General features: G+C 46.5%; 2 protein-coding genes across 2 annotated transcripts; one reads left to right on the top strand and one right to left on the bottom strand.

The window, feature by feature from the left end:
• Positions 1-30,210: 30,210 nt before the first annotated feature.
• On the bottom strand, positions 30,211-30,753 carry LOC125906552 (uncharacterized; the record flags this gene model as incomplete). Its single annotated transcript, XM_049605908.1, has 1 exon — positions 30,211-30,753. A coding segment is annotated over one exon (543 nt), but the record flags the coding sequence as incomplete, so codon positions are not given.
• Positions 30,754-54,833: 24,080 nt separating this feature from the next.
• Positions 54,834-60,059, top strand: LOC125908323 (uncharacterized). Its single transcript, XM_049611020.1, has 2 exons — positions 54,834-58,908; positions 59,245-60,059. Exons 1-2 carry the CDS (start codon positions 54,834-54,836, stop codon positions 60,057-60,059), a joined length of 4,890 nt encoding a protein of 1,629 aa, XP_049466977.1.
• Positions 60,060-71,199: the final 11,140 nt, after the last annotated feature.

The raw sequence follows: 71,199 nt of genomic DNA, 5'->3' as shown, positions 1-71,199 counted from the left end.
GAAATCGTAAGATTGAACATTGGTGCCGTGACCAGGATAACGACGGATTCTGGTTGAAATAATTTTACGGATTCTCGCGATATTTGTGATTATTGTGCGTGTAACTTTGCTTTAGTCGCAACACCGTCGACCGAGCTCACTGTGTTCGTGAAATTTAGCGTCATCCTAAAACCGAACTATGGCAACCCAACAACGTATCCTATCGTCCAGAAGGATTGCTAGCGATGTTACCGGATTACGAAAAGTTTCTCATAAACTTTTACCCAGAACGGGATGCAATGCAGATCGACCCTCTCATTGCAAAAATCGAACAGCTTTCCATCGACTTGGAAACTGTGCAATGCCAATTAGAAGACGCAGCAGTCACACACGACGAAATTGTGCATAATGCCGCTGTACGCGATGATTACGATGACCGTTTGATACGCATAGAAGCCGTATTAAAATCGAACAAAATGCATCTGCCGCGAAATGAAAGCGCAGGCATAATTTCTTTGGCAGGGACAAAATAGCCCACCATCGCGCTTCCCGGGTTAGCTTGTAGTTACATTCGTGTAAACAATACCGCGGCGACACCTAGCGGAAAACAAATGTCCTACCAGCATAAAAAAGCTAAACCTTTACGCGAAGCTAATTCTCCGGCTACGACTTACGCACACACACGCACATGCCCTATATGCTATTCGCAACACTCTATAGCGAAATGCCCGCAATTCATGCTCATGAATTCGGATGAACGATATCAGAACGCAAATACACTCAAGTTCTGCCTAAATTGCTTGCACGACAATCACCACACGCGTGATTGCTCGTCGCAACACAAGTGTAAGCACTGTAGTTCAGCACACCACACACTGATATACACACCGCACTACACCAGCACATTTGCCACTGCACCGAAGCCAGCTGCGCCAAATGCTCCTGCGTGTAATACACAAAACACCGGCACATTTTCCACTGCATCGACGCCAGCTGAGCAAAATGTTTCCGCGTGTTACACACATAAAATCGGTGCATTTTCCACTGCAACCAAGCCAGCTGCGCAAAATGCTCCGGTGACACACACACACAACACTGACGATCACACGGCAAGCACTCAAACAAACAGCGAGGCAGCACTGAGACAAACTTCTGAGAAAGTCCTGTCTCAAACTGCGGTTATTCATACTAGCGATGCACATAGTATAATGCATCCTACAAGCATACAGTTAGATGGTGTAACTCAGCTTATTCCAATCAGCGATCGATTCGCTTATACATCAAATACAAAACACAATTCGATCGACATCACTCTGACTGGTGCAAAACACGGTGCTTGCGAAGTTTGCGTCCAAAGCCACCCACTACGAGCTGGATGTTGATGTTTTGATGATCCCCAAATTGTCCGAAATCTTTTACATGCCATCGGTAGCATGCATGGCATCACGAAATCAATCCACCGAGCGATTCTGTAAAGAAGAAGAAGCACAAGTTAATGATAGATATTCACTCAAAGTACGAAAGCATGAAAAGTTTCACGAAGTGACAAAACACCAAGCTGTTCACTTACCTATTGAACTACATTTAGATAAAACGTATGACGTATCCAATTCACTTAATGTGCTCGCTGCTTTATATGCTGAACAGATCGAGACACGCTCGGCGCGAAAGCTTTTACCATACGAGGAGGTAAAGGCTCACGTTGTTTTATATGATCAAGAGCAAGATGATTCATGCTTCGATGTGCAGCACCGTTCGCACCAGCGATCGTGGAAGCATTTATCCTGCGCGTATTATCCCGCAGATTTCGTTTTTCACGGTATGTCAGCAGAATTCCTGAAAAGTAAGCTGCGGAGCTTCGGTCCGGATTGGTTTTGTCTACCCGTTTCCATCTGGCCCAACTCTAACCCTGAACCAACCGAAGAAAAGAATCTTGAGATTCGTATGGTGAGTGCTACCGTAATGAGAACGCCTACTAATTTTCCTTTGTTTACGTGTTACAGCTACAAGCGATTGTCGCGTATCGTTGCATACTGCATTCGCTACGCACGTAACACTAAGGAAAGGTCACGCACTCAACGAACAGCAGCACACCACCACGCACCTTTAATCATCACTACCGAGCGCATGAAAACTGCAAACACTGTGCTACACCATACAGCGCAGCTGGATGCATTTTCAATGGATCTCGGGCAGCCCGAAAAAGGCAACGTGGTGACGAAACAAATACCCTGGCGTACACTAGCTTCACTCCTAGACCCTCTAGGAATCATTCGAGTTTCCCAGCTGCCCTACCATGCCCTGTCCTGCCTCCTAAAATGCAGTCGTTTACGCACATGATCGACAAGTGCCGTTACACGGAGCTTCATCAGCAAGAAGGAAGATCATTGCTCTCGACGGTACGGGATGAGCATTGGCCGTTAGATGGAAGGCTAATTTTGTATTGGTCAGTTGAAATAATTTTTTGTCGGTGCACACGACAGCAACCAACAGTTTAACAACTACAACTTTTATCACTACCACGATTGACTGCGCGACGCAGTTTACCAGCACACAACGCGAGTGCTGCAAGTGAGCTTCATGAGCTAGTTAATCTGTTCCGCGGCGAACAACTATACTTATTCGTTACAGATCGCAACCGAATTTGCACTTGACACTTTCCTCTACCCACACCACACCACCCTCTTGCGGATTGTGGAAGGCAGCAGCGAAGACCGTCAAGCGATAACCACCTACACTGCAACTTTCACCTGCACTACCGGTCTAAACTTAATCGAAGCAGCGACGCGTTCGCGTCCTCTTCTATCGATGCCTGATGACCCTATCGATTAGTCGTCACTTACCCCAGCGCATTTCCTAGTCGGCACATAGGTTCAGCATTTGTCGAAGGCTTGCCTACAAGAAGTACAACGCGTTTATTCTATGGCGATGATGAACAACAACAGTTTAGTTTACCTGGCAGACAGATTATCCCGAAGATTGGTTTGCTCCTTTGCAACACCACCCGGCATGCGAACACCGAAAACGATAAGCTGGCACGGGTAGTAAAGCTGAAAATAACGAAAGGTATCGTAGCATGCCCCCTCTTAAGAATTTGTATCTTACCTGCATCAGGGAAAGGAGGGAAAGGAGGGAAAGGAGGGAAAGAAGGGAAAGGAGGGAAAGGAGGGAAAGGAGGGAAAAGATGGAAATGAGGGAAAGGAGGGAAAGGAGGGAAAAGAAGGAAAGGATGGAAAGGAGGGAAAGGAGGGAAAAAAAGGGAAAGGAGGGAAAGGAGGAAAAGCACAATAATAAACGCACCAACTGGCTCTTGGCAAATAATGCCTTCATTATTTTTTTTTCAATTGAATTTATACTCTAAAAATGCTGACCGTCGTTGATCAGCATTTCCTTCTTAGCCTATGTTTTCCATTAAATCGTTAAATTCCATTGAATCGTTAAGCGCGTTGCATAACGTAGCTATTCAGCAAGTATTGCTACGCTTGTTTTTAAGGCTAAATTATCGTAAGTGACAGACGGAAAGGAGGAAAAGGAGGGCATTGGACTACTTGCCGATCTGTTGGTTGATGCATTCTCTCTGGAGCCACCATTTGTCGCGCACACGAGAGTGTCTTTCGGAGCAGCAGCCCAAGACAGGCACAGTACACGCCGACTTAAGCACAATAATAAACGCACCATCTGGTTTCAATTGAATTTATACTCTAAAAATGCTGACCGTCATCCATCAGCATTTTCTTCTTAGCCTATGTGTTCAGGCTTAGGCACGGAAGCCCTGCCAGTTGATTCGTGTTTAACGAAACACGAAGATCATTCGTTGATTTCGGAGCGTTCGGGCACGATCGATTAGTTTATAAGTATAAGTGAATTGCGTGAAATAAACTCTCTTCTAATTGTGCAATACAAGGAACAACACGCGGTAATTATAAAACGCTAGAAAAAGTTACACCGAAACGCGAAAGAACATTATCCGAAATCGTAAGATTGAACATTGGTGCCGTGACCAGGATAACGACGGATTCTGGTTGAAATAATTTTACGGATTCTCGCGATATTTGTGATTATTGTGCGTGTAACTTTGCTTTAGTCGCAACACCGTCGACCGAGCTCACTGTGTTCGTGAAATTTAGCGTCATCCTAAAACCGAACTATGGCAACCCAACAACGTATCCTATCGTCCAGAAGGATTGCTAGCGATGTTACCGGATTACGAAAAGTTTCTCATAAACTTTTACCCAGAACGGGATGCAATGCAGATCGACCCTCTCATTGCAAAAATCGAACAGCTTTCCATCGACTTGGAAACTGTGCAATGCCAATTAGAAGACGCAGCAGTCACACACGACGAAATTGTGCATAATGCCGCTGTACGCGATGATTACGATGACCGTTTGATACGCATAGAAGCCGTATTAAAATCGAACAAAATGCATCTGCCGCGAAATGAAAGCGCAGGCATAATTTCTTTGGCAGGGACAAAATAGCCCACCATCGCGCTTCCCGGGTTAGCTTGTAGTTACATTCGTGTAAACAATACCGCGGCGACACCTAGCGGAAAACAAATGTCCTACCAGCATAAAAAAGCTAAACCTTTACGCGAAGCTAATTCTCCGGCTACGACTTACGCACACACACGCACATGCCCTATATGCTATTCGCAACACTCTATAGCGAAATGCCCGCAATTCATGCTCATGAATTCGGATGAACGATATCAGAACGCAAATACACTCAAGTTCTGCCTAAATTGCTTGCACGACAATCACCACACGCGTGATTGCTCGTCGCAACACAAGTGTAAGCACTGTAGTTCAGCACACCACACACTGATATACACACCGCACTACACCAGCACATTTGCCACTGCACCGAAGCCAGCTGCGCCAAATGCTCCTGCGTGTAATACACAAAACACCGGCACATTTTCCACTGCATCGACGCCAGCTGAGCAAAATGTTTCCGCGTGTTACACACATAAAATCGGTGCATTTTCCACTGCAACCAAGCCAGCTGCGCAAAATGCTCCGGTGACACACACACACAACACTGACGATCACACGGCAAGCACTCAAACAAACAGCGAGGCAGCACTGAGACAAACTTCTGAGAAAGTCCTGTCTCAAACTGCGGTTATTCATACTAGCGATGCACATAGTATAATGCATCCTACAAGCATACAGTTAGATGGTGTAACTCAGCTTATTCCAATCAGCGATCGATTCGCTTATACATCAAATACAAAACACAATTCGATCGACATCACTCTGACTGGTGCAAAACACGGTGCTTGCGAAGTTTGCGTCCAAAGCCACCCACTACGAGCTGGATGTTGATGTTTTGATGATCCCCAAATTGTCCGAAATCTTTTACATGCCATCGGTAGCATGCATGGCATCACGAAATCAATCCACCGAGCGATTCTGTAAAGAAGAAGAAGCACAAGTTAATGATAGATATTCACTCAAAGTACGAAAGCATGAAAAGTTTCACGAAGTGACAAAACACCAAGCTGTTCACTTACCTATTGAACTACATTTAGATAAAACGTATGACGTATCCAATTCACTTAATGTGCTCGCTGCTTTATATGCTGAACAGATCGAGACACGCTCGGCGCGAAAGCTTTTACCATACGAGGAGGTAAAGGCTCACGTTGTTTTATATGATCAAGAGCAAGATGATTCATGCTTCGATGTGCAGCACCGTTCGCACCAGCGATCGTGGAAGCATTTATCCTGCGCGTATTATCCCGCAGATTTCGTTTTTCACGGTATGTCAGCAGAATTCCTGAAAAGTAAGCTGCGGAGCTTCGGTCCGGATTGGTTTTGTCTACCCGTTTCCATCTGGCCCAACTCTAACCCTGAACCAACCGAAGAAAAGAATCTTGAGATTCGTATGGTGAGTGCTACCGTAATGAGAACGCCTACTAATTTTCCTTTGTTTACGTGTTACAGCTACAAGCGATTGTCGCGTATCGTTGCATACTGCATTCGCTACGCACGTAACACTAAGGAAAGGTCACGCACTCAACGAACAGCAGCACACCACCACGCACCTTTAATCATCACTACCGAGCGCATGAAAACTGCAAACACTGTGCTACACCATACAGCGCAGCTGGATGCATTTTCAATGGATCTCGGGCAGCCCGAAAAAGGCAACGTGGTGACGAAACAAATACCCTGGCGTACACTAGCTTCACTCCTAGACCCTCTAGGAATCATTCGAGTTTCCCAGCTGCCCTACCATGCCCTGTCCTGCCTCCTAAAATGCAGTCGTTTACGCACATGATCGACAAGTGCCGTTACACGGAGCTTCATCAGCAAGAAGGAAGATCATTGCTCTCGACGGTACGGGATGAGCATTGGCCGTTAGATGGAAGGCTAATTTTGTATTGGTCAGTTGAAATAATTTTTTGTCGGTGCACACGACAGCAACCAACAGTTTAACAACTACAACTTTTATCACTACCACGATTGACTGCGCGACGCAGTTTACCAGCACACAACGCGAGTGCTGCAAGTGAGCTTCATGAGCTAGTTAATCTGTTCCGCGGCGAACAACTATACTTATTCGTTACAGATCGCAACCGAATTTGCACTTGACACTTTCCTCTACCCACACCACACCACCCTCTTGCGGATTGTGGAAGGCAGCAGCGAAGACCGTCAAGCGATAACCACCTACACTGCAACTTTCACCTGCACTACCGGTCTAAACTTAATCGAAGCAGCGACGCGTTCGCGTCCTCTTCTATCGATGCCTGATGACCCTATCGATTAGTCGTCACTTACCCCAGCGCATTTCCTAGTCGGCACATAGGTTCAGCATTTGTCGAAGGCTTGCCTACAAGAAGTACAACGCGTTTATTCTATGGCGATGATGAACAACAACAGTTTAGTTTACCTGGCAGACAGATTATCCCGAAGATTGGTTTGCTCCTTTGCAACACCACCCGGCATGCGAACACCGAAAACGATAAGCTGGCACGGGTAGTAAAGCTGAAAATAACGAAAGGTATCGTAGCATGCCCCCTCTTAAGAATTTGTATCTTACCTGCATCAGGGAAAGGAGGGAAAGGAGGGAAAGGAGGGAAAGAAGGGAAAGGAGGGAAAGGAGGGAAAGGAGGGAAAAGATGGAAATGAGGGAAAGGAGGGAAAGGAGGGAAAAGAAGGAAAGGATGGAAAGGAGGGAAAGGAGGGAAAAAAAGGGAAAGGAGGGAAAGGAGGGAAAGCACAATAATAAACGCACCAACTGGCTCTTGGCAAATAATGCCTTCATTATTTTTTTTTCAATTGAATTTATACTCTAAAAATGCTGACCGTCGTTGATCAGCATTTCCTTCTTAGCCTATGTTTTCCATTAAATCGTTAAATTCCATTGAATCGTTAAGCGCGTTGCATAACGTAGCTATTCAGCAAGTATTGCTACGCTTGTTTTTAAGGCTAAATTATCGTAAGTGACAGACGGAAAGGAGGAAAAGGAGGGCATTGGACTACTTGCCGATCTGTTGGTTGATGCATTCTCTCTGGAGCCACCATTTGTCGCGCACACGAGAGTGTCTTTCGGAGCAGCAGCCCAAGACAGGCACAGTACACGCCGACTTAAGCACAATAATAAACGCACCATCTGGTTTCAATTGAATTTATACTCTAAAAATGCTGACCGTCATCCATCAGCATTTTCTTCTTAGCCTATGTGTTCAGGCTTAGGCACGGAAGCCCTGCCAGTTGATTCGTGTTTAACGAAACACGAAGATCATTCGTTGATTTCGGAGCGTTCGGGCACGATCGATTAGTTTATAAGTATAAGTGAATTGCGTGAAATAAACTCTCTTCTAATTGTGCAATACAAGGAACAACACGCGGTAATTATAAAACGCTAGAAAAAGTTACACCGAAACGCGAAAGAACATTATCCGAAATCGTAAGATTGAACACAATGTTTTCCATAAAATCGTTAAAAAAGCGCGCATCGCTGGCGCGTTGCATAACGTAGCTATTCAGCAAGTATTGACCAGCAACGCTTCGTTTTTAAAGCTTAATTATCGTCAGCGACAGAGGGAAAGATACAAAGGAGGGAAAAGAATGAAAGGAAGGAAAGGTGGGAAAAGGAGGGAAAAAAGGGAAAGGAGGGAAAGGAGGAAAGGAGGGAAAGGAGGGAAAAGAGGGAAAGGATGGAAAGCAGGGATAGGAGGGATAGGAGGGAAAGGAGGGAAACGAGGGAAAGGAGGGGAAGGAGGGAAAGGAGGGAATGGAGGGAAAGGAGGGAAAAGAGGGAAAGGATGGAAAGGAGGGAAAGCAGGGAAAGGAGGGAAATAAAGGAAATGGTGTAAAAGAGGGAAAGAAGGGAAAGGAGGGAAAGGAGGGAAAGGAGGGAAATAAAGGAAATGGTGTAAAGGAGGGAAAGGAGGGAAAGGAGGGAAAGGAGGGAAAGGAGGGAAAGTACGCACAATCAAATGTATTTCGAACCACCAATTGGGACGAAAAAGTTACTGCAGGTATATTTCCATACCGTTTCAAACTGTTTCGTCGCTTCTCAGCCCAAGTAAGCACGGAGGAGCTGAGCCGGAATCGATACGAGCACACACCAACTGGTTGAATTTGAAGACAGATGTTTTAACCAACAGATCCACAATACACACCTTCAAACATTGTTTCCGGGATTAGGCATCTCCGAGCTACCAAACAGCTAAATTATCGTAAGCGACAAACGGAAAGAATGAAAAGGAGGGAAAGGAATGAGGAGGGAAAGGATGGAAAGGCGAGAAAGGAAGGAAAGGAAGGAAATGAGGGAATGGAGGGAACGGAGGGAAAGGAGGGAAAGGAGGGAAAGGAGGGAAAGGTTGGAAAGGAGGGAAAGGAGGGAAAGGAGGGAAAGGAGGGAAAGGAGGGAAAGGAGGGAAAGGAGGGAAAGGAGGGAGAGGAGGGAAAGGAGGGAAAGGAGGGAAAGGAGGGAAAGGAGGGAAAGAAGGGAAAGGAGGGAAAGGAGGGAAAGGAGGGAAAGGAGGGAAAGGAGGGAAAGGAGGGAAAGGAGAGAAAGGTGGGAAAGGAGGGAAAGGAGGGAACGGTTGGAAAGGAGGGATAGGTTGGAAAGGAGGGAAAGGAGGGAAAGGAGGGAAATGAGGGAAAGGAGGGAAAGGATGGAAAGGAGGGAAAGGAGGGAAAGGAGGGAAAGGAGGGAAAGGAGGGAAAGGAGGGAAAGGAGGGAAAGGAGGGAAAGGAGGGAAAGGAGGGAAAGGAGGGAAAGGAGGGAAAGGAGGGAAAGGAGAGAAAGGTGGGAAAGGAGGAAAAGGAGGGAAAGGAAGGAAAAGAGGGAAAGGAGGGAAAGGAGAAAAAGGAGGGAAAGGAGGGAAAGGAGGGAAAGGAGGGAAAGGATGGAAAGGAGAGATAGGAGGGATTGGATGGAAAGGAGGGAAAGGAGGGAAAGGAGGGAAAGGAGGGAAATAAAGGAAATGGTGTAAAGGAGGGAAAGGAGGGAAAGGAGGGAAAGGAGGGAAAGGAGGGAAAGGAGGGAAAGGAGGGAAAGGAGGGAAAGTACGCACAATCAAATGTATTTCGAACCACCAATTGGGACGAAAAAGTTACTGCAGGTATATTTCCATACCGTTTCAAACTGTTTCGTCGCTTCTCAGCCCAAGTAAGCACGGAGGAGCTGAGCCGGAATCGATACGAGCACACACCAACTGGTTGAATTTGAAGACAGATGTTTTAACCAACAGATCCACAATACACACCTTCAAACATTGTTTCCGGGATTAGGCATCTCCGAGCAACCAAACAGCTAAATTATCGTAAGCGACAGACGGAAAGAATGAAAAGGAGGGAAAGGAATGAGGAGGGAAAGGATGGAAAGGAGGGAAAGGAGGGAAAGGAGGGAAAGGAGGGAAAGGAGGGAAATGAGGGAAAGGAGGGAAAGGATGGAAAGGAGGGAAATGAGGGAAAGGAGGAAAAGGAGGGAAAGGAGGGAAAGGAGGGAAAGGAGGGAAAGGAGGGAAAGGAGGGAAAGGAGGGAAAGGAGGGAAAGGAGGGAAAGGAGGGAAAGGAGGGAAAGGAGGGAAAGGAGGGAAATGAGGGAAATGGTGTAAAGGAGGGAAAGGAGGGAAAGGAGGGAAAGGATGGAAAGGAGGGAAAGGATGGAAAGGAGGGAAAGGTGGGAAAGGAGGGAAAGGTTGGAAAGGAGGGAAAGGAGTGAAAGGAGGGAAGGAGCGAAAGAAGGGAAAGAAGGAAAAGGAGGGAAAGGAGGGAAAGGAGGGAAAGGATGGAAATGAGGGAAAGGAGGGAAAGGAGGGAAAAGAGGGAAAGGATGAAAAAGAGGGAAAGGAGGAAAAAAAGGGAAAGGAGGGAAAGGAGGGAAAGCACAATAATAAACGCACCAACTGGCTCTTGGCAAATAATGCCTTCATTATTTTTTTTTTCAATTGAATTTATACTCTAAAAATGCTGACCGTCGTCGATCAGCATTTTCTTCTTAGCCTATGTTTTCCAATAAATCGTTAAATTCCATTTAATCGTTAAGCGCGTTTAATCGCTGGCGCGTTGCATAACGTAGCTATTAAGCAAGTATTGCTACCTAGCAACACTTTGTTTTTAAGGCTAAATTATCGTAAGCGACAGACGGAAAGGAGGGAAAGGAGGGAAAGGAATGAGGAGGGAAAGGATGGAAAGGCGAGAAAGGAGGGAAAGGATGGAAATGAGGGAATGGAGGGAACGGAGGGAAAGGAGAGAAAGGAGGGAAAGGAGGGAAAGGAGGGAGAGGAGGGAAAGGAGGGAAAGGAGGGAAAGGAGGGAAAGGAGGGAAAGGAGGGAAAGGAGGGAAAGGAGGGAAAGGAGGGAAAGGAGGGAAAGGAGGGAAAGGAGGGAAAGGAGGGAAAGGAGGGAAAGGAGGGAAAGGATGGAAAGGATGGATAGGATGGATAGGAGGGAAAGGAGGGAAAGGTGGGAAAGGAGGGAAAGGAGGGAAAGGAGGGAAAGGAGGGAAAGGAGGGAAAGGAGGGAAAGGAGGGAAAGGGGGGAAAGAAGGGAAAAGAGGGAAAGGATGGAAAGGAGGGAAAGGAGGGAAAGGAGGGAAATAAAGGAAATGGTGTAAAGGAGGGAAAGGAGGGAAAGGAGGGAAAGGAGGGAAAGGAGGGAAAGGTGGGAAAGGAGGGAAAGGAGGGAAATTACGCACAATCAAATGTATTTCGAACCACCAATTGGGACGAAAAAGTTACTGCAGGTATATTTCCATACCGTTTCAAACTGTTTCGTCGCTTCTCAGCCCAAGTAAGCACGGAGGAGCTGAGCCGGAATCGATACGAGCACACACCAACTGGTTGAATTTGAAGACAGATGTTTTAACCAACAGATCCACAATACACACCTTCAAACATTGTTTCCGGGATTAGGCATCTCCGAGCTACCAAACAGCTAAATTATCGTAAGCGACAGACGGAAAGAATGAAAAAGAGGGAAAGGAATGAGGAGGGAAAGGATGGAAAGGCGAGAAAGGAAGGAAAGGAAGTAAATGAGGGAATGGAGGGAAAGGAGGGAAAGGAGGGAAAGGAGGGAAAAGAGGGAAAGGATGGAATGCAGGGATAGGAGGGATAGGAGGGAGGGGAGGGAAACGAGGGAAAGGAGGTGAAGGAGGGAAAGGAGGGAATGGAGGGAAAGGAGGGAAAAGAGGGAAAGGATGGAAAGGAGGGAAAGGAGGGAAAGGAGGGAAATAAAGGAAATGGTGTAAAAGAGGGAAAGAAGGGAAAGGAGTGAAAGGAGGGAAAGGAGGAAAAGGAGGGAAAGGAGGGAAAGGAGGGTAAGGAGGGAAAGGAGGGAAAGGAGGGAAAGGAGGGAAAGTACGCACAATCAAATGTATTTCGAACCACCAATTGGGACGAAAAAGTTACTGCAGGTATATTACCATACCGTTTCAAACTGTTTCGTCGCTTCTCAGCCCAAGTAAGCACGGAGGAGCTGAGCCGGAATCGATACGAGCACACACCAACTGGTTGAATTTGAAGACAGATGTTTTAACCAACAGATCCACAATACACACCTTCAAACATTGTTTCCGGGATTAGGCATCTCCGAGCTACCAAACAGCTAAATTATCGTAAGCGACAAACGGAAAGAATGAAAAGGAGGGAAAGGAATGAGGAGGGAAAGGATGGAAAGGCGAGAAAGGAAGGAAAGGAAGGAAATGAGGGAATGGAGGGAACGGAGGGAAAGGAGGGAAAGGAGGGAAAGGAGGGAAAGGTTGGAAAGGAGGGAAAGGAGGGAAAGGAGGGAAAGGAGGGAAAGGAGGGAGAGGAGGGAAAGGAGGGAAAGGAGGGAAAGGAGGGAAAGGAGGGAAAGGAGGGAAAGGAGGGAAAGGAGGGAAAGGAGGGAAAGGAGGGAAAGGAGGGAAAGGAGGGAAAGGAGGGAAAGGAGAGAAAGGTGGGAAAGGAGGGAAAGGAGGGAACGGTTGGAAAGGAGGGATAGGTTGGAAAGGAGGGAAAGGAGGGAAAGGAGGGAAATGAGGGAAAGGAGGGAAAGGATGGAAAGGAGGGAAATGAGGGAAAGGAGGAAAAGGAGGGAAAGGAGGGAAAGGAGGGAAAGGAGGGAAAGGAGGGAAAGGAGGGAAAGGAGGGAAAGGAGGGAAAGGAGGGAAAGGAGGGAAAGGAGGGAAAGGAGGGAAAGGAGGGAAAGGAGGGAAAGGAGGGAAAGGAGAGAAAGGTGGGAAAGGAGGAAAAGGAGGGAAAGGAGGGAAAAGAGGGAAAGGAGGGAAAGGAGAAAAAGGAGGGAAATAAGGGAAAGGAGGGAAAGGAGGGAAAGGATGGAAAGGAGGGATAGGAGGGATTGGACGGAAAGGAGGGAAAGGAGGGAAAGGAGGGAAAGGAGGGAAATAAAGGAAATGGTGTAAAGGAGGGAAAGGAGGGAAAGGAGGGAAAGGAGGGAAAGGAGGGAAAGGAGGGAAAGGAGGGAAAGTACGCACAATCAAATGTATTTCGAACCACCAATTGGGACGAAAAAGTTACTGCAGGTATATTTCCATACCGTTTCAAACTGTTTCGTCGCTTCTCAGCCCAAGTAAGCACGGAGGAGCTGAGCCGGAATCGATACGAGCACACACCAACTGGTTGAATTTGAAGACAGATGTTTTAACCAACAGATCCACAATACACACCTTCAAACATTGTTTCCGGGATTAGGCATCTCCGAGCAACTAAACAGCTAAATTATCGTAAGCGACAGACGGAAAGAATGAAAAGGAGGGAAAGGAATGAGGAGGGAAAGGATGGAAAGGAGGGAAAGGAGGGAAAGGAGGGAAAGGAGGGAAAGGAGGGAAATGAGGGAAAGGAGGGAAAGGAGGGAAAGGAGGGAAATGAGGGAAAGGAGGAAAAGGAGGGAAAGGAGGGAAAGGAGGGAAAGGAGGGAAAGGAGGGAAAGGAGGGAAAGGAGGGAAAGGAGGGAAAGGAGGGAAAGGAGGGAAAGGAGGGAAAGGAGGGAAAGGAGGGAAAGGAGGGAAATGGTGTAAAGGAGGGAAAGGAGGGAAAGGAGGGAAAGGATGGAAAGGAGGGAAAGGATGGAAAGGAGGGAAAGGTGGGAAGGAGGGAAAGGTTGGAAAGGAGGGAAAGGAGTGAAAGGAGGGAAGGAGCGAAAGAAGGGAAAGAAGGAAAAGGAGGGAAAGGAGGGAAAGGAGGGAAAGGATGGAAATGAGGGAAAGGAGGGAAAGGAGGGAAAAGAGGGAAAGGATGAAAAAGAGGGAAAGGAGGGAAAAAAGGGAAAGGAGGGAAAGGAGGGAAAGCACAATAATAAACGCACCAACTGGCTCTTGGCAAATAATGCCTTCATTATTTTTTTTTCAATTGAATTTATACTCTAAAAATGCTGACCGTCGTCGATCAGCATTTTCTTCTTAGCCTATGTTTTCCAATAAATCGTTAAATTCCATTTAATCGTTAAGTGCGTTTAATCGCTGGCGCGTTGCATAACGTAGCTATTCAGCAAGTATTGCTACCTAGCAACACTTTGTTTTTAAGGCTAAATTATCGTAAGCGACAGACGGAAAGGAGGGAAAGGAGGGAAAGGAATGAGGAGGGAAAGGATGGAAAGGCGAGAAAGGAGGGAAAGGATGGAAATGAGGGAATGGAGGGAACGGAGGGAAAGGATGGAAAGGAGGGAAAGGAGGGAAAGGAGGGAAAGGAGGGAAAGGAGGGAAAGGAGGGAAAGGAGGGAAAGGAGGGAAAGGAGGGAAAGGAGGGAAAGGAGGGAAAGGAGGGAAAGGAGGGAAAGGAGGGAAAGGAGGGAAAGGAGAGAAAGGTGGGAAAGGAGGGAAAGGAGGGAAAGGAGGGAAATGAGGGAAAGGAGGGAAAGGATGGAAAGGAGGGAAATGAGGGAAAGGAGGAAAAGGAGGGAAAGGAGGGAAAGGAGGGAAAGGAGGGAAAGGAGGGAAAGGAGGGAAAGGAGGGAAAGGAGGGAAAGGAGGGAAAGGAGGGAAAGGAGGGAAAGGAGGGAAAGGAGGGAAAGGAGGGAAAGGATGGAAAGGATGGATAGGATGGATAGGAGGGAAAGGATGGAAAGGTGGGAAAGGAGGGGAAGGAGGGAAAGGAGGGAAAGGAGGGAAAAGAGGGAAAGGAGGGAAAGGAGGGAAAGGGGGGAAAGAAGGGAAAAGAGGGAAAGGATGGAAAGGAGGGAAAGGAGGGAAAGGAGGGAAATAAAGGAAATGGTGTAAAGGAGGGAAAGGAGGGAAAGGAGGGAAAGGAGGGAAAGGTGGGAAAGGAGGGAAAGGAGGGAAATTACGCACAATCAAATGTATTTCGAACCACCAATTGGGACGAAAAAGTTACTGCAGGTATATTTCCATACCGTTTCAAACTGTTTCGTCGCTTCTCAGCCCAAGTAAGCACGGAGGAGCTGAGCCGGAATCGATACGAGCACACACCAACTGGTTGAATTTGAAGACAGATGTTTTAACCAACAGATCCACAATACACACCTTCAAACATTGTTTCCGGGATTAGGCATCTCCGAGCTACCAAACAGCTAAATTATCGTAAGCGACAAACGGAAAGAATGAAAAGGAGGGAAAGGAATGAGGAGGGAAAGGATGGAAAGGCGAGAAAGGAAGGAAAGGAAGGAAATGAGGGAATGGAGGGAACGGAGGGAAAGGAGGGAAAGGAGGGAAAGGAGGGAAAGGTTGGAAAGGAGGGAAAGGAGGGAAAGGAGGGAAAGGAGGGAAAGGAGGGAAAGGAGGGAAAGGAGGGAAAGGAGGGAGAGGAGGGAAAGGAGGGAAAGGAGGGAAAGGAGGGAAAGGAGGGAAAGGAGGGAAAGGAGGGAAAGGAGGGAAAGGAGGGAGAGGAGGGAAAGGAGGGAAAGGAGGGAAAGGAGAGAAAGGTGGGAAAGGAGGGAAAGGAGGGAACGGTTGGAAAGGAGGGATAGGTTGGAAAGGAGGGAAAGGAGGGAAAGGAGGGAAAGGAGGGAAAGGAGGGAAAGGATGGAAAGGAGGGAAATGAGGGAAAGGAGGAAAAGGAGGGAAAGGAGGGAAAGGAGGGAAAGGAGGGAAAGGAGGGAAAGGAGGGAAAGGAGGGAAAGGAGGGAAAGGAGGGAAAGGAGGGAAAGGAGGGAAAGGAGGGAAAGGAGGGAAAGGAGGGAAAGGAGGGAAAGGAGGGAAAGGAGGGAAAGGAGGGAAAGGAGGGAAAGGAGGAAAAGGAGGGAAAGGAGAGAAAGGTGGGAAAGGAGGAAAAGGAGGGAAAGGAAGGAAAAGAGGGAAAGGAGGGAAAGGAGAAAAAGGAGGGAAAGGAGGGAAAGGAGGGAAAGGAGGGAAAGGATGGAAAGGAGGGATAGGAGGGATTGGATGGAAAGGAGGGAAAGGAGGGAAAGGAGGGAAAGGAGGGAAATAAAGGAAATGGTGTAAAGGAGGGAAAGGAGGGAAAGGAGGGAAAGGAGGGAAAGGAGGGAAAGGAGGGAAAGTACGCACAATCAAATGTATTTCGAACCACCAATTGGGACGAAAAAGTTACTGCAGGTATATTTCCATACCGTTTCAAACTGTTTCGTCGCTTCTCAGCCCAAGTAAGCACGGAGGAGCTGAGCCGGAATCGATACGAGCACACACCAACTGGTTGAATTTGAAGACAGATGTTTTAACCAACAGATCCACAATACACACCTTCAAACATTGTTTCCGGGATTAGGCATCTCCGAGCAACCAAACAGCTAAATTATCGTAAGCGACAGACGGAAAGAATGAAAAGGAGGGAAAGGAATGAGGAGGGAAAGGATGGAAAGGAGGGAAAGGAGGGAAAGGAGGGAAAGGAGGGAAAGGAGGGAAATGAGGGAAAGGAGGGAAAGGATGGAAAGGAGGGAAATGAGGGAAAGGAGGAAAAGGAGGGAAAGGTGGGAAAGGAGGGAAAGGTTGGAAAGGAGGGAAAGGAGTGAAAGGAGGGAAGGAGCGAAAGAAGGGAAAGAAGGAAAAGGAGGGAAAGGAGGGAAAGGAGGGAAAGGATGGAAATGAGGGAAAGGAGGGAAAGGAGGGAAAAGAGGGAAAGGATGAAAAAGAGGGAAAGGAGGGAAAAAAGGGAAAGGAGGGAAAGGAGGGAAAGCACAATAATAAACGCACCAACTGGCTCTTGGCAAATAATGCCTTCATTATTTTTTTTTCAATTGAATTTATACTCTAAAAATGCTGACCGTCGTCGATCAGCATTTTCTTCTTAGCCTATGTTTTCCAATAAATCGTTAAATTCCATTTAATCGTTAAGTGCGTTTAATCGCTGGCGCGTTGCATAACGTAGCTATTCAGCAAGTATTGCTACACTGGTGGACATAAAAATAGGAACTTTTTTCTGTGACCGGAAAACATAGTTCTTGTCGGAAATATTTGGTAGCCCTGAAAATGACTGTTCAAGTGGTTGTTGGGAGGTGGTGTTGCGGTGTTCCACAGAGCGAAAACATATTCTAACGGTCAATGTGTTGACCGTTATTCGCTATCACTTCCTCACAGCGTAGGGCCATATCGCCGATGAGGTTACGGCATTCGCTTCTGTCTATGCGTTTCCACATAGCCTTGCAGCGTCTCCATAGCGAATCGGCAGAACGTGCATGCTTGCTTGCATGCTTTAAACCATACTAACAACAACAACAACTGTTGGCGATGGCACACCTATTGCACGCAAAAAAACACACAACAAATTTTTTTCCTATCTTTTTGTCCACCGGTGTACCTAGCAACACTTTGTTTTTAAGGCTAAATTATCGTAAGCGACAGACGGAAAGGAGGGAAAGGAGGGAAAGGAATGAGGAGGGAAAGGATGGAAAGGCGAGAAAGGAGGGAAAGGATGGAAATGAGGGAATGGAGGGAACGGAGGGAAAGGAGGGAAAGGAGGGAAAGGAGGGAAAGGAGGGAAAGGAGGGAAAGGAGGGAAAGGAGGGAAAGGAGGGAAAGGAGGGAAAGGAGGGAAAGGAGGGAAAGGAGGGAAAGGAGGGAAAGGAGGGAAAGGAGAGAAAGGTGGGAAAGGAGGGAAAGGAGGGAAAGGAGGGAAATGAGGGAAAGGAGGGAAAGGATAGAAAGGAGGGAAATGAGGGAAAGGAGGAAAAGGAGGGAAAGGAGGGAAAGGAGGGAAAGGAGGGAAAGGAGGGAAAGGAGGGAAAGGAGGGAAAGGAGGGAAAGGAGGGAAAGGAGGGAAAGGAGGGAAAGGAGGGAAAGGAGGGAAAGGAGGGAAAGGAGGGAAAGGATGGAAAGGATGGATAGGATGGATAGGAGGGAAAGGAGGGAAAGGTGGGAAAGGAGGGGAAGGAGGGAAAGGAGGGAAAGGAGGGAAAAGAGGGAAAGGAGGGAAAGGCGGGAAAGGGGGGAAAGAAGGGAAAAGAGGGAAAGGATGGAAAGGAGGGAAAGGAGGGAAAGGAGGGAAATAAAGGAAATGGTTTAAAGGAGGGAAAGGAGGGAAAGGAGGGAAAGGAGGGAAAGGAGGGAAAGGTGGGAAAGGAGGGAAAGGAGGGAAATTACGCACAATCAAATGTATTTCGAACCACCAATTGGGACGAAAAAGTTACTGCAGGTATATTTCCATACCGTTTCAAACTGTTTCGTCGCTTCTCAGCCCAAGTAAGCACGGAGGAGCTGAGCCGGAATCGATACGAGCACACACCAACTGGTTGAATTTGAAGACAGATGTTTTAACCAACAGATCCACAATACACACCTTCAAACATTGTTTCCGGGATTAGGCATCTCCGAGCTACCAAACAGCTAAATTATCGTAAGCGACAGACGGAAAGAATGAAAAAGAGGGAAAGGAATGAGGAGGGAAAGGATGGAAAGGCGAGAAAGAAAGGAAAGGAAGTAAATGAGGGAATGGAGGGAAAGGAGGGAAAGGAGGGAAAGGAGGGAAAAGAGGGAAAGGATGGAATGCAGGGATAGGAGGGATAGGAGGGAGGGGAGGGAAACGAGGGAAAGGAGGTGAAGGAGGGAAAGGAGGGAATGGAGGGAAAGGAGGGAAAAGAGGGAAAGGATGGAAAGGAGGGAAAGGAGGGAAAGGAGGGAAATAAAGGAAATGGTGTAAAAGAGGGAAAGAAGGGAAAGGAGGGAAAGGAGGGAAAGGAGGGAAAGGAGGGAAAGGAGGGAAAGGAGGGAAAGGAGGGAAAGGAGGGAAAGGAGGGAAAGTACGCACAATCAAATGTATTTCGAACCACCAATTGGGACGAAAAAGTTACTGCAGGTATATTACCATACCGTTTCAAACTGTTTCGTCGCTTCTCAGCCCAAGTAAGCACGGAGGAGCTGAGCCGGAATCGATACGAGCACACACCAACTGGTTGAATTTGAAGACAGATGTTTTAACCAACAGATCCACAATACACACCTTCAAACATTGTTTCCGGGATTAGGCATCTCCGAGCTACCAAACAGCTAAATTATCGTAAACGACAAACGGAAAGAATGAAAAGGAGGGAAAGGAATGAGGAGGGAAAGGATGGAAAGGCGAGAAAGGAAGGAAAGGAAGGAAATGAGGGAATGGAGGGAACGGAGGGAAAGGAGGGAAAGGAGGGAAAGGAGGGAAAGGTTGGAAAGGAGGGAAAGGAGGGAAAGGAGGGAAAGGAGGGAAAGGAGGGAAAGGAGGGAAAGGAGGGAAAGGAGGGAGAGGAGGGAAAGGAGGGAAAGGAGGGAAAGGAGGGAAAGGAGGGAAAGGAGGGAAAGGAGGGAAAGGAGGGAAAGGAGGGAAAGGAGGGAAAGGAGGGAAAGGAGGGAAAGGAGGGAAAGGAGAGAAAGGTGGGAAAGGAGGGAAAGGAGGGAACGGTTGGAAAGGAGGGATAGGTTGGAAAGGAGGGAAAGGAGGGAAAGGAGGGAAATGAGGGAAAGGAGGGAAAGGATGGAAAGGAGGGAAATGAGGGAAAGGAGGAAAAGGAGGGAAAGGAGGGAAAGGAGGGAAAGGAGGGAAAGGAGGGAAAGGAGGGAAAGGAGGGAAAGGAGGGAAAGGAGGGAAAGGAGGGAAAGGAGGGAAAGGAGGGAATGGAGGGAAAGGAGGGAAAGGAGGGAAAGGAGGGAAAGGAGGGAAAGGAGGGAAAGGAGGGAAAGGAGGGAAAGGAGAGAAAGGTGGGAAAGGAGGAAAAGGAGGGAAAGGAGGGAAAAGAGGGAAAGGAGGGAAAGGAGGGAAAGGAGGGAAAGGAGGGAAAGGAGGGAAAGGAGGGAAAGGAGGGAAAGGAGGGATAGGAGGGATTGGACGGAAAGGAGGGAAAGGAGGGAAAGGAGGGAAAGGAGGGAAATAAAGGAAATGGTGTAAAGGAGGGAAAGGAGGGAAAGGAGGGAAAGGAGGGAAAGGAGGGAAAGGAGGGAAAGGAGGGAAAGTACGCACAATCAAATGTATTTCGAACCACCAATTGGGACGAAAAAGTTACTGCAGGTATATTTCCATACCGTTTCAAACTGTTTCGTCGCTTCTCAGCCCAAGTAAGCACGGAGGAGCTGAGCCGGAATCGATACGAGCACACACCAACTGGTTGAATTTGAAGACAGATGTTTTAACCAACAGATCCACAATACACACCTTCAAACATTGTTTCCGGGATTAGGCATCTCCGAGCAACCAAACAGCTAAATTATCGTAAGCGACAGACGGAAAGAATGAAAAGGAGGGAAAGGAATGAGGAGGGAAAGGATGGAAAGGAGGGAAAGGAGGGAAAGGAGGGAAAGGAGGGAAAGGAGGGAAATGAGGGAAAGGAGGGAAAGGATGGAAAGGAGGGAAATGAGGGAAAGGAGGAAAAGGAGGGAAAGGAGGGAAAGGAGGGAAAGGAGGGAAAGGAGGGAAAGGAGGGAAAGGAGGGAAAGGAGGGAAAGGAGGGAAAGGAGGGAAAGGAGGGAAAGGAGGGAAAGGAGGGAAAGGAGGGAAATGGTGTAAAGGAGGGAAAGGAGGGAAAGGAGGGAAAGGATGGAAAGGAGGGAAAGGATGGAAAGGAGGGAAAGGTGGGAAAGGAGGGAAAGGTTGGAAAGGAGGGAAAGGAGTGAAAGGAGGGAAGGAGCGAAAGAAGGGAAAGAAGGAAAAGGAGGGAAAGGAGGGAAAGGAGGGAAAGGATGGAAATGAGGGAAAGGAGGGAAAGGAGGGAAAAGAGGGAAAGGATGAAAAAGAGGGAAAGGAGGGAAAAAAGGGAAAGGAGGGAAAGGAGGGAAAGCACAATAATAAACGCACCAACTGGCTCTTGGCAAATAATGCCTTCATTATTTTTTTTTTCAATTGAATTTATACTCTAAAAATGCTGACCGTCGTCGATCAGCATTTTCTTCTTAGCCTATGTTTTCCAATAAATCGTTAAACTCCATTTAATCGTTAAGCGCGTTTAATCGCTGGCGCGTTGCATAACGTAGCTATTCAGCAAGTATTGCTACCTAGCAACACTTTGTTTTTAAGGCTAAATTATCGTAAGCGACAGACGGAAAGGAGGGAAAGGAGGGAAAGGAATGAGGAGGGAAAGGATGGAAATGAGGGAATGGAGGGAACGGAGGGAAAGGAGGGAAAGCAGGGAAAGGAGGGAAAGGAGGGAAAGGAGGGAAAGGAGGGAAAGGAGGGAAAGGAGGGAAAGGAGGGAAAGGAGGGAAAGGAGGGAAAGGAGGGAAAGGAGGGAAAGGAGGGAAAGGAGGGAAAGGAGGGAAAGGAGGGAAAGGAGAGAAAGGTGGGAAAGGAGGGAAAGGAGGGAAAGGAGGGAAATGAGGGAAAGGAGGGAAAGGATGGAAAGGAGGGAAATGAGGGAAAGGAGGAAAAGGAGGGAAAGGAGGGAAAGGAGGGAAAGGAGGGAAAGGAGGGAAAGGAGGGAAAGGAGGGAAAGGAGGGAAAGGAGGGAAAGGAGGGAAAGGAGGGAAAAGAGGGAAAGGATGGAAAGCAGGGATAGGAGGGATAGGAGGGAAAGGAGGGAAACGAGGGAAAGGAGGTGAAGGAGGGAAAGGAGGGAATGGAGGGAAAGGAGGGAAAAGAGGGAAAGGATGGAAAGGAGGGAAAGGAGGGAAAGGAGGGAAATAAAGGAAATGGTGTAAAAGAGGGAAAGAAGGGAAAGGAGGGAAAGGAGTGAAAGGAGGGAAAGGAGGGAAAGGAGGGAAAGGAGGGAAAGGAGGGAAAGGAGGGAAAGGAGGGAAAGGAGGGAAAGGATGGAAAGGATGGATAGGATGGATAGGAGGGAAAGGAGGGAAAGGTGGGAAAGGAGGGGAAGGAGGGAAAGGAGGGAAAGGAGGGAAAAGAGGGAAAGGAGGGAAAGGAGGGAAAGGGGGGAAAGAAGGGAAAAGAGGGAAAGGATGGAAAGGAGGGAAAGGAGGGAAAGGAGGGAAATAAAGGAAATGGTGTAAAGGAGGGAAAGGAGGGAAAGGAGGGAAAGGAGGGAAAGGTGGGAAAGGAGGGAAAGGAGGGAAATTACGCACAATCAAATGTATTTCGAACCACCAATTGGGACGAAAAAGTTACTGCAGGTATATTTCCATACCGTTTCAAACTGTTTCGTCGCTTCTCAGCCCAAGTAAGCACGGAGGAGCTGAGCCGGAATCGATACGAGCACACACCAACTGGTTGAATTTGAAGACAGATGTTTTAACCAACAGATCCACAATACACACCTTCAAACATTGTTTCCGGGATTAGGCATCTCCGAGCTACCAAACAGCTAAATTATCGTAAGCGACAGACGGAAAGAATGAAAAAGAGGGAAAGGAATGAGGAGGGAAAGGATGGAAAGGCGAGAAAGGAAGGAAAGGAAGTAAATGAGGGAATGGAGGGAAAGGAGGGAAAGGAGGGAAAGGAGGGAAAAGAGGGAAAGGATGGAAAGCAGGGATAGGAGGGATAGGAGGGAGGGGAGGGAAACGAGGGAAAGGAGGTGAAGGAGGGAAAGGAGGGAATGGAGGGAAAGGAGGGAAAAGAGGGAAAGGATGGAAAGGAGGGAAAGGAGGGAAAGGAGGGAAATAAAGGAAATGGTGCAAAAGAGGGAAAGAAGGGAAAGGAGGGAAAGGAGGGAAAGGAGGGAAAGGAGGGAAAGGAGGGAAAGGAGGGAAAGGAGGGAAAGGAGGGAAAGGAGGGAAAGGAGGGAAAGTACGCACAATCAAATGTATTTCGAACCACCAATTGGGACGAAAAAGTTACTGCAGGTATATTTCCATACCGTTTCAAACTGTTTCGTCGCTTCTCAGCCCAAGTAAGCACGGAGGAGCTGAGCCGGAATCGATACGAGCACACACCAACTGGTTGAATTTGAAGACAGATGTTTTAACCAACAGATCCACAATACACACCTTCAAACATTGTTTCCGGGATTAGGCATCTCCGAGCAACCAAACAGCTAAATTATCGTAAGCGACAGACGAAAAGAATGAAAAGGAGGGAAAGGAATGAGGAGGGAAAGGATGGAAAGGAGGGAAAGGAGGGAAAGGAGGGAAAGGAGGGAAAGGAGGGAAATGAGGGAAAGGAGGGAAAGGATGGAAAGGAGGGAAATGAGGGAAAGGAGGAAAAGGAGGGAAAGGAGGGAAAGGAGGGAAAGGAGGGAAAGGAGGGAAAGGAGGGAAAGGAGGGAAAGGATGGAAAGGAGGGAAAGGAGGGAAAGGAGGGAAAGGAGGGAAAGGAGGGAAAGGAGGGAAAGGAGGGAAATGGTGTAAAGGAGGGAAAGGAGGGAAAGGAGGGAAAGAATGGAAAGGAGGGAAAGGATGGAAAGGAGGGAAAGGTGGGAAAGGAGGGAAAGGTTGGAAAGGAGGGAAAGGAGTGAAAGGAGGGAAGGAGCGAAAGAAGGGTAAGCAGGAAAAGGAGGGAAAGGAGGGAAAGGAGGGAAAGGATGGAAATGAGGGAAAGGAGGGAAAGGAGGGAAAAGAGGGAAAGGATGAAAAAGAGGGAAAGGAGGGAAAAAAGGGAAAGGAGGGAAAGGAGGGAAAGCACAATAATAAACGCACCAACTGGCTCTTGGCAAATAATGCCTTCATTATTTTTTTTTCAATTGAATTTATACTCTAAAAATGCTGACCGTCGTCGATCAGCATTTTCTTCTTAGCCTATGTTTTCCAATAAATCGTTAAATTCCATTTAATCGTTAAGCGCGTTCAATCGCTGGCGCGTTGCATAACGTAGCTATTAAGCAAGTATTGCTACCTAGCAACACTTTGTTTTTAAGGCTAAATTATCGTAAGCGACAGACGGAAAGGAGGGAAAGGAGGGAAAGGAATGAGGAGGGAAAGGATGGAAAGGCGAGAAACGAGGGAAAGGATGGAAATGAGGGAATGGAGGGAACGGAGGGAAAGGAGGGAAAGGAGGGAAAGGAGGGAAAGGAGGGAAAGGAGGGAAAGGAGGGAAAGGAGGGAAAGGAGGGAAAGGAGGGAAAGGAGGGAAAGGAGGGAAAGGAGGGAAAGGAGGGAAAGGAGGGAAAGGAGGGAAAGGAGGGAAAGGAGGGAAAGGAGGGAAAGGAGGGAAAGGAGAGAAAGGTGGGAAAGGAGGGAAAGGAGGGAAAGGAGGGAAATGAGGGAAAGGAGGGAAAGGATGGAAAGGAGGGAAATGAGGGAAAGGAGGAAAAGGAGGGAAAGGAGGGAAAGGAGGGAAAGGAGGGAAAGGAGGGAAAGGAGGGAAAGGAGGGAAAGGAGGGAAAGGAGGGAAAGGAGGGAAAGGAGGGAAAGGAGCGAAAGGAGGGAAAGGAGGGAAAGGATGGAAAGGATGGATAGGATGGATAGGAGGGAAAGGAGGGAAAGGTGGGAAAGGAGGGGAAGGAGGGAAAGGAGGGAAAGGAGGGAAAAGAGGGAAAGGAGGGAAAGGAGGGAAAGGGGGGAAAGAAGGGAAAAGAGGGAAAGGATGGAAAGGAGGGAAAGGAGGGAAAGGAGGGAAATAAAGGAAATGGTGTAAAGGAGGGAAAGGAGGGAAAGGAGGGAAAGGAGGGAAAGGAGGGAAAGGTGGGAAAGGAGGGAAAGGAGGGAAATTACGCACAATCAAATGTATTTCGAACCACCAATTGGGACGAAAAAGTTACTGCAGGTATATTTCCATACCGTTTCAAACTGTTTCGTCGCTTCTCAGCCCAAGTAAGCACGGAGGAGCTGAGCCGGAATCGATACGAGCACACACCAACTGGTTGAATTTGAAGACAGATGTTTTAACCAACAGATCCACAATACACACCTTCAAACATTGTTTCCGGGATTAGGCATCTCCGAGCTACCAAACAGCTAAATTATCGTAAGCGACAGACGGAAAGAATGAAAAAGAGGGAAAGGAATGAGGAGGGAAAGGATGGAAAGGCGAGAAAGGAAGGAAAGGAAGTAAATGAGGGAATGGAGGGAAAGGAGGGAAAGGAGGGAAAGGAGGGAAAAGAGGGAAAGGATGGAAAGCAGGGATAGGAGGGATAGGAGGGAGGGGAGGGAAACGAGGGAAAGGAGGTGAAGGAGGGAAAGGAGGGAATGGAGGGAAAGGAGGGAAAAGAGGGAAAGGATGGTAAGGAGGGAAAGGAGGGAAAGGAGGGAAATAAAGGAAATGGTGTAAAAGAGGGAAAGAAGGGAAAGGAGGGAAAGGAGGGAAAGGAGGGAAAGGAGGGAAAGGAGGGAAAGGAGGGAAAGGAGGGAAAGGAGGGAACGGAGGGAAAGGAGGGAAAGGAGGGAAAGTACGCACAATCAAATGTATTTCGAACCACCAATTGGGACGAAAAAGTTACTGCAGGTATATTTCCATACCGTTTCAAACTGTTTCGTCGCTTCTCAGCCCAAGTAAGCACGGAGGAGCTGAGCCGGAATCGATACGAGCACACACCAACTGGTTGAATTTGAAGACAGATGTTTTAACCAACAGATCCACAATACACACCTTCAAACATTGTTTCCGGGATTAGGCATCTCCGAGCTACCAAACAGCTAAATTATCGTAAGCGACAAACGGAAAGAATGAAAAGGAGGGAAAGGAATGAGGAGGGAAAGGATGGAAAGGCGAGAAAGGAAGGAAAGGAAGGAAATGAGGGAACGGAGGGAACGGTGGGAAAGGAGGGAAAGGAGGGAAAGGAGGGAAAGGTTGGAAAGGAGGGAAAGGAGGGAAAGGAGGGAAAGGAGGGAAAGGAGGGAAAGGAGGGAAAGGAGGGAAAGGAGGGAAAGGAGGGAAAGGAGGGAAAGGAGGGAAAGGAGGGAAAGGAGGGAAAGGAGGGAAAGGAGGGAAAGGAGGGAAAGGAGGGAAAGGAGGGAAAGGAGGGAAAGGAGGGAAAGGAGGGAACGGTTGGAAAGGAGGGATAGGTTGGAAAGGAGGGAAAGGAGGGAAAGGAGGGAAATGAGGGAAAGGAGGGAAAGGATGGAAAGGAGGGAAATGAGGGAAAGGAGGAAAAGGAGGGAAAGGAGGGAAAGGAGGGAAAGGAGGGAAAGGAGGGAAAGGAGGGAAAGGAGGGAAAGGAGGGAAAGGAGGGAAAGGAGGGAAAGGAGGGAAAGGAGGGAAAGGATGGAAAGGAGGGATAGGAGGTATAGGAGGGAAAGGAGGGAAAGGTGGAAAAGGAGGGGAAGGAGGGAAAGGAGGGAAAGGAGGGAAAAGAGGAAAAGGAGGGAAAGGAGGGAAAGGAAGGAAAGGATGGAAAGGCGAGAAAGGAGGGAAAGGATGGAAATGAGGGAATGGAGGGAACGGAGGGAAAGGAGGGAAAGGAGGGGAAGGAGGGAAAGGAGGGAAAGGAGGGAAAGGAGGGAAAGGAGGGAAAGGAGGGAAAGGAGGGAAAGGAGGGAAAGGAGGGAAAGGAGGGAAAGGAAGGAAAGGAGGGAAAGGAGGGAAAGGAGGGAAAGGAGGGAAAGGAGGGAAAGGAGGGAAAGGAGGGAAAGGAGAGAAAGGTGGGAAAGGAGGGAAAGGAGGGAACGGTTGGAAAGGAGGGATAGGTTGGAAAGGAGGGAAAGGAGGGAAAGGAGGGAAATGAGGGAAAGGAGGGAAAGGAGGGAAAGGAGGGAAAGGATGGAAAGGAGGGATAGGAGGGATAGGAGGGAAAGGAGGGAAAGGTGGGAAAGGAGGGGAAGGAGGGAAAGGAGGGAAAGGAGGGAAAAGAGGAAAAGGAGGGAAAGGAGGGAAAGGGGGGAAAGAAGGGAAAAGAGGGAAAGGATGGAACGGAGGGAAAGGAGGGAAAGGAGGGAAATAAAGGAAATGGTGTAACGGAGGGAAAGGAGGGAAAGGAGGGAAAGGAGGGAAAGGAGGGAAAGGAGGGAAAGGAGGGAAAGGAGGGAAAGGAGGGAAAGGATGGAAAGGCGAGAAAGGAGGGAAAGGATGGAAATGAGGGAATGGAGGGAACGGAGGGAAAGGAGGGAAAGGAGGGAAAGGAGGGGAAGGAGGGAAAGGAGGGAAAGGAGGGAAAGGAGGGAAAGGAGGGAAAGGAGGGAAAGGAGGGAAAGGAGGGAAAGGAGGGAAAGGAGGGAAAGGAGGGAAAGGAGGGAAAGGAGGGAAAGGAAGGAAAGGAGGGAAAGGAGGGAAAGGAGGGAAAGGAGGGAAAGGAGGGAAAGGAGGGAAAGGAGGGAAAGGAGAGAACGGTTGGAAAGGAGGGAAAGGAGGGAAAGGAGGGAAAGGAGGGAAAGGAGGGAAATGAGGGAAAGGATGGAAAGGAGGGAAATGAGGGAATGGAGGGAAAGGAGGGAAAGGAGGGAAAGGAGGGAAAGGAGGGAAAGGAGGGAAAGGAGGGAAAGGAGGGAAAGGAGGGAAAGGAGGGAAAGGAGAGAAAGGAGGGAAAGGAGGGAACGGTTGGAAAGGAGTGATAGGTTGGAAAGGAGGGAAAGGCGGGAAAGGAGGGAAATGAGGGAAAGGAGGGAAAGGATGGAAAGGAGGGAAATGAGGGAAAGGAGGAAAAGGAGGGAAAGGAGGGAAAGGAGGGAAAGGAGGGAAAGGAGGGAAAGGCGGGAAAGGAGGGAAAGGTGGGAAAGGAGGGAAAGGAGGGAAAGGAGGGAAAGGAGGGAAAGGAGGGAAAGTACGCACAATCAAATGTATTTCGAACCACCAATTGGGACGAAAAAGTTACTGCAGGTATATTTCCATACCGTTTCAAACTGTTTCGTCGCTTCTCAGCCCAAGTAAGCACGGAGGAGCTGAGCCGGAATCGATACGAGCACACACCAACTGGTTGAATTTGAAGACAGATGTTTTAACCAACAGATCCACAATACACACCTTCAAACATTGTTTCCGGGATTAGGCATCTCCGAGCAACCAAACAGCTAAATTATCGTAAGCGACAGACGGAAAGAATGAAAAGGAGGGAAAGGAATGAGGAGGGAAAGGATGGAAAGGAGGGAAAGGAGGGAAAGGAGGGAAAGGAGGGAAATGAGGGAAAGGAGGGAAAGGATGGAAAGGAGGGAAATGAGGGAAAGGAGGAAAAGGAGGGAAAGGAGGGAAAGGAGGGAAAGGAGGGAAAGGAGGGAAAGGAGGGAAAGGAGGGAAAGGAGGGAAAGGAGGGAAAGGAGGGAAAGGAGGGAAAGGAGGGAAAGGAGGGAAAGGAGGGAAAGGAGGGAAAGGAGTGAAAGGAGGGAAAGGAGGGAAAGGAGGGAAAGGAGGGAAAGGAGGGAAAGGAGGGAAAGGAGGGAAAGTAGGGAAAGGTGGGAAAGGAGGGAAAGGAGGGAAAGGAGGGAAAGGAGGGAAATGAGGGAAAGGAGGGAAAGGATGGAAAGGAGGGAAATGAGGGAAAGGAGGAAAAGGAGGGAAAGGAGGGAAAGGAGGGAAAGGAGGGAAAGGAGGGAAAGGAGGGAAAGGAGGGAAAGGAGGGAAAGGAGGGAAAGGAGGGAAAGGAGGGAAAGGAGGGAAAGGAGGGAAAGGAGGGAAAGGAGGGAAAGGAGGGAAAGTACGCACAATCAAATGTATTTCGAACCACCAATTGGGACGAAAAAGTTACTGCAGGTATATTTCCATACCGTTTCAAACTGTTTCGTCGCTTCTCAGCCCAAGTAAGCACGGAGGAGCTGAGCCGGAATCGATACGAGCACACACCAACTGGTTGAATTTGGAGACAGATGTTTTAACCAACAGATCCACAATACACACCTTCAAACATTGTTTCCGGGATTAGGCATCTCCGAGCAACCAAACAGCTAAATTATCGTAAGCGACAGACGGAAAGAATGAAAAGGAGGGAAAGGAATGAGGAGGGAAAGGATGGAAAGGAGGGAAAGGAGGGAAAGGAGGGAAAGGAGGGAAAGAAGGGAAATGAGGGAAAGGAGGGAAAGGATGGAAAGGAGGAAAATGAGGGAAAGGAGGAAAAGGAGGGAAAGGAGGGAAAGGAGGGAAAGGAGGGAAAGGAGGGAAAGGAGGGAAAGGAGGGAAAGGAGGGAAAGGAGGAAAAGGAGGGAAAGGAGGGAAAGGAGGGAAAGGAGAGAAAGGTGGGAAAGGAGGGAAAGGAGGGAACGGTTGGAAAGGAGGGATAGGTTGGAAAGGAGGGAAAGGAGGGAAAGGAGGGAAATGAGGGAAAGGAGGGAAAGGATGGAAAGGAGGGAAATGAGGGAAAGGAGGAAAAGGAGGGAAAGGAGGGAAAGGAGGGAAAGGAGGGAAAGGAGGGAAAGGAGGGAAAGGAGGGAAAGGAGGGAAAGGAGGGAAAGGAGGGAAAGGAGGGAAAGGAGGGAAAGGAGGGAAAGGAGGGAAAGGAGGGAAAGGAGGGAAAGGAGGGAAAGGAGGGAAAGGAGGGAAAGGAGGGAAAGGAGAGAAAGGTGGGAAAGGAGGGAAAGGAGGGAAAGGAGGGAAAAGAGGGAAAGGAGGGAAAGGAGGAAAAGGAGGGAAAGGAGGGAAAGGAGGGAAAGGAGGGAAAGGATGGAAAGGAGGGATAGGAGGGATTGGATGGAAAGGAGGGAAAGGAGGGAAAGGAGGGAAAGGAGGGAAATAAAGGAAATGGTGTAAAGGAGGGAAAGGAGGGAAAGGAGGGAAAGGAGGGAAAGGAGGGAAAGGAGGGAAAGGAGGGAAAGGAGGGAAAGGAGGGAAAGGAGGGAAAGGAGGGAAAGGAGGGAAAGTACGCACAATTAAATGTATTTCGAACCACCAATTGGGACGAAAAAGTTACTGCAGGTATATTTCCATACCGTTTCAAACTGTTTCGTCGCTTCTCAGCCCAAGTAAGCACGGAGGAGCTGAGCCGGAATCGATACGAGCACACACCAACTGGTTGAATTTGAAGACAGATGTTTTAACCAACAGATCCACAATACACACCTTCAAACATTGTTTCCGGGATTAGGCATCTCCGAGCAACCAAACAGCTAAATTATCGTAAGCGACAGACGGAAAGAATGAAAAGGAGGGAAAGGAATGAGGAGGGAAAGGATGGAAAGGAGGGAAAGAAGGGAAAGGAGAGAAAGGAGGGAAAGGAGGGAAATGAGGGAAAGGAGGGAAAGGATGGAAAGGAGGGAAATGAGGGAAAGGAGGAAAAGGAGGGAAAGGAGGGAAAGGAGGGAAAGGAGGGAAAGGAGGGAAAGGAGGGAAAGGAGGGAAAGGAGGGAAAGGAGGGAAAGGAGGGAAAGGAGGGAAAGGAGGGAAAGGAGGGAAAGGAGGGAAATGGTGTAAAGGAGGGAAAGGAGGGAAAGGAGGGAAAGGATGGAAAGGAGGGAAAGGAGGGAAAGGAGGGAAAGGTGGGAAAGGAGGGAAAGGTTGGAAAGGAGGGAAAGGAGTGAAAGGAGGGAAGGAGCGAAAGAAGGGAAAGAAGGGAAAGGAGGGATAGGTTGGAAAGGAGGGAAAGGAGGGAAAGGAGGGAAATGAGGGAAAGGAGGGAAATGGTGTAAAGGAGGGAAATGAGGGAAAGGAGGAAAAGGAGGGAAAGGAGGGAAAGGAGGGAAAGGAGGGAAAGGAGGGAAAGGAGGGAAAGGAGGGAAAGGAGGGAAAGGAGGGAAAGGAGGGAAAGGAGGGAAAGGAGGGAAAGGAGGGAAAGGAGGGAAAGGAGGGAAAGGAGGGAAAGGAGGGAAAGGAGGGAAAGGAGGGAAAGGAGGGAAAGGAGAGAAAGGTGGGAAAGGAGGAAAAGGAGGGAAAGGAGGGAAAGGAGGGAAAGGAGGGAAAGGAGGGAAAGGAGGGAAAGGAGGGAAAGGAGGGAAAGGATGGAAAGGAGGGATAGGATGGATAGGAGGGAAAGGAGGGAAAGGAGGGAAAGGAGGGAAAGGAAGGAAAGGAGGGAGAGGAGGGGAAGGAGGGAAAGGATGGAAAGGAGGGAAATGAGGGAAAGGAGGAAAAGGAGGGAAAGGAGGGAAAGGAGGGAAAGGAGGGAAAGGAGGGAAAGGAGGGAAAGGAGGGAAAGGAGGGAAAGGAGGGAAAGGAGGGAAAGGAGGGAAAGGAGGGAAAGGAGGGAAAGGAGGGAAAGGAGGGAAAGGAGGGAAAGGAGAGAAAGGTGGGAGAGGAGGGAAAGGAGGGAACGGTTGGAAAGGAGGGATAGGTTGGAAAGGAGGGAAAGGAGGGAAGGAGCGAAAGAAGGGAAAGAAGGGAAAGGAGGGATAGGTTGGAAAGGAGGGAAAGGAGGGAAAGGAGGGAAATGAGGGAAAGGAGGGAAATGGTGTAAAGGAGGGAAATGAGGGAAAGGAGGAAAAGGAGGGAAAGGAGGGAAAGGAGGGAAAGGAGGGAAAGGAGGGAAAGGAGGGAAAGGAGGGAAAGGAGGGAAAGGAGGGAAAGGAGGGAAAGGAGGGAAAGGAGGGAAAGGAGGGAAAGGAGGGAAAGGAGGGAAAGGAGGGAAAGGAGGGAAAGGAGGGAAAGGAGGGAAAGGAGGGAAAGGAGGGAAAGGAGGGAAAGGAGAGAAAGGTGGGAAAGGAGGAAAAGGAGGGAAAGGAGGGAAAGGAGGGAAAGGAGGGAAAGGAGGGAAAGGAGGGAAAGGAGGGAAAGGAGGGAAAGGATGGAAAGGAGGGATAGGATGGATAGGAGGGAAAGGAGGGAAAGGAGGGAAAGGAGGGAAAGGAAGGAAAGGAGGGAGAGGAGGGGAAGGAGGGAAAGGATGGAAAGGAGGGAAATGAGGGAAAGGAGGAAAAGGAGGGAAAGGAGGGAAAGGAGGGAAAGGAGGGAAAGGAGGGAAAGGAGGGAAAGGAGGGAAAGGAGGGAAAGGAGGGAAAGAAGGGAAAGGAGGGAAAGGAGGGAAAGGAGGGAAAGGAGGGAAAGGAGGGAAAGGAGGGAAAGGAGGGAAAGGAGAGAAAGGTGGAAGAGGAGGGAAAGGAGGGAACGGTTGGAAAGGAGGGATAGGTTGGAAAGGAGGGAAAGGAGGGAAAGGAGGGAAATGAGGGAAAGGAGGGAAAGGATGGAAAGGAGGGAAATGAGGGAAAGGAGGAAAAGGAGGGAAAGGAGGGAAAGGAGGGAAAGGAAGGAAAGGAAGTAAATGAGGGAATGGAGGGAAAGGAGGGAAAGGAGGGAAAGGAGGGAAAGGAGGGAAAGGAGGGAAAGGAGGGAAAGGAGGGAAAGGAGGGAAAGGAGGGAAAGGAGGGAAAGGAGGGAAAGGAGGGAAAGGAGGGAAAGGAGGGAAAGGAGGGAAAGGAGGGAGAGGAGGGAAAGGAGGGAAAGGAGGGAAAGGAGGGAAAGGAGGGAAAGGAGGGAAAGGAGGGGAAAGGAGAGAAAGGTGGGAGAGGAGGGAAAGGAGGGAACGGTTGGAAAGGAGGGATAGGTTGGAAAGGAGGGAAAGGAGGGAAAGGAGGGAAATGAGGGAAAGGAGGGAAAGGATGGAAAGGAGGGAAATGAGGGAAAGGAGGAAAAGGAGGGAAAGGAGGGAAAGGAGGGAAAGGAAGGAAAGGAGGGAAAGGAGGGAAAGGAGGGAAAGGAGGGAAAGGAGGGAAAGGAGGGAAAGGAGGGAAAGGAGGGAAAGGAGGGAAAGGAGGGAAAGGATGGAAAGGAGGGATAGGATGGATAGGAGGGAAAGGAAGGAAAGGAGGGAAAGGAGGGGAAGGAGGGAAAGGAGGGAAAGGATGGAAAAGAGGGAAAGGAAGGAAGGAGGGAAAGGAGGGAAAGGAGAGAAAGGTGGGAAAGGAGGGAAAGGAGGGAACGGTTGGAAAGGAGGGATAGGTTGGAAAGGAGGGAAATAAGGGAAAGGAGGGAAATGAGGGAAAGGAGAGAAAGGATGGAAAGAAGGGAAATGAGGTAAAGGAGGAAAAGGAGGGAAAGGAGTGAAAGGAGGGAAAAGAGGGAAAGGAGGGAAAGGAGGGAAAGGGGGGAAAGAAGGGAAAAGAGGGAAAGGATGGAAAGGAGGGAAAGGAGGGAAAGGAGGGAAATAAAGGAAATGTTGTAAAGGATGGAATGGAGGGAAAGGAGGGAAAGGAGGGAAAGGAGGGAAAAGAGGGAAAGGAGGGAAATGAGGGAAAGGAGGGAAAGTACGCACAATCAAATGTATTTCGAACCACCAATTGGGACGAAAAAGTTACTGCAGGTATATTTCCATACCGTTTCAAACTGTTTCGTCGCTTCTCAGCCCAAGTAAGCACGGAGGAGCTGAGCCGGAATCGATACGAGCACACACCAACTGGTTTAATTTGAAGACAGATGTTTTAACCAACAGATCCACAATACACACCTTCAAACATTGTTTCCGGGATTAGGCATCTCCGAGCTACCAAACAGCTAAATTATCGTAAGCGACAGACGGAAAGAATGAAAAGGAGGGAAAGGAATGAGGAGGGAAAGGATGGAAAGGCGAGAGAGGAAGGAAAAGAAGGAAATGAGGGAATGGACGGAACGGAGGGAAAGGTGGGAAAGGAGGGAAAGGAGGGAAAGGAGGGAAAGGAGGGAAAGGAGGGAAAGGAGGGAAAGGTGGGAAAGGAGGGAAAGGTTGGAAAGGAGGGAAAGGATGGAAAGGAGGGAAGGAGCGAAAGAAAGGAAAGAAGGGAAAGGAGGGAAAGGAGGGAAAGGAGGGAAAGGATGGAAATGAGGGAAAGGAGGGAAAGGAGGGAAAAGAGGGAAAGGATGAAAAAGAGGAAAAGGATCGAAAAAAAGGGAAAGGAGGGAAAGGAGGGAAAGCACAATAATAAACGCACCAACTGGCTATTGGCAAATAATGCCTTCATTATTTTTTTTCAATTGAATTTATACTCTAAAAATGCTGACCGTCGTCGATCAGCATTTTCTTCTTAGCCTATGTTTTCCAATAAATCGTTAAATTCCATTTAATCGTTAAGCGCGTTTAATCGCTGGCGCGTTGCATAACGTAGCTATTCAGCAAGTATTGCTACCTAGCAACACTTTGTTTTTAAGGCTAAATTATCGTAAGCGACAGACGAAAAGGAGGGAAAGGAGGGAAAGGAATGAGGTGGGAAAGGTTGGAAAGGCGAGAAAGGAGGGAAAGGATGGAAATGAGAGAATTGAGGGAACGGAGGGAAAGTAGGGAAAGGAGGGAAAGGAGGGAAAGGAGGGAAAGGAGGCAAAGGAGGGAAAGGAGGGAAAGGAGGGAAAGGAGGGAAAGGAGGGAAAGGAGGGAAAGGAGGGAAAGGAGGGAAAAGAGGGAAAGGAGGGAAAGGAGGGAAAGGAGGGAAAGGAGGGAAAGGAGGGAAAGGAGGGAAAGGAGGGAAAGGAGGGAAAGGAGGGAAAGGAGGGAAAGGTTGGAAAGGAGGGAAAGGAGGGAAGGAGAGCAAGAAGGGAAAGGAGGGCATTTGACTACTTTCCGATCCGTTGGTTGATGCATCCTCTCAGGAGCCACCATTTGTCGCGCACACGAAAGTGTCTTTCGGAGCAGCAACCCAAGACAGTCACAGTACACGCCGTCTTAAGCACAATAATAAACGCACCAACTGGTTTCAATTGAATTTATACTCTAAAAGTGCTGACCGTCATCCATCAGCATTTTCTTCTTAGCCTATGTGTTCAGGCTTAGGCACGGAAGCCCTGCCAGTTGATTCGTGTTTAACGAAACACGAAGATCATTCGTTGAGTTCGGAGCGTTCGGGCACGATCGATTAGTTTATAAGTATAAGTGAATTGTGTGAAATAAACTCTCTTCTAATTGTGCAATACAAGCAACAACACCCGGTAATTATAAAACGCTAGAAAAAGTTACACCGAAACGCGAAAGAACATTATCCGAAATCGTAAGATTGAACACAATGTTTTCCGTAAAATCGTTAAAAAAGCGCGCATCGCTGGCGCGTTGCATAACGTAGCTATTCAGCAAGTATTGACCAGCAACGCTTCGATTTTAAAGCTAAATGATCGTCAGCGACAGAGGGAAAGATACAAAGGAGGGAAAAGAATGAAAGGAAGGAAAGGTGGGAAAAGGAGGGAAAAAAGGGAAAGGAGGGAAAGGAGGAAAGGAGGGAAAGGATTGAAAAGAGGGAAAGGATGGAAAGGAGGGATAGGAGGGATAGGAGGGAAAGGAGGGAAAGGAGGGAAAGGAGGGAAAAGAGGGAAAGGAGGGAAAGGAGGGAAAGGAGGGAAAGGAGGGAAAAGAGGGAAAGGATGGATAGGATGGATAGGAGGGAAAGGAGGGAAATAAAGGAAATGGTGTAAAGGAGGGAAAGGAGGGAAAGGAGGGAAAGGAGGGAAAGGAGGGAAAGGAGGGGAAAGAGGGAAAGGAGGGAAAGGAGGGAAAGGATGGAAAGGAGGGATAGGAGGAATAGGAGGGATAGGAGGGAAAGGAGGGAAAGAAGGGAAAGGAGGGAAAGGAGGGAAAGGAGGGAAAGGAGGGAAATAAAGGAAATGGTGTAAATGAGGGAAAGGAGGGAAAGGAGGGAAAGGAGGGAAAGGAGGGAAACGAGGGAAAGAAGGGAAAGTATTTCGAAACGCACAATCAAATGTATTTCGAACCACCAATTGGGACGAAAAAGTTACTGCAGGTGTATTTCCATACCGTTTCAAACTGTTTCGTCGCTTCTCAGCCCAAGTAAGCACGGAGGAGCTGAGCCGGAATCGATACAAGCACACACCAACTGGTTGAATTTGAAGACAGATGTTTTAACCAACAGATCCACAATACACACCTTCAAACATTGTTTCCGGGATAAGGCATCTCCGAGCTACCAAACAGCTAAATTATCGTAAGCGACAGACGGAAAGAATGAAAAGGAGGGAAAGGATGGAAAGGCGAGAAAGGAAGGAAAAGAAGGAAATGGGGGAATGGAGGGAACGGAGGGAAAGGAGGGAAAGGAGGGAAAGGAGGGAAAGGAGGGAAAGGAGGGAAAGGAGGGAAAGGAGGGAAAGGAGGGAAAGGAGGGAAAGGAGGGAAAGGAGGGAAAGGAGGGAAAGGAGGGAAAGGAGGGAAAGGAGGGAAAGGAGGGAAAGGAGGGAAAGGAGGAAAAAGAGGGAAAGGAGGGAAAGGAGGGAAAGGAGAGAAAGGAGAGAAAGGAGGGAAAGGAGGGAAAGGAGGGAAAGGATGGAAAGCAGGGATAGGTTGGAAAGGAGGGAAAGGAGGGAAAGGAGGGGAATGAAGGAAAGGAGGGAAAGTATGGAAAGGAGGGAAATGAGGGAAAGGAGGAAAAGGAGGGAAAGGAGGGAAAGGAGGGAAAGGAGAGAAAGGAGGGAAAGGAGGGAAAGGATGGAAAGGCGAGAAAGGAAGGAAAGGAAGGAAATGAGGGAATGGTGGGAAAGGAGGGAAAGGAGGGAAAGTACGCACAATCAAATGTATTTCGAACCACCAATTGGGACGAAAAAGTTACTGCAGGTATATTTCCATACCGTTTCAAACTGTTTCGTTGCTTCTCAGCCCAAGTAAGCTCGGAGGAGCTGAGCCGGAATCGATACGAGCACACACCAACTGGTTGAATTTGAAGACAGATGTTTTAACCAACAGATCCACAATACACACCTTCAAACATTGTTTCCGGGATTAGGCATCTCCGAGCTACCAAACAGCTAAATTATCGTAAGCGACAGACGGAAAGAATGAAAAGGAGGGAAAGGAATGAGGAGGGAAAGGATGGAAAGGCGAGAAAGGAAGGAAAAGAAGGAAATGAGGGAATGGAGGGAACGGAGGGAAAGGTGGGAAAGGAGGGAAAGGAGGGAAAGGAAGGAAAGGAGGGAAAGGAGGGAAAGGAGGGAAAGGAGGGAAAGGAGGGAAAGGAGGGAAAGGAGGGAAAGGAGGGAAAGGAGGGAAAGGAGGGAAAGGAGGGAAAGGAGGGAAAGGAGGGAAAGGAGGGAAAGGAGGGAAAGGAGGGAAAGGAGGGAAAGGAGGGAAAGGAGGGAAAGGAGGGAAAGGAGAGAAAGGTGGGAAAGGTGGGAAAGGAGGGAAAGGAGGGAACGGTTGGAAAGCAGGGATAGGTTGGGAAGGAGGGAAAGGAGGGAAAGGAGGGGAATGAAGGAAAGGAGGGAAAGGATGGAAAGGAGGGAAATGAGGGAAAGGAGGAAAAGGAGGGAAAGGAGGGAAAGGAGGGAAAGGAGGGAAAGGAGGGAAAGGAGGGAAAGGAGGGAAAGGAGGGAAAGAAGGGAAAGGAGGGAAAGGAGGGAATGGAGGGAAAGCAGGGAAAGGAGGGAAAGGAGGGAAAGGAGGGAAAGGAGAGAAAGGAGGGAAAGGAGGGAAAGGAGGGAAAGGAGGGAAAGGTTGGAAAGGAGGGAAAGGAGGGAAAGGAGGGAAGGAGAGAAAGAAGGGAAAGAAGGGAAAGGAGGGAAAGGAGGGAAAGGAGGGAAAGGATGGAAATGAGGGAAAGGAGGGAAAGGAGGGAAAAGAGGGAAAGGATGAAAAAGAGGGAAAGGAGGGAAAAAAAGGGAAAGGAGGGAAAGGAGGGAAAGCACAATAATAAACGCACCAACTGGCTCTTGGCAAATAATGCCTTCATTATTTTTTTTTTTCAATTGAATTTATACTCTAAAAATGCTGACCGTCGTCGATCAGCATTTCCTTCTTAGCCTATGTCTTCCATTAAATCGTTAAATTCCATTTAATCGTTAAGCGCGTTTAATCGCTGGCGCGTTGCATAACGTAGCTATTCAGCAAGTATTGCTACCTAGCAACACTTTGTTTTTAAGGCTAAATTATCGTAAACGACAGACGGAAAGGAGGAAAAGGAGGGAAAGGAATGAGGAGGTGTTGGAATTTGGATAATTTTTTTCGAACTTAAATTTGAATTGTACATAAAACAAAGCGTTAGGAAACTAAGATTAGGTTATAAACTACTCGACATTAGAAACTGCTCGATCTACACGAATTATGAACTGCATGAAATATTATGTACAAAAAAGGACAAACGAATATACAGTTGCAAACCGACCAGCGATAAAGGTGTACACTTTCCTATTCAAATTTCCTCCAAATATCACAGCCAGCCCCTTTTCGTGAATATATTTCACATTTTTGGTCCTTCGAGCCGGATCGTGATATACGGAGAAGAAATAAGTTTCATTCTGCATCAAGAGTGGAATTCGGTATTCGTCGTCAAGTGTGCAAGTCATTCCGTGACAATTCCCGCCATCGCATATCGCCCCGCATCAAGGGCAACGGTCGGTTACACGCCATCATTTTGAATTTCGCGCCATCGCTTTGTTCGTTATTTTCGTGTGATATCGCAGTATTTTCTTTGTGCAATGGATAAGAAAATTAAAGCAGTGCAACTGAAAAAGAGGATCGCCCTGGAGAACATAAAATCGCTGGAACGGTTCCAGGCGAAATATTCGAGTGATGATGCCAAGCAGATTCCGGAGGTGTTAGAAGATCTGGCGAAACATAAGGAAGAGTTTTTCACCGCAGTTTCGAAACTGGAAGAGCTTGAAGATAAAGACGAAGCGGTCGAAGCCAGCATAATGGAACGGATCAACATTGAAGAACGCTGTCGCAAGCTAAAATCATTTCTACGGGAAAGACAGCCAAAGGAAGAAGGTTCGCTCAACGATACAACGGGCTTGGCTTCCTCAACGCTTGCATTCGGTCGACCCCACGCGCCAAATTTACGTTTGCCCAAAATCGAACTTCCAACATTTGACGGAGATCACACAAAATGGCTTTCTTTCCGAGATCGCTTCATCGCAATGATCGATGCTTCAGCCGAGCTTCCATCTATCGCGAAGCTACAATACTTACTGTCATCGTTGAAGGGGGACGCGGCGGTACCCTTCGAGCATACACCTTTAACGGCGGACAACTATTCGGTTACCTGGGCGGCGCTTCTTAAACGGTACGACAATTCTCGTCTTTTGATTCGCGAATACTATCGCAAATTGCACTACCTTCCGGGAGTGCAATTGTTGTGCGTTGACAAGCTCACGCACCTGGTGGATGAATTCACCCGCTTCGTCAACGGGTTGAAAAAGCTGAACGAACCGGTTGACTCGTGGGACACACCCCTCTCAAACATGCTGCTGATGAAGTTGGATCGAGAGACATTGTTGGCTTGGGAGAAACATTCCGTGCACTTCACGACGGACAAATATAAGGATGTGATCGACTTCGTGCAAGATCGTATCCAAATCTTGAAATCGACCAACAACTTCGTGAAGGATCAAGCAGCTAGTGGTATCAAGGTGGCCGGTCTCATTCGTCAACCAGGGCAACGGAGATTCATCGCGAATGCAGCTACATCTCGCTCGGCTCCTGCTGCATCGACTGCGCACACCCAACAGCCAAAGTGTCCATTGGAGTGTTCCGAAGACCACACACTGCGCAACTGTCCAGTGTTCATCGCCAAGGAGGTCCAACAGCGACGGGACGTCGTCGCATCGAAGCGGCTGTGCTGGAACTGTTTGAGCAGCAATCATCAGGTTAGAGCGTGCAAGTCGGATTATTCGTGTCGCACGTGTCGTGAGCGTCATCACACACTTCTACATCATTCACCACCCTATGCTCCACCCGCAACGGTAGCATTGTCAGCTCAGTCGAATGAAGACAATGTGTTTCTGGCGACGGCAAACATCCAGATCAAGGATGACTACGGGAACACCCATGAAGCAAGGGCGTTGTTGGATTCGGGATCCATGTCGAATTTCATCGCTGAGGAGTTCGCACGGAAACTGCTGACGAGTCGCAAAAGGGTCAACGTCGCTGTATCGGGCATCGGCAATGCAGTACAGCAGATCATGGGTTCCATCGTCGCTACCGTTCAGTCCAAGACACAACCCTTCGCAACGGAGATGACTTTCTTGGTTCTGGACACGCCATCCGCAAACATCCCTACATCACCAACGGACGTCTCTTCATGGAAAATGCCGGATGTGGCATTGGCGGACAGCACCTTTAACAGTCCGGGGCAAATCGACATCGTCATCGGAGGCGATACGTTCTGGGAGCTCCACACCGGTCGCAAGTGCTCTATCGGTAGAGGCAAACCGTGGCTGGTCGAAACCCACTTTGGTTGGGTTGTCACCGGCAACACTCATCATTCGTCAGTCGGTCCGCGGCTGTGCCATCTATCTGCATACGACACCCCACTGGAGGAGACCATGCAGCGGTTCTGGGAGAGTGAAACCATAGCCGAGGATCCTGTGCTATCGGTTGAGGAGAATGCTTGCGAGAAGCATTTCGCAGCAACAACTGTTCGCAACTCAAGTGGAAGGTATGTCGTTAGTTTGCCATTTAACTCCAACCCTAATATCGTTTTAGGAGAGTCGAAGGAAATAGCCGATCGCAGACTGCGTTGTATCGAACGGCGGTTGAACACCAATGCTAAAATGAAAGAAGAGTATGTTAAATTTATGAAAGAATATGAGCATTTGGGGCATATGAAGCGGCTTACCAGTCCTGCAAACGATTCGGTAGAGCATTACTACCTCCCACATCACGCTGTCATTAAGGAATCAAGCACAACCACGAAGGTGCGTGTCGTGTTCGATGCATCCTGTAAGACTTCAAGTGGTTACTCATTGAACGACAAACTCTTCGTGGGATCAGTCGTTCAAGAAGATCTTTTATCGATTATCCTTCGGTTTCGTTCTCGTGCCATTGCTCTCACTGCAGACGTAGAGAAGATGTATCGGCAAATTTTACATAGCCCTCATGACCGTAACTATCTGCGCATCCGGTACAGAGAACATCCTGCAGATCCTATATCGACATTTGAGCTACAGACGGTTACGTACGGCACAGCCTCTGCTCCATTTTTAGCAACCAGGACCCTAAAACAGATTGCTCTTGACCACAAGGAAGAGTATCCTTTGGCAATGAACGCGGTCATGAACGATTTTTACGTAGATGATTTGCTAACGGGTACCGATGATTTGTCCGAAGCAATCGTTATACAAAGGCAAATCTCAGACATGCTAAATTCAGCTGGCTTCACGCTGAAGAAATGGGCATCGAACCGCTCCGAAGCATTGAAGAACGTTCCTTCAGAAGATGTGGCGGTACAACTCTCGCACGAGTGGAAGAGCTCGAAACAAGTATCCACACTAGGCATCGTTTGGGAACCGGCAACTGATACACTACGGTTTCGTATTGAGATACCACCTACAACACCCAGCATGACGAAAAGGTTAATTTTGTCATATATCGCCAAGATATTTGATCCCCTCGGGCTGCTGGGCCCAACGATCATCATCGCAAAGATGTTCATGCAGCAACTATGGGCTCTCAAGATTCATGGAAAGGCATATGACTGGGACAGCGAGCTACCATCGCACTTACAGCATGAATGGTCGAAATTTCACTCTACATTATCTTCACTACGCAATTTGACAGTCCCACGGTACATATCGCAATGCACGGCAACAAGTCTGCAAATTCATATCTTTGCTGACGCATCACAACTAGCATATGGTGCTTGTTGCTACATTCGGGCTGAAAGCATGGAAGGAGTCACCGTGCAGCTGCTAACAGCCAAGTCAAAGGTCGTTGCGTTATCCAATTCACATTCCATAGCTCGATTGGAATTGTGTGCAGCACGACTAGCCACACTTCTTTACGAGAAAGTCCAGCAATCACTGAAAATTTCTGCTACCACCATCTGTTGGACCGATTCCATGACTGTCCTTCACTGGCTGAATTCAGCACCAAATCGATGGAAGCCCTTCGTTGCAAACAGGGTTGCAAAAATTCAGCACACGGCTGGAATACAATGCTGGAAGCATGTTCCAGGCTCGGACAATCCAGCAGACGACATTTCGCGAGGTTTAACGCCGGAAAAGTTGCTAGTGTGTGAGCGCTGGTGGCACGGGCCACATTGGTTAGCACGCAACTCGGAAGAATGGCCGCAGAACACACCATCACCAAGCGAAGATGAGAGCGCAGAAGAAGAAAAACTATCGTCACGGGTTGCAAGCACAGCATTAATCTGCGAATTTCGAAACAGTTTGTTCTCACGATTTTCGATCTACCACAAACTGCAAAGAGTTGTTGCACATTGTTTGCGCTTTATACAAAACGCAAAGCGCCGCGTAGGAAACAAGGTCCATGCTAAGGATATCCCACCGCTCACTGTAGACGAACTCAAGGCGGCAGAACTCAAGTTGTGTTATCTTTCGCAACAAGACACCTTTTCCGAGGAGATACAACACCTGCAGAAGGGCAAAGAGATTCCGAAGAACTCCAAACTGAAATGGATTTCCCCTTTCATAGATACGCAAGGTATTCTGCGCATTGGTGGCCGGCTCAGTAAGGCACATCTGTCGGAATCAGAAAAACACCCGGTAATATTATCACTGTCCGCACTACTAGCTGTTTCGATACACTTGAGTAAGCTGCATGCTGCACCACAACTGCTTTTAGCAACACTACGCCAAAGCTTTTGGATAATTGGCGGTCGCAATTTATGCAAGTCTGTGTACCACAGTTGCCACGCATGTTTTAAGGCCAAACCCACACTTATTAAGCAAAGTATCGCCGATTTGCCAACATCACGAGTCACACCAACAAGACCATTCTCAGTATGCGGAGTAGACTATTGCGGACCAATCTATATAAAACAAACCATACGCAACAGAAGTCCGATTAAAGCATACATCGCCATATTTGTATGTTTTTCAACAAGAGCGGTACATATCGAACTGGTTGGCGATTTAACATCAACAGCATTTATCAATGCACTTCGTCGTTTGATTGCACGTCGTGGTCAAATCGGTGAACTGCATTCCGACAATGCAACCACCTTTAAGGGAGCGGCACATGAGCTGAATCGCGTCTACAAGATGCTAAAGAGCGACGAACACGATCGAGCTGCTATATTTGATTGGTGCGCGATGAATCATATGAAGTGGAAGTTTATCCCACCAAGAGCACCACATTTTGGAGGTTTATGGGAGGCGGCGGTGAAGGCAGCTAAAAGCCATATAGTCAGAACAATAGGAACAACAAGCATCACACAGGAGAGCATGCTTACCCTACTTGCCCAGGTAGAGCAATGTTTAAATTCGCGACCAATTACACCTCTATCCGATGAGCCGTCGGACTTGGAACCATTGACACCGGGACACTTCCTCGTCGGTGGCAATCTGCAAGCGGTACCAATCATCGATTACACCGAGACACCGAGCAACTATTTGAGGGAATACCAGTTGGTACAAAAACATCTGCAAACCATTTGGGCTCGATGGTATCCGGAGTACCTGCAGCAGTTACAAGCTCGAGCCAAATATTGCAACGGGAAATCAGCGGTTCTGAAAGAAAATACACTGGTGATTATTAAGGAAGACAATGTACATCCTACCTCGTGGCCGATGGGGCGCATCGTTGCAGTACACCCTGGAAAGGACGATGTTGTTCGCGTCGTTACACTGCGCACTGCTTCAGGGAAGCAAATCGTCCGCGCAGCTAATCGTCTGGCGGTTTTGCCTAATCCGGACGTAATTAGCAACTTAGAGCAGAAGGAAACCACTGGCACTGAGTAACGCGCAGCTGCAAGCCACGCGACATTGTTTACATTTCGCACTCATGGCAGAACAAGATACACGCAACACACATTCACACATCTACACACACGAGCAGTATGATAGGAGATAAGCGTCAGGTTCAAGAGTCGAACTTTTTTTGAATTCTTTTTTGAACTCATTATTGAATTTATATTTTGCATGAAATTTAAAGAAGTTCTTCTTTGGTGGCCGGGAATGTTGGAATTTGGATAATTATTTTCGAACTTAAATTTGAATTGTACATAAAACAAAGCGTTAGGAAACTAAGATTAGGTTATAAACTACTCGACATTCGAAACTGCTCGATCTACACGAATTATGGACTGCATGAAATATTATATACAAAAAAGGACAAACGAATATACAGTTGCAAACCGACCAGCGATAAAGGTGTACACTTTCCTATTCAAATTTCCTCCAAATATCACAGCCAGCCCCTTTTCGTGAATATATTTCACAGGAGGGAAAGGATGGAAAGGCGAGATAGGAGGGAAAGGATGGAAATGAGGGAATGGAGGGAACGGAGGGAAAGGATGGAAAGGAGGGAAAGGAGGGGAAGGAGGGAAAGGAGGGAAAGGAGGGAAAGGAGGGAAAGAAGGGAAAGGAGGGAAAGGAGGGAAAGGAGGAAAAGGATGGAAAAGAGGGAAAGGAGGGTAAAAAGGGAAAGGAGGGAAAGGAGGGAAAGCACAATAATAAACGCACCAACTGGCTCTTGGCAAATAATGCCTTCATTATTTTTTTTGAATTGAATTTATACTCTAAAAATGCTGACCGTCGTCGATCAGCATTTCCTTCTTAGCCTATGTTTTCCATTAAATCGTTAAATTCCATTGAATCGTTAAGCGCGTTTAATCGCTGGCGCGTTGCATAACGTAGCTATTCAGCAAGTATTGCTACGCTTGTTATTAAGGCTAAATTATCGTAAGCGAAAGACGGAAAGGAGGGAAAGGAGGGAAAGGAGGGAAAGGAGGGCATTGGACTACTTGCCGATCCGTTGGTTGATGCATCCTCTCTGGAGCCACCATTGGTCGCGCACACGAAACTGTCTTTCGGAGCAGCAGTCCAAGACAGGCACAGTACACGCCGACTTAAGCACAATAATAAACGCACCAACTGGATCTTGGCAAATGATGCCTTCATTAATTTTTTCAATTGAATTTATACTCTAAAAATGCTGACCGTCGTCGATCCGCATTTTCTTCTTAGCCTATGTTTTCCATAAAATCGTTAAAAAAGCGCGCATCGCTGGCGCGTTGCATAACGTAGCTATTCAGCAAGTATTGCTATCTAGCAACGCTTTGTTTTTAAAGCTTAATTATCGTCAGCGACTCAGGGAAAGATAAAAAGGAGGGAAAAGAATGAAAGGAGGGAAAAGAATGAAAGGAGGGAAAGGTGGGAAAAGAGGGAAAAGAGGGAAAGGAGGGAAAGGAGGAAAGGAGGGAAAGGAGGGAAAGGAGGGAAAAGAGGGAAAGGATGGAAAGGAGGGAAAGGAGGGAAAGGAGGGAAAGGAGGGAAAGGAGGGAAAGGAGGGAAAGGAGGGAAAGGAGGTAAAGGAGGGAAAGGAGGGAAAGGAGAGAAAGGAGGGAAAGGAGGGAAAGGAGGGCATTGGACTACTGGCCGATCCGTTGGTTGATGCATCCTCTCTGGAGCCACCATTTGTCGCGCACACGAGAGTGTCTTTCGGAGCAGCAGCCCTAGACAGGCACAGTACACGCCGACTTAAGCACAATGATAAACGCACCAACTGGCTATTGGTAAATAATGCCTTCATTATTTTTTTTTCAATTGTGCTGATAGGCGACAGTTTTTGGTGTTATGGTTGCTGTACTTGCAGCAATTGGTGCAAATTCTATGCCGAATAAAAAGAGTTAATTTTATATTGGGTGTCTTACCGTTCAATTGCCTGCAACGAGTGGTTTCGTGAGGAAATCCACAAATTATACATATTGTTTCCTTTTCTGGCCCTTTGTGACGATGCTGTATGTTAGCACGTTTTTGTGTTGACTGTTTTGGCTGCGTGAAAAAGGTAAACAACACAACTGCTGTCACCTAGCGACCGAGATATGTAGATAAACCAAGTTAGAAAAGGTGCCGCTAGGTGGCGTAAAGGTTGTTATCAACTGAAAGAGGCAAACATATACATTGCGAAAGAGATGAAGAGACACGATCCAGCCTCCGGTCATACACCCCATAAAGGTCGAGCATAAGGGCATAGACAGGAAACGGCGCGAAACTATTGGCAGTAGCAAAAGCGAGTGTGACCGGACAAGTTAAAAATATAGAATTTGCATCAAAACGTCAAAGATCATTTTCTTATTTCAAACACCCGGAAAGAAATTGTTACCGAAGTAACACTGTACATTTTGATGTTTTGACCTTTCTTGCTTGGATACTCCTTCGTTCGTGGCCGCATAATGGCTAGTTCTTCAGAGGGTTTCAGCCATTCTGCTAGGTCTTGTAGCGTAAGATTCTTGTTATCTTGTTTCGTACTTATCGTGTGTTTCAACTAGGCATGGGCAAAACGATTCTTTTCACCGAACGCGAACGAACTAGTTCGCTCACCAAAAAGAACCGTACGTGAACGACGATTCTTTCGTTCTTTTTTTCATGGGGTGTTTATTTACAAAGAACGCTCGTTATCTTTTTCATTTACCCGCCATAGACGCATACTGTAGCCAAAGAAGTACTCATTCTGCGGTTGACACCAATAATTTAAAAACATTAAAGACTCGGCCCATCTGCTGTCTGGCTAGCTATCGAAAAACCGACCAAAAACTAGCATGTATAAAACTAATACGAGCATAGACGTCTCCAGCATATATTGTACCCTATGCCTTATACACACTCAAGGATTCTATAAAAAAAACTACTTAAATATGGATCAACATGATGAGCGCAATTCCAGTTCAGTTCATTCGCGAATAGGGTAAATGTACCAATAGTGGTGCAATTTGTAGAGGTACCGATGTGTTTTAATGTATTTAAAGTGTCTGGAAGGACAATTTCTGAATATTTTAACACAAAGCAATTGGAATATGTTTTATCTTCGCAATCGCAACCATTTTTACCATGAAACACATAACATTTACGAAAAAATACATATTTTTGTGATTGCTTCGTTGTACCTATAATGGTGGTATGGTTCCTATAGTCGTCGTATTGTGTTCCTATAGTGGTGGTAAACAAAGATGCCTCAAAACAGTGTATAATATCAATATAACTTAGTTTTGAAGCTGTTTTCGTATGAATAGCATGGATTATTGCCATAATAATGATATCTTTCGTAATTTGATCGTAAAAAATGTATGAATTTGGTTGATGAAAATATTCACTAAAGTACTGCATCACACCTGTTGTCAACCTACACCCGGAAGAGTGTGCTTGATTTGAAGTCAATTTTTCATTCAGCCAGATAAGCGAATTTTGGCCTGTTTTTGGTAAATTACCTACATAAAACTCATTTCTGTTGCTTATTTTAGTGAAAACAGTACGACATGTCAAAAATGTCGCCGAAAAAAATCTAAAATCACCTGTTTTTATTGATTTTAGAACTAGGACCACTATAGGAACATGCCTGTTTTGTGTACCTATAATGGCACTATGGTAAAAAACACTTAAAAATGCATAAATATGGTCAAAAGGGAAATAATTTTAGTAAAACAATAACATTACATAACAGTTATATTGAAAAACTAGTAATTGCGTGGTTATGTGGTCGTTTAGAACGTTAACAGAAAAATGAGTTTCGTTATGAAATCCTAAGGATTTTGGAAAAATGTTGACACATTTCACAAAATAATGGATTTTTCGGTCACTAAGTAACGGAATGGCCCCATTTAACTTTTAAACCCTTTGTAAAAGGTTAAAGAACATTTCACACTAACTTAACTAACTTAAATACTTGTAATTTGTCCTTTGAACCGCATTTTAGAGCAATAGCACCACTATTGGTACTACCACCACTATAGGTACATTTACCCTAATGAATAATCCGTTTGAACGGGATCGATCTATTGAATTGTATATGTATAATTTCCACACCAACAGAGCACAGATCGAACACAAATGAGCCAGTTCGAACGCGTTCGATGAATTCAGTTGTGTAGGTACGATTTACACACCAACAGAACACAGATCGAGCACCAGTTCGAACGCGTTCGATGAATTCAGTCGTATAGATACGATTTCCAAACCAACAGCACACCAAGGATAATGTATTTAGAAGGTTGATTTTTATCGCTTTTGCTGGGCGACATTGTGGGGGACATCTGTCACTCTCTGCATACAAATTTCATTACCCCGCACCAGCCCTCCCCGATTTTTATACCGTAGCCCCCGGAAGAGAAATGTCAAGTCGAGAAATGTCATTTTGCTCTGAACAACTTCACCTTGTCATTTATAACACCTTGCAGCACACGTATCGAACACTGGCTGACAAATTCGACGGCGTTCGAGGAATTGAGTTGTATGGGTACGATTTCAACACCAACAGGGTACATTTTGATCTCTGACGACCCGTTCGCACGGTGCGAGAAAGAGCGAGAAAGCAATATGATTTTGCACGTTTCATTACCACATTTATGTGTGTCGTCGAACAATGAACGGAACGTTCGAACGCGTTCGGTGTAGTCAGTTTCTTCCAAAAGTCCTGGTCGTTTTTTGTTAAGAATCTCGTTCGTTCGTGCACTTTACCGAACTGTTCGAACGGTTCGATTCTCGTTCAACCTTTCGTTCCGAAGTTCGGTTGAAAACCTTGATGTTAAATCGTTTAGCAGCCTTTGGTCATTCAAAAATCCTTCTTGCTTCAACAACACCATGTTGTCAATGAGATTACGCAAAGCGTTGGAAAATTCTAAAAATGCTGAAGGATTATCTGTCGTTATATGTTTTATCACTAGTAATTCTAGCAGTAAAGACTTGTAAATGCTTTCAGGGTTCCCGACCATTTTGTCGAGCCTGGTTATTACGAGCGCAACGGTTTTCTGGGTTAAGCATTGATCCGCTAACTGCACGAAGTGCTTAACCTTTCAGATGCTTTTGCAGCCTATTTATGTTTTCTAAATTAATTTCACTACTTGCCGATCCGTTGGTTAATGCATCCTCTCTGGAGCCACTAATCGCTTAATCGCTGGCGCGTTGCATAACGTAGCTATTCAGCAAGTATTGCTACCTACTAACGCTTTGTTTTAAAGGCTAAATGATCGTAAACGACAGAAGGAAAGGAGGAAAAGCCGGGAAAGGCATGAGGAGGGAAAGGATGGAAAGGCGAGAAAGGAGGGAAAGGAAGGAAATGAGGGAATGGAGGGAAAGGAGGGAAAGGAGGGAAAGGAGGGAAAGGAGGGAAATGAGGGAAAGGAGGGAAAGGAGGGAAAGGAGTGAAAGGAGGGAAAGGAGGGAAAGGAGGGAAAGAAGGGAAATGAGGGAAAGGAGGGAAAGGAGGGAAAAGAAGGAAAGGATGGAAAGGAGGGAAAGAAGGGAAAAAAAGGGAAAGGAGGGAAAGGAGGGAAAGCACAATAATAAACGCACCAACTGGCTCTTGGCAAATAATGCCTTCATTATTTTTTTTTCAATTGAATTTATACTCTAAAAATGCTGACCGTCGTTGATCAGCATTTTCTTCTTAGCCTATGTTTTCCATTAAATCGTTAAATTCCATTGAATCGTTAAGCGCGTTGCATAACGTAGCTATTCAGCAAGTATTGCTACGCTTGTTTTTAAGGCTAAATTATCGTAAGCGACAGACGGAAAGGAGGAAAAGGAGGGCATTGGACTACTTGCCGATCTGTTGGTTGATGCATTCTCTCTGGAGCCACCATTTGTCGTGCACACGAGAGTGTCTTTCGGAACAGCAGCCCAAGACAGGCACAGTACACGCCGACTTAAGCACAATAATAAACGCACCAACTGGTTTCAATTGGATTTATACTCTAAAAATGCTGACCGTCATCCATCAGCATTTTCTTCTTAGCCTATGTGTTCAGGCTTAGGCACGGAAGCCCTGCCAGTTGATTCGTGTTTAACGAAACACGAAGATCATTCGTTGATTTCGGAGCGTTCGGGCACGATCGATTAGTTTATAAGTATAAGTGAATTGCGTGAAATAAACTCTCTTCTAATTGTGCAATACAAGGAACAACACCCGGTAATTATAAAACGCTAGAAAAAGTTACACCGAAACGCGAAAGAACATTATCCGAAATCGTAAGATTGAACATTGGTGCCGTGACCAGGATAACGACGGATTCTGGTTGAAATAATTTTACGGATTCTCGCGATATTTGTGATTATTGTGCGTGTAACTTTGCTTTAGTCGCAACACCGTCGACCGAGCTCACTGTGTTCGTGAAATTTAGCGTCATCCTAAAACCGAACTATGGCAACCCAACAACGTATCCTATCGTCCAGAAGGACAGCGTTGCTAGCGATGTTACCGGATTACGAAAAGTTTCTCATAAACTTTTACCCAGAACGGGATGCAATGCAGATCGACCCTCTCATTGCAAAAATCGAACAGCTTTCCATCGACTTGGAAACTGTGCAATGCCAATTAGAAGACGCAGCAGTCACACACGACGAAATTGTGCATAATTCCGCTGTACGCGATGATTACGATGACCGTTTGATACGCATAGAAGCCGTATTAAAATCGAACAAAATGCATCTGCCGCGAAATGAAAGCGCAGGCATAATTTCTTTGGCAGGGACAAAATAGCCCACCATCGCGCTTCCCGGGTTAGCTTGTAGTTACATTCATGTAAACAATACCGCGGCGACACCTAGCAGAAAACAAATGTCCTACCAGCATAAAAAAGCTAAACCTTTACGCGAAGCTAATTCTCCGGCTACGACTTACGCACACACACGCACATGCCCTATATGCTATTCGCAACACTCTATAGCGAAATGCCCGCAATTCATGCTCATGAATTCGGATGAACGATATCAGAACGCAAATACACTCAAGTTCTGCCTAAATTGCTTGCACGACAATCACCACACGCGTGATTGCTCGTCGCAACACAAGTGTAAGCACTGTAGTTCAGCACACCACACACTGATACACACACCGCACTACACCAGCACATTTGCCACTGCACCGAAGCCAGCTGCGCCAAATGCTCCTGCGTGTAATACACAAAACACCGGCACATTTTCCACTGCATCGACGCCAGCTGAGCAAAATGTTTCCGCGTGTTACACACATAAAATCGGTGCATTTTCCACTGCAACCAAGCCAGCTGCGCAAAATGCTCCGGTGACACACACACACACAACACTGACGATCACACGGCAAGCACTCAAACAAACAGCGAGGCAGCACTGAGACAAACTTCTGAGAAAGTCCTGTCTCAAACTGCGGTTATTCATACTAGCGATGCACATAGTATAATGCATCCTACAAGCATACAGTTAGATGGTGTAACTCAGCTTATTCCAATCAGCGATCGATTCGCTTATACATCAAATACAAAACACAATTCGATCGACATCACTCTGACTGGTGCAAAACACGGTGCTTGCGAAGTTTGCGTCCAAAGCCACCCACTACGAGCTGGATGTTGATGTTTTGATGATCCCCAAATTGTCCGAAATCTTTTACATGCCATCGGTAGCATGCATGGCATCACGAAATCAATCCACCGAGCGATTCTGTAAAGAAGAAGAAGCACAAGTTAATGATAGATATTCACTCAAAGTACGAAAGCATGAAAAGTTTCACGAAGTGACAAAACACCAAGCTGTTCACTTACCTATTGAACTACATTTAGATAAAACGTATGACGTATCCAATTCACTTAATGTGCTCGCTGCTTTATATGCTGAACAGATCGAGACACGCTCGGCGCGAAAGCTTTTACCATACGAGGAGGAAGCAAGATGATTCATGCTTCGATGTGCAGCACCGTTCGCACCAGCGATCGTGGAAGCATTTATCCTGCGCGTATTATCCCGCAGATTTCGTTTTTCACGGTATGTCAGCAGAATTCCTGAAAAGTAAGCTGCGGAGCTTCGGTCCGGATTGGTTTTGTCTACCCGTTTCCATCTGGCCCAACTCTAACCCTGAACCAACCGAAGAAAAGAATCTTGAGATTCGTATGGTGAGTGCTACCGTAATGAGAACGCCTACTAATTTTCCTTTGTTTACGTGTTACAGCTACAAGCGATTGTCGCGTATCGTTGCATACTGCATTCGCTACGCACGTAACACTAAGGAAAGGTCACGCACTCAACGAACAGCAGCACACCACCACGCACCTTTAATCATCACTACCGAGCGCATGAAAACTGCAAACACTGTGCTACACCATACAGCGCAGCTGGATGCATTTTCAATGGATCTCGGGCAGCCCGAAAAAGGCAACGTGGTGACGAAACAAATACCCTGGCGTACACTAGCTTCACTCCTAGACCCTCTAGGAATCATTCGAGTTTCCCAGCTGCCCTACCATGCCCTGTCCTGCCTCCTAAAATGCAGTCGTTTACGCACATGATCGACAAGTGCCGTTACACGGAGCTTCATCAGCAAGAAGGAAGATCATTGCTCTCGACGGTACGGGATGAGCATTGGCCGTTAGATGGAAGGCTAATTTTGTATTGGTCAGTTGAAATAATTTTTTGTCGGTGCACACGACAGCAACCAACAGTTTAACAACTACAACTTTTATCACTACCACGATTGACTGCGCGACGCAGTTTACCAGCACACAACGCGAGTGCTGCAAGTGAGCTTCATGAGCTAGTTAATCTGTTCCGCGGCGAACAACTATACTTATTCGTTACAGATCGCAACCGAATTTGCACTTGACACTTTCCTCTACCCACACCACACCACCCTCTTGCGGATTGTGGAAGGCAGCAGCGAAGACCGTCAAGCGATAACCACCTACACTGCAACTTTCACCTGCACTACCGGTCTAAACTTAATCGAAGCAGCGACGCGTTCGCGTCCTCTTCTATCGATGCCTGATGACCCTATCGATTAGTCGTCACTTACCCCAGCGCATTTCCTAGTCGGCCCATAGGTTCAGCATTTGTCGAAGGCTTGCCTACAAGAAGTACAACGCGTTTATTCTATGGCGATGATGAACAACAACAGTTTAGTTTACCTGGCAGACAGATTATCCCGAAGATTGGTTTGCTCCTTTGCAACACCACACGGCATGCGCACACCGAAGACGATAAGCTGGCACGGGTAGTAAAGCTGAAAATAACGAAAGGTATCGTAACATGCCCCCTCTTAAGAATTTGTATCTTACCTGCATCTGAACGCGAAGGCACATACTTTTAACTTCCGTTATTTTTATTTGTTATTATTTTGATTATTGACTTGCGTCAAGGGGGGGAGGATGTTCAGGCTCAGGCACGGAAGCCCTGCCAGTTGATTCGTGTTTAACGAAACACGAAGATCATTCGTTGAGTTCGGAGCGTTCGGGCACGATCGATTAGTTTATAAGTATAAGTGAATTGTGTGAAATAAACTCTCTTCTAATTGTGCAATACAAGGAACAACACCCTGTAATTATAAAACGCTAGAAAAAGTTACACCGAAACGCGAAAGAACATTATCCATAATCGTAAGATTGAACACAATGTTTTCCATAAAATCGTTAAAAAAGCGCGCATCGCTGGCGCGTTGCATAACGTAGCTATTCAGCAAGTATTGACCAGCAACGCTTCGTTTTTAAAGCTTAATTATCGTCAGTGACAGAAGGAAAGATACAAAGGAGGGAAAAGAATGAAAGTAAGGAAAGGTGGGAAAAGGAGGGAAAAAAGGGAAAGGAGGGAAAGGAGGAAAGGAGGGAAAGGAGGGAAAAGAGGGAAAGGATGGAAAGGAGGGATAGGAGGGATAGGAGGGAAAGGTGGGAAAGGAGGGAAAGGAGGGGAAGGAGGGAAAGGAGGGAAAGGAGGGAAAAGAGGGAAAGGAGGGAAAGGAGGGAAAGGAGGGAAAGGAGGGAAAAGAGGGAAAGGATGGAAAGGAGGGAAAGGAGGGAAAGGAGGGAAATAAATAAATGGTGTAAAGGAGGGAAAGGAGGGAAAGGAGGGAAAGTACGCACAATCAAATGTATTTCGAACCACCAATTGGGACGAAAAAGTTACTGCAGGTATATTTCCATACCGTTTCAAACTGTTTCGTCGCTTCTCAGCCCAAGTAAGCACGGAGGAGCTGAGCCGGAATCGATACGAGCACACACCAACTGGTTGAATTTGAAGACAGATGTTTTAACCAACAGATCCACAATACACACCTTCAAACATTGTTTCCGGGATTAGGCATCTCCGAGCTACCAAACAGCTAAATTATCGTTAGCGACAGACGGAAAGAATGAAAAGGAGGGAAAGGAATGAGGAGGGAAAGGATGGAAAGGCGAGAAAGGAAGGAAAGGAAGGAAATGAGGGAATGGAGGGAACGGAGGGAAAGGAGTGAAAGGAGGGAAAGGAGGGAAAGGAGGGAAAGGAGGGAAAGGTGGGAAAGGAGGGAAAGGAGGGAAAGGAGGGAAAGGATGGAAAGGATGGAAAGGAGGGAAAGGAGGGAAAGGAGGGAAAGGAGGGAAAGGAGGAAAAGGAGAGAAAGGTGGGAAAGGATGGAACGGTTGGAAAGGAGGGATAGGTTGGTAAGGAGGGAAAGGAGGGAAAGGAGGGAAATGAGGGAAAGGAGGGAAAGGAGGGAAAGGAGGGAAAGGAGGGAAAGCAGGGAAAGGAGGGAAAGGAGGGAAAGGAGGGAAAGGAGGGAAAGGAGGGAAAGGAGGGAAAGGAGGGAAAGGAGGGAAAGGAGGGAAAGGAGGGAAAGGAGGGAAAGGAGGGAAAGGAGGGAAAGGAGGGAAAGGAGGGAAAGGAGGGAAAGGTTGGAAAGGAGGGAAAGGAGGGAAAGGAGGGAAGGAGAGAAAGAAGGGAAAGGATGGCAATGAGGGAAAGGAGGGAAAGGAGGGAAAAGAGGGAAAGGATGAAAAAGAGGGAAAGGATCGAAAAAAAGGGAAAGGAGGGAAAGGAGGGAAAGCACAATAATAAACGCACCAACTGGCTCTTGGCAAATAATGCCTTCATTATTTTTTTTTCAATTGAATTTATACTCTAAAAATGCTGACCGTCGTCGATCACATTTCCTTCTTAGCCTATGTCTTCCATTAAATCGTTAAATTCCATTTAATCGTTAAGCGCGTTTAATCGCTGGCGCGTTGCATAACGTAGCTATTCAGCAAGTATTGCTACCTAGCAACACTTTGTTTTTAAGGCTAAATTATCGTAAGCGACAGACGGAAAGGAGGAAAAGGAGGGAAAGGAATGAGGAGGTGTTGGAATTTGGATAATTATTTTCGAACTTAAATTTGAATTGTACATAAAACAAAGCGTTAGGAAACTAAGATTAGATTATAAACTACTCGACATTAGAAACTGCTCGATCTACACGAATTATGAACTGCATGAAATATTATGTACAAAAAAGGACAAACGAATATACAGTTGCAAACCGACCAGCGATAAAGGTGTACACTTTCCTATTCAAATTTCCTCCAAATATCACAGCCAGCCCCTTTTCGTGAATATATTTCACATTTTTGGTCCTTCGAGCCGGATCGTGATATACGGAGAAGAAATAAGTTTCATTCTGCATCAAGAGTGGAATTCGGTATTCGTCGTCAAGTGTGCAAGTCATTCCGTGACAATTCCCGCCATCGCATATCGCCCCGCATCAAGGGCAACGGTCGGTTACACGCCATCATTTTGAATTTCGCGCCATCGCTTTGTTCGTTATTTTCGTGTGATATCGCAGTATTTTATTTGTGCAATGGATAAGAAAATTAAAGCAGTGCAACTGAAAAAGAGGATCGCCCTGGAGAACATAAAATCGCTGGAACGGTTCCAGGCGAAATATTCGAGTGATGATGCCAAGCAGATTCCGGAGGTGTTAGAAGATCTGGCGAAACATAAGGAAGAGTTTTTCACCGCAGTTTCGAAACTGGAAGAGCTTGAAGATAAAGACGAAGCGGTCGAAGCCAGCATAATGGAACGGATCAACATTGAAGAACGCTGTCGCAAGCTAAAATCATTTCTACGGGAAAGACAGCCAAAGGAAGAAGGTTCGCTCAACGATACAACGGGCTTGGCTTCCTCAACGCTTGCATTCGGTCGACCCCACGCGCCAAATTTACGTTTGCCCAAAATCGAACTTCCAACATTTGACGGAGATCACACAAAATGGCTTTCTTTCCGAGATCGCTTCATCGCAATGATCGACGCTTCAGCCGAGCTTCCATCTATCGCGAAGCTACAATACTTACTGTCATCGTTGAAGGGGGACGCGGCGGTACCCTTCGAGCATACACCTTTAACGGCGGACAACTATTCGGTTACCTGGGCGGCGCTTCTTAAACGGTACGACAATTCTCGTCTTTTGATTCGCGAATACTATCGCAAATTGCACTACCTTCCGGGAGTGCAATTGGTGTGCGTTGACAAGCTCACGCACCTGGTGGATGAATTCACCCGCTTCGTCAACGGGTTGAAAAAGCTGAACGAACCGGTTGACTCGTGGGACACACCCCTCTCAAACATGCTGCTGATGAAGTTGGATCGAGAGACATTGTTGGCTTGGGAGAAACATTCCGTGCACTTCACGACGGACAAATATAAGGATGTGATCGACTTCGTGCAAGATCGTATCCAAATCTTGAAATCGACCAACAACTTCGTGAAGGATCAAGCAGCTAGTGGTATCAAGGTGGCCGGTCTCATTCGTCAACCAGGGCAACGGAGATTCATCGCGAATGCAGCTACATCTCGCTCGGCTCCTGCTGCATCGACTGCGCACACCCAACAGCCAAAGGGTCCATTGGAGTGTTCCGAAGACCACACACTGCGCAACTGTCCAGTGTTCATCGCCAAGGAGGTCCAACAGCGACGGGACGTCGTCGCATCGAAGCGGCTGTGCTGGAACTGTTTGAGCAGCAATCATCAGGTTAGAGCGTGCAAGTCGGATTATTCGTGTCGCACGTGTCGTGAGCGTCATCACACACTTCTACATCATTCACCACCCTATGCTCCACCCGCAACGGTAACATTGTCAGCTCAGTCGAATGAAGACAATGTGTTTCTGGCGACGGCAAACATCCAGATCAAGGATGACTACGGGAACACCCATGAAGCAAGGGCGTTGTTGGATTCGGGATCCATGTCTAATTTCATCGCTGAGGAGTTCGCACGGAAACTGCTGACGAGTCGCAAAAGGGTCAACGTCGCTGTATCGGGCATCGGCAATGCAGTACAGCAGATCAAGGGTTCCATCGTCGCTACCGTTCAGTCCAAGACACAACCCTTCGCAACGGAGATGACTTTCTTGGTTCTGGACACGCCATCCGCAAACATCCCTACATCACCAACGGACGTCTCTTCATGGAAAATGCCGGACGTGGCATTGGCGGACAGCACCTTTAACAGTCCGGGGCAAATCGACATCGTCATCGGAGGCGATACGTTCTGGGAGCTCCACACCGGTCGCAAGTGCTCTATCGGTAGAGGCAAACCGTGGCTGGTCGAAACCCACTTTGGTTGGGTTGCCACCGGCAACACTCATCATTCGTCAGTCGGTCCGCGGCTGTGCCATCTATCTGCATACGACACCCCACTGGAGGAGACCATGCAGCGGTTCTGGGAGAGTGAAACCATAGCCGAGGATCCTGTGCTATCGGTTGAGGCGAATGCTTGCGAGAAGCATTTCGCAGCAACAACTGTTCGCAACTCAAGTGGAAGGTATGTCGTTAGTTTGCCATTTAACTCCAACCCTAATATCGTTTTAGGAGAGTCGAAGGAAATAGCCGATCGCAGACTGCGTTGTATCGAACGGCGGTTGAACACCAATGCTAAAATGAAAGAAGAGTATGTTAAATTTATGAAAGAATATGAGCATTTGGGGCATATGAAGCGGCTTACCAGTCCTGCAAACGATTCGGTAGAGCATTACTACCTCCCACATCACGCTGTCATTAAGGAATCAAGCACAACCACGAAGGTGCGTGTCGTGTTCGATGCATCCTGTAAGACTTCGAGTGGTTACTCATTGAACGACAAACTCTTCGTGGGATCAGTCGTTCAAGAAGATCTTTTATCGATTATCCTTCGGTTTCGTTCTCGTGCCATTGCTCTCACTGCAGACGTAGAGAAGATGTATCGGCAAATTTTACATAGCCCTCATGACCGTAACTATCTGCGCATCCGGTACAGAGAACATCCTGCAGATCCTATATCGACATTTGAGCTACAGACGGTTACGTACGGCACAGCCTCTGCTCCATTTTTAGCAACCAGGACCCTAAAACAGATTGCTCTTGACCACAAGGAAGAGTATCCTTTGGCAATGAACGCGGTCATGAACGATTTTTACGTAGATGATTTGCTAACGGGTACCGATGATTTGTCCGAAGCAATCGTTATACAAAGGCAAATCTCAGACATGCTAAATTCAGCTGGCTTCACGCTGAAGAAATGGGCATCGAACCGCTCCGAAGCATTGAAGAACGTTCCTTCAGAAGATGTGGCGGTACAACTCTCGCACGAGTGGAAGAGCTCGAAACAAGTATCCACACTAGGCATCGTTTGGGAACCGGCAACTGATACACTACGGTTTCGTATTGAGATACCACCTACAACACCCAGCATGACGAAAAGGTTAATTTTGTCATATATCGCCAAGATATTTGATCCCCTCGGGCTACTGGGCCCAACGATCATCATCGCAAAGATGTTCATGCAGCAACTATGGGCTCTCAAGATTCATGGAAAGGCATATGACTGGGACAGCGAGCTACCATCGCACTTACAGCATGAATGGTCGAAATTTCACTCTACATTATCTTCACTACGCAATTTGACAGTCCCACGGTACATATCGCAATGCACGGCAACAAGTCTGCAAATTCATATCTTTGCTGACGCATCACAACTAGCATATGGTGCTTGTTGCTACATTCGGGCTGAAAGCATGGAAGGAGTCACCGTGCAGCTGCTAACAGCCAAGTCAAAGGTCGTTGCGTTATCCAATTCACATTCCATAGCTCGATTGGAATTGTGTGCAGCACGACTAGCCACACTTCTTTACGAGAAAGTCCAGCAATCACTGAAAATTTCTGCTACCACCATCTGTTGGACCGATTCCATGACTGTCCTTCACTGGCTGAATTCAGCACCAAATCGATGGAAGCCCTTCGTTGCAAACAGGGTTGCAAAAATTCAGCACACGGCTGGAATACAATGCTGGAAGCATGTTCCAGGCTCGGACAATCCAGCAGACGACATTTCGCGAGGTTTAACGCCGGAAAAGTTGCTAGTGTGTGAGCGCTGGTGGCACGGGCCACATTGGTTAGCACGCAACTCGGAAGAATGGCCGCAGAACACACCATCACCAAGCGAAGATGAGAGCGCAGAAGAAGAAAAACTATCGTCACGGGTTGCAAGCACAGCATTAATCTGCGAATTTCGAAACAGTTTGTTCTCACGATTTTCGATCTACCACAAACTGCAAAGAGTTGTTGCACATTGTTTGCGCTTTATACAAAACGCAAAGCGCCGCGTAGGAAACAAGGTCCATGCTAAGGATATCCCACCGCTCACTGTAGACGAACTCAAGGCGGCAGAACTCAAGTTGTGTTATCTTTCGCAACAAGACACCTTTTCCGAGGAGATACAACACCTGCAGAAGGGCAAAGAGATTCCGAAGAACTCCAAACTGAAATGGATTTCCCCTTTCATAGATACGCAAGGTATTCTGCGCATTGGTGGCCGGCTCAGTAAGGCACATCTGTCGGAATCAGAAAAACACCCGGTAATATTATCACTGTCCGCACTACTAGCTGTTTCGATACACTTGAGTAAGCTGCATGCTGCACCACAACTGCTTTTAGCAACACTACGCCAAAGCTTTTGGATAATTGGCGGTCGCAATTTATGCAAGTCTGTGTACCACAGTTGCCACGCATGTTTTAAGGCCAAACCCACACTTATTAAGCAAAGTATCGCCGATTTGCCAACATCACGAGTCACACCAACAAGACCATTCTCAGTATGCGGAGTAGACTATTGCGGACCAATCTATATAAAACAAACCATACGCAACAGAAGTCCGATTAAAGCATACATCGCCATATTTGTATGTTTTTCAACAAGAGCGGTACATATCGAACTGGTTGGCGATTTAACATCAACAGCATTTATCAATGCACTTCGTCGTTTGATTGCACGTCGTGGTCAAATCGGTGAACTGCATTCCGACAATGCAACCACCTTTAAGGGAGCGGCACATGAGCTGAATCGCGTCTACAAGATGCTAAAGAGCGACGAACACGATCGAGCTGCTATATTTGATTGGTGCGCGATGAATCATATGAAGTGGAAGTTTATCCCACCAAGAGCACCACATTTTGGAGGTTTATGGGAGGCGGCGGTGAAGGCAGCTAAAAGCCATATAGTCAGAACAATAGGAACAACAAGCATCACACAGGAGAGCATGCTTACCCTACTTGCCCAGGTAGAGCAATGTTTAAATTCGCGACCAATTACACCTCTATCCGATGAGCCGTCGGACTTGGAACCATTGACACCGGGACACTTCCTCGTCGGTGGCAATCTGCAAGCGGTACCAATCATCGATTACACCGAGACACCGAGCAACTATTTGAGGGAATACCAGTTGGTACAAAAACATCTGCAAACCATTTGGGCTCGATGGTATCCGGAGTACCTGCAGCAGTTACAAGCTCGAGCCAAATATTGCAACGGGAAATCAGCGGTTCTGAAAGAAAATACACTGGTGATTATTAAGGAAGACAATGTACATCCTACCTCGTGGCCGATGGGGCGCATCGTTGCAGTACACCCTGGAAAGGACGATGTTGTTCGCGTCGTTACACTGCGCACTGCTTCAGGGAAGCAAATCGTCCGCGCAGCTAATCGTCTGGCGGTTTTGCCTAATCCGGACGTAATTAGCAACTTAGAGCAGAAGGAAACCACTGGCACTGAGTAACGCGCAGCTGCAAGCCACGCGACATTGTTTACATTTCGCACTCATGGCAGAACAAGATACACGCAACACACATTCACACATCTACACACACGAGCAGTATGATAGGAGATAAGCGTCAGGTTCAAGAGTCGAACTTTTTTTGAATTCTTTTTTGAACTCATTATTGAATTTATATTTTGCATGAAATTTAAAGAAGTTCTTCTTTGGTGGCCGGGAATGTTGGAATTTGGATAATTATTTTCGAACTTAAATTTGAATTGTACATAAAACAAAGCGTTAGGAAACTAAGATTAGGTTATAAACTACTCGACATTCGAAACTGCTCGATCTACACGAATTATGGACTGCATGAAATATTATATACAAAAAAGGACAAACGAATATACAGTTGCAAACCGACCAGCGATAAAGGTGTACACTTTCCTATTCAAATTTCCTCCAAATATCACAGCCAGCCCCTTTTCGTGAATATATTTCACAGGAGGGAAAGGATGGAAAGGCGAGATAGGAGGGAAAGGATGGAAATGAGGGAATGGAGGGAACGGAGGGAAAGGATGGAAAGGAGGGAAAGGAGGGGAAGGAGGGAAAGGAGGGAAAGGAGGGAAAGGAGGGAAAGAAGGGAAAGGAGGGAAAGGAGGGAAAGGAGGAAAAGGATGGAAAAAAGGGAAAGGAGGGTAAAAAGGGAAAGGAGGGAAAGGAGGGAAAGCACAATAATAAACGCACCAACTGGCTCTTGGCAAATAATGCCTTCATTATTTTTTTTGAATTGAATTTATACTCTAAAAATGCTGACCGTCGTCGATCAGCATTTCCTTCTTAGCCTATGTTTTCCATTAAATCGTTAAATTCCATTGAATCGTTAAGCGCGTTTAATCGCTGGCGCGTTGCATAACGTAGCTATTCAGCAAGTATTGACCAGCAACGCTTCGTTTTTAAAGCTTAATTATCGTCAGCGACAGAAAGAAAGATACAAAGGAGGGAAAAGAATGAACGGAAGGAAAGGTGGGAAAAGGAGGAAAAAAAGGGAAAGGAGGGAAAGGAAGAAAGGAGGAAAGGAAGGTAAAGAGGGAAAGGATGGAAAGGAGGGATAGGAGGGATAGGAGGGAAAGGAGGGAAAGGAGGGAAAGGAGGGGAAGGAGGGAAAGGAGGGAAAGGAGAGAAAAGAGGGAAAGGAGGGAAAGGAGGGAAAGGAGGGAAAAGAGGGAAAGGATGGAAAGGAGGAAAGGAGGGAAAGGAGGGAAAGGAGGGAAATAAAGGAAATGGTGTAAAGGAGGGAAAGGAGGGAAAGGAGGGAAAGGAGGGAAAGTATTTCGAAACGCACAATCAAATGTATTTCGAACCACCAATTGGGACGAAAAAGTTATTGCAGGTATATTTCCATACCGTTTCAAACTGTTTCGTCGCTTCTCAGCCCAAGTAAGCACGGAGGAGCTGAGCCGGAATCGATACGAGCACACACCAACTGGTTGAATTTGAAGACAGATGTTTTAACCACCAGATCCACAATACACACCTTCAAACATTGTTTCCGGGATTAGGCATCTCCGAGCTACCAAACAGCTACCGAACACTCAATTCATTCCAGAAGTACCAATTAAGGGGAGAGATGTTGGATCATTCAGTTACCGCAGGACTCCACACAGCATAACACGGAGCGCAACATAACAACTGACAGCTGCCAAACGCGTAAGAAAACGCTTGGGAAAGGAGGTAAAGCGTTTCATTAACTGTCGGTAATCGCAGTAGGTTGGTAGCTTTAAAATGAGAAATGAGCGGCCTACTACGGATATTCATAACATGGTACCGGCAATACAGCGTTCTCTGAAGCGTTAAGCAGCTGTCAGTTGTTATGTTGCGCTCCGTTTATGCTGTGTGGAGTCCTGCGGTTATAAGGGGGGAGATGTTGGATCATAGCACACATTGCAATCATAACATTTTCATGTAATAATTATTAATTGATCATAGTTCACGTTGTTACATTCTGAACTATAAAAAGTAGGGAATGCAAATAACACGTTCAGTTTGAATAAACCTATCGATTGAAACTCATCGTAGTTTGGCAATCCAGTACACAACAGATACTATGATGCCTTTTGCCGCAACCGTACCACGCTACATTGTGCTGATAGGCGACAGTTTTTGGTGTTATGGTTGCTGTACTTGCAGCAATTGGTGCAAATTCTATGCCGAATAAAAAGAGTTAATTTTATATTGAGTGTCTTACCGTTCAATTGCCTGCAACGAGTGGTTTCGTGAGGAAATCCACAAATTATACATATTGTTTCCTTTTCTGGCACTTTGTGACGATGCTGTATATTTTGATGTTTTGACCTTTCTTGCTTGGATACTCCTTCGTTCGTGGCCGCATAATGGCTAGTTCTTCAGAGGGTTTCAGCCATTCTGCTAGGTCTTGTAGCGTAAGATTCTTGTTATCTTGTTTCGTACTTATCGTGTGTTTCAACTAGGCATGGGCAAAACGATTCTTTTCACCGAACGCGAACGAACTAGTTCGCTCACCAAAAAGAACCGTACGTGAACGACGATTCTTTCGTTCTTTTTTTCATGGGGTGTTTATTTACAAAGAACGCTCGTTATCTTTTTCATTTACCCGCCATAGACGCATACTGTAGCCAAAGAAGTACTCATTCTGCGGTTGACACCAATAATTTAAAAACATTAAAGACTCGGCCCATCTGCTGTCTGGCTAGCTATCGAAAAACCGACCAAAAACTAGCATGTATAAAACTAATACGAGCATAGACGTCTCCAGCATATATTGTACCCTATGCCTTATACACACTCAAGGATTCTATAAAAAAAACTACTTAAATATGGATCAACATGATGAGCGCAATTCCAGTTCAGTTCATTCGCGAATAGGGTAAATGTACCAATAGTGGTGCAATTTGTAGAGGTACCGATGTGTTTTAATGTATTTAAAGTGTCTGGAAGGACAATTTCTGAATATTTTAACACAAAGCAATTGGAATATGTTTTATCTTCGCAATCGCAACCATTTTTACCATGAAACACATAACATTTACGAAAAAATACATATTTTTGTGATTGCTTCGTTGTACCTATAATGGTGGTATGGTTCCTATAGTCGTCGTATTGTGTTCCTATAGTGGTGGTAAACAAAGATGCCTCAAAACAGTGTATAATATCAATATAACTTAGTTTTGAAGCTGTTTTCGTATGAATAGCATGGATTATTGCCATAATAATGATATCTTTCGTAATTTGATCGTAAAAAATGTATGAATTTGGTTGATGAAAATATTCACTAAAGTACTGCATCACACCTGTTGTCAACCTACACCCGGAAGAGTGTGCTTGATTTGAAGTCAATTTTTCATTCAGCCAGATAAGCGAATTTTGGCCTGTTTTTGGTAAATTACCTACATAAAACTCATTTCTGTTGCTTATTTTAGTGAAAACAGTACGACATGTCAAAAATGTCGCCGAAAAAAATCTAAAATCACCTGTTTTTATTGATTTTAGAACTAGGACCACTATAGGAACATGCCTGTTTTGTGTACCTATAATGGCACTATGGTAAAAAACACTTAAAAATGCATAAATATGGTCAAAAGGCAAATAATTTTAGTAAAACAATAACATTACATAACAGTTATATTGAAAAACTAGTAATTGCGTGGTTATGTGGTCGTTTAGAACGTTAACAGAAAAATGAGTTTCGTTATGAAATCCTAAGGATTTTGGAAAAATGTTGACACATTTCACAAAATAATGGATTTTTCGGTCACTAAGTAACGGAATGGCCCCATTTAACTTTTAAACCCTTTGTAAAAGGTTAAAGAACATTTCACACTAACTTAACTAACTTAAATACTTGTAATTTGTCCTTTGAACCGCATTTTAGAGCAATAGCACCACTATTGGTACTACCACCACTATAGGTACATTTACCCTAATGAATAATCCGTTTGAACGGGATCGATCTATTGAATTGTATATGTATAATTTCCACACCAACAGAGCACAGATCGAACACAAATGAGCCAGTTCGAACGCGTTCGATGAATTCAGTTGTGTAGGTACGATTTACACACCAACAGAACACAGATCGAGCACCAGTTCGAACGCGTTCGATGAATTCAGTCGTATAGATACGATTTCCAAACCAACAGCACACCAAGGATAATGTATTTAGAAGGTTGATTTTTATCGCTTTTGCTGGGCGACATTGTGGGGGACATCTGTCACTCTCTGCATACAAATTTCATTACCCCGCACCAGCCCTCCCCGATTTTTATACCGTAGCCCCCGGAAGAGAAATGTCAAGTCGAGAAATGTCATTTTGCTCTGAACAACTTCACCTTGTCATTTATAACACCTTGCAGCACACGTATCGAACACTGGCTGACAAATTCGACGGCGTTCGAGGAATTGAGTTGTATGGGTACGATTTCAACACCAACAGGGTACATTTTGATCTCTGACGACCCGTTCGCACGGTGCGAGAAAGAGCGAGAAAGCAATATGATTTTGCACGTTTCATTACCACATTTATGTGTATCGTCGAACAATGAACGGAACGTTCGAACGCGTTCGGTGTAGTCAGTTTCTTCCAAAAGTCCTGGTCGTTTTTTGTTAAGAATCTCGTTCGTTCGTGCACTTTACCGAACTGTTCGAACGGTTCGATTCTCGTTCAACCTTTCGTTCCGAAGTTCGGTTGAAAACCTTGATGTTAAATCGTTTAGCAGCCTTTGGTCATTCAAAAATCCTTCTTGCTTCAACAACACCATGTTGTCAATGAGATTACGCAAAGCGTTGGAAAATTCTAAAAATGCTGAAGGATTATCTGTCGTTATATGTTTTATCACTAGTAATTCTAGCAGTAAAGACTTGTAAATGCTTTCAGGGTTCCCGACCATTTTGTCGAGCCTGGTTATTACGAGCGCAACGGTTTTCTGGGTTAAGCATTGATCCGCTAACTGCACGAAGTGCTTAACCTTTCAGATGCTTTTGCAGCCTATTTATGTTTTCTAAATTAATTTCACTACTTGCCGATCCGTTGGTTAATGCATCCTCTCTGGAGCCACTAATCGCTTAATCGCTGGCGCGTTGCATAACGTAGCTATTCAGCAAGTATTGCTACCTACTAACGCTTTGTTTTAAAGGCTAAATTATCGTAAGCGACAGACGGAAAGGAGGAAAAGGAGGGAAAGGAATGAGGAGGTGTTGGAATTTGGATAATTATTTTCGAACTTAAATTTGAATTGTACATAAAACAAAGCGTTAGGAAACTAAGATTAGGTTATAAACTACTCGACATTAGAAACTGCTCGATCTACACGAATTATGAACTGCATGAAATATTATATACAAAAAAGGACAAACGAATATACAGTTGCAAACCGACCAACGATAAAGGTGAACACTTTCCTATTCAAATTTCCTCCAAATATCACAGCCAGCCCCTTTTCGTGAATATATTTCACAGGAGGGAAAGGATGGAAAGGCGAGATAGGAGGGAAAGGATGGAAATGAGGGAATGGAGGGAACGGAGGGAAAGGAGGGAAAGGAGGGAAAGGAGGGAAAGGTGGGAAAAGAGCGAAAAGAGGGAAAGGAGGGAAAGGAGGAAAGGAAGGAAAGGAGGGAAAAGAGGGAAAGGATGGAAAGGAGGGATAGGTGGGAAAGGAGGGAAAGGAGGGAAAGGAGGGGAAGGAGGGAAAGGAGGGAAAGGAGGGAAAGGAGGGAAAGGAGGGAAAGGAGGGAAAGGAGGGAAAGGAGGGAAAAGAGGGAAAGGATGGAAAGAAGGGAAAGGAGGGAAAGGAGGGAAATAAAGGAAATGGTGTGAAGGAGGGAAAGGAGGGAAAGGAGGGAAAGGAGGGAAAGGAGGGAAAGGAGGGCATTGGACTACTTGCCGATCCGTTGGTTGATGCATTCTCTCTGGAGCCACCATTTGTCGCGCACACGAAAGTGTCTTTCGGAGCTGCAGCCCAAGACAGGCACAGTACACGCCGACTTAAGCACAATAATAAACGCACCAACTGGCTCTTGGCAAATGATGCCTTCATTAATTTTTTCAATTGAATTTATACTCTAAAAATGCTGACCGTCGTCGATCAGCATTTTCTTCTTAGCCTATGTTTTCCATAAAATCGTTAAAAAAGCGCGCATCGCTGGCGCGTTGCATAACGTAGCTATTCAGCAAGTATTGCTACCTAGCAACGCTTTGTTTTTATAGCTTAATTATCGTCTGCGACAGAGTGAAAGATAAAAAGGAGGGAAAAGAATGAAAGGAGGGAAAGGTGGGAAAAGAGGGAAAAGAGGGAAAGGAGGGAAAGGAGGAAAGGAGGGAAAGGAGGGAAAGGAGGGAAAAGAGGGAAAGGAGGGAAAGGAGGGATAGGAGGGAAAGGAGGGAAAGGAGGGAAAGGAGGGAAAGGAGGGAAAGGAGGGAAAGGAGGGAAAGGAGGGAAAGGAGGGAAAGGAGGGAAAGGAGGGAAAGGAGGGAAAGGAGGGAACGGAGGGCATTGGACTACTTGCCGATCCGTTGGTTGATGCATCCTCTCTGGAGCCACCATTTGTCGCGCACACGAGAGTGTCTTTCGGAGCAGCAGCCCAAGACAGGCACAGTACACGCCGACTTAAGCACAATGATAAACGCACCAACTGGCTATTGGCAAATAATGCCTTCATTATTTTTTTTTCAATTGTGCTGATAGGCGACAGTTTTTGGTGTTATGGTTGCTGTACTTGCAGCAATTGGTGCAAATTCTATGCCGAATAAAAAGAGTTAATTTTATATTGGGTGTCTTACCGTTCAATTGCCTGCAACGAGTGGTTTCGTAAGGAAATCCACAAATTATACATATTGTTTCCTTTTCTGGCACTTTGTGACGATGCTGTATATTTTGATGTTTCGACCTTTCTTGCTTGGATACTCCTTCGTTCGTGGCCGCATAATGGCTAGTTCTTCAGAGGGTTTCAGCCATTCTGCTAGGTCTTGTAGCGTAAGATTCTTGTTATCTTGTTTCGTACTTATCGTGTGTTTCAACTAGGCATGGGCAAAACGATTCTTTTCACCGAACGCGAACGATCTAGTTCGCTCACCAAAAAGAACCGTACGTGAACGACGATTCTTTCGTTCTTTTTTTCATGGGGTGTTTATTTACAAAGAACGCTCGTTATCTTTTTCATTTACCCGCCATAGACGCATACTGTAGCCAAAGAAGTACTCATTCTGCGGTTGACACCAATAATTTAAAAACATTAAAGACTCGGCCCATCTGCTGTCTGGCTAGCTATCGAAAAACCGACCAAAAACTAGCATGTATAAAACTAATACGAGCATAGACGTCTCCAGCATATATTGTACCCTATGCCTTATACACACTCAAGGATTCTATAAAAAAAACTACTTAAATATGGATCAACATGATGAGCGCAATTCCAGTTCAGTTCATTCGCGAATAATGAATAATCCGTTTGAACGGGATCGATCTATTGAATTGTATATGTATAATTTCCACACCAACAGAGCACAGATCGAACACAAATGAGCCAGTTCGAACGCGTTCGATGAATTCAGTTGTGTAGGTACGATTTACACACCAACAGAACACAGATCGAGCACCAGTTCGAACACGTTCGATGAATTCAGTCGTATAGATACGATTTCCAAACCAACAGCACACCAAGGATAATGTATTTAGAAGGTTGATTTTTATCGCTTTTGCTGGGCGACATTGTGGGGGACATCTGTCACTCTCTGCATACAAATTTCATTACCCCGCACCAGCCCTCCCCGATTTTTATACCGTAGCCCCCGGAAGAGAAATGTCAAGTCGAGAAATGTCATTTTGCTCTGAACAACTTCACCTTGTCATTTATAACACCTTGCAGCACACGTATCGAACACTGCCTGACAAATTCGACGGCGTTCGAGGAATTGAGTTGTATGGGTACGATTTCAACACCAACAGGGTACATTTTGATCTCTGACGACCCGTTCGCACGGTGCGAGAAAGAGCGAGAAAGCAATATGATTTTGCACGTTTCATTACCACATTTATGTGTGTCGTCGAACAATGAACGGAACGTTCGAACGCGTTCGGTGTAGTCAGTTTCTTCCAAAAGTCCTGGTCGTTTTTTGTTAAGAATCTCGTTCGTTCGTGCACTTTACCGAACTGTTCGAACGGTTCGATTCTCGTTCAACCTTTCGTTCCGAAGTTCGGTTGAAAACCTTGATGTTAAATCGTTTAGCAGCCTTTGGTCATTCAAAAATCCTTCTTGCTTCAACAACACCATGTTGTCAATGAGATTGCGCAAAGCGTTGGAAAATTCTAAAAATGCTGAAGGATTATCTGTCGTTATATGTTTTATCACTAGTAATTCTAGCAGTAAAGACTTGTAAATGCTTTCAGGGTTCCCGACCATTTTGTCGAGCCTGGTTATTACGAGCGCAACGGTTTTCTGGGTTAAGCATTGATCCGCTAACTGCACGAAGTGCTTAACCTTTCAGATGCTTTTGCAGCCTATTTATGTTTTCTAAATTAATTTCACTACTTGCCGATCCGTTGGTTAATGCATCCTCTCTGGAGCCACTAATCGCTTAATCGCTGGCGCGTTGCATAACGTAGCTATTCAGCAAGTATTGCTACCTAGCAACACTTTGTTTTTAAGGCTAAATTATCGTAAGCGACAGACGGAAAGAAGGAAAAGGAGGGAAAGGAATGAGGAGGGAAAGGATGGAAAGGCGAGAAAGGAGGGAAAGGAAGGAAATGAGGGAATGGAGGGAACGAAGGGAAAGGAGGGAAAGGAGGGAAAGGAGGGAAAGGAGGGAAAGGAGGGAAAGGATGGAAAGCCGAGAAAGGAGGGAAAGGAGGGAAAGGAGGGAAAGGAGGGAAAGGAGGGAAAGGAGGGAAAGGAGGGAAAGGAGGGAAAGGAAGAAAAGAAGGGAAAGGAGGGAAAGGTTGGAAAGGATGGAAAGGAGGAAAAGGAGGGAAGGAGAGAAAGAAGGGAAAGGAGGGCATCTGACTACTTGCCGATCCGTTGGTTAATGCATCCTCTCTGGAGCCACCATTTGTCGCGCACACGAAAGTGTCTTTCGGAGCTGCAGCCCAAGACAGGCACAGTACACGCCGACTTAAGCACAATAATAAACGCACCAACTGGTTTCAATTGGATTTATACTCTAAAAATGCTGACCGTCGTCCATCAGCATTTTCTTCTTAGCCTATGTTTTCCATAAAATCGTTAAAAAAGCGCGCATCGCTGGCGCGTTGCATAACGTAGCTATTCAGCAAGTATTGAGCAGCAACGATTCGTTTTTAAAGCTTAATTATCGTCAGCGACAGAGGGAAAGATAAAAAGGAGGGAAAAGAATGAAAGGAGGGAAAGGTGGGAAAAGAGGGAAAAGAGGGAAAGGTGGGAAAGGAGGAAAGGAGGGAAAGGAGGGAAAAGAGGGAAAGGATGGAAAGGAGGGATAGGAGGGAAAGGAGGAAAGGAGGGAAAGGAGGGGAAGGAGGGGAAGGAGGGAAAAGATCGAAAGGAGGGAAAAGAGGGAAAAGAGGGAAAGGAGAGAAAGGAGGGAAAGGAGGGAAAGGAGGGAAAAGAGGGAAAGGATGGAAAGGATAGAAAGGTGGGAAAGGAGGGAAATAAAGGAAATGGTGTAAAGGAGGGAAAGGAGGGAAAGGAGGGAAAGGAGGGAAAGTATTTCGAAACGCACAATCAAATGTATTTCGAACCACCAATTGGGACGAAAAAGTTATTGCAGGTATATTTCCATACCGTTTCAAACTGTTTCGTCGCTTCTCAGCCCAAGTAAGCACGGAGGAGCTGAGACGGAATCGATACGAGCACACACCAACTGGTTGAATTTGAAGACAGATGTTTTAACCACCAGATCCACAATACACACCTTCAAACATTGTTTCCGGGATTAGGCATCTCCGAGCTACCAAACAGCTACCGAACACTCAATTCATTCCAGAAGTACCAATTAAGGGGAGAGATGTTGGATCATTCAGTTACCGCAGGACTCCACACAGCATAACACGGAGCGCAACATAACAACTGACAGCTGCCAAACGCGTAAGAAAACGCTTGGGAAAGGAGGTAAAGCGTTTCATTAACTGTCGGTAATCGCAGTAGGTTGGTAGCTTTAAAATGAGAAATGAGCGGCCTACTACGGATATTCATAACATGGTACCGGCAATACAGCGTTCTCTGAAGCGTTAAGCAGCTGTCAGTTGTTATGTTGCGCTCCGTTTATGCTGTGTGGAGTCCTGCGGTTATAAGGGGGGAGATGTTGGATCATAGCACACATTGCAATCATAACATTTTCATGTAATAATTATTAATTGATCATAGTTCACGTTGTTACATTCTGAACTATAAAAAGTAGGGAATGCAAATAACACGTTCAGTTTGAATAAACCTATCGATTGAAACTCATCGTAGTTTGGCAATCCAGTACACAACAGATACTATGATGCCTTTTGCCGCAACCGTACCACGCTACATTGTGCTGATAGGCGACAGTTTTTGGTGTTATGGTTGCTGTACTTGTAGCAATTGGTGCAAATTCTATGCCGAATAAAAAGAGTTAATTTTATATTGGGTGTCTTACCGTTCAATTGCCTGCAACGAGTGGTTTCGTGAGGAAATCCACAAATTATACATATTGTTTCCTTTTCTGGCCCTTTGTGACGATGCTGTATATCTTAATGTTTCGACCTTTCTTGCTTGGATACTCCTTCGTTCGTGGCCGCATAATGGCTAGTTCTTCAGAGGGTTTCAGCCATTCTGCTAGGTCTTGTAGCGTAAGATTCTTGTTATCTTGTTTCGTACTTATCGTGTGTTTCAACTAGGCATGGGCAAAACGATTCTTTTCACCGAACGCGAACGAACTAGTTCGCTCACCAAAAAGAACCGTACGTGAACAACGATTCTTTCGTTCTTTTTTTCATGGGGTGTTTATTTACAAAGAACGCTCGTTATCTTTTTCATTTACCCGCCATAGACGCATACTGTAGCCAAAGAAGTACTCATTCTGCGGTTGACACCAATAATTTAAAAACATTAAAGACTCGGCCCATCTGCTGTCTGGCTAGCTATCGAAAAACCGACCAAAAACTAGCATGTATAAAACTAATACGAGCATAGA

Source organism: Anopheles coluzzii, chromosome 2, assembly GCF_943734685.1.
Source record: "Anopheles coluzzii chromosome 2, AcolN3, whole genome shotgun sequence".
In the NCBI taxonomy this organism is placed as follows: Eukaryota; Metazoa; Arthropoda; class Insecta; order Diptera; family Culicidae; genus Anopheles; species Anopheles coluzzii.
The sequence above is the reverse complement of the archived record's forward strand: the minus strand, read 5'-3'. Positions and strand labels throughout refer to the sequence as shown.

Coding starts and splice junctions, on each gene's coding strand:
- LOC125908323 (XM_049611020.1), top strand. CDS start 54,834: ATGGATAAGAAAATTAAAGCAGTGCAACTGAAAAAGAGGATCGCCCTG. Junction 58,909..59,244: donor AGCTGTTTCGATACACTTGA/GTAAGCTGCATG, acceptor TAACATCAACAG/CATTTATCAATGCACTTCGT.